The 72,089-nt window shown below is 41.3% G+C and overlaps 1 protein-coding gene and 1 pseudogene across 1 annotated transcript; one reads left to right on the top strand and one right to left on the bottom strand.

Moving 5' to 3' along the window:
* Positions 1–20,248: 20,248 nt before the first annotated feature.
* Positions 20,249–37,416, bottom strand: Ublcp1 (ubiquitin like domain containing CTD phosphatase 1). The gene is made up of 11 exons (XM_028864264.2): positions 37,341–37,416; positions 34,249–34,446; positions 33,357–33,448; positions 32,930–33,015; positions 32,736–32,851; positions 31,270–31,368; positions 29,093–29,130; positions 28,526–28,624; positions 25,853–25,969; positions 22,935–23,062; positions 20,249–21,308 (listed from the first exon to the last, which is right to left on the bottom strand). Exons 2-11 carry the CDS (start codon positions 34,400–34,402, stop codon positions 21,281–21,283), a joined length of 957 nt encoding a protein of 318 aa, XP_028720097.1. The 5' UTR covers positions 34,403–34,446; positions 37,341–37,416; the 3' UTR covers positions 20,249–21,280.
* A 7,114-nt stretch (positions 37,417–44,530) lies between these two features.
* LOC114689870 lies at positions 44,531–56,672 on the top strand (annotated as a pseudogene).
* Positions 56,673–72,089: the final 15,417 nt, after the last annotated feature.

Genomic DNA, 72,089 nt, shown 5'->3' on the forward strand with positions numbered 1-72,089 from the left:
TTGAATATATTTCCTTGTCTAGAAAGTCAGTAAGTATGATATAGCTAGAGATAAGTGGAGAGTGATTAATATAATACTGCTTTATCTATATTTCTTTCATATTATTGTTTAAATCATTATATTACATTTATCTGTGCATGAACAGAGTCAAGGAACAACTTTCAGGAGTGACGTCTCTTTTTTACCACAGGGATCAAACACAGGTCATTAGATTTAACAGTAAGTTCCTTTCCTTGATGAACCGTCTCACTGGCCCCTCTTTCTCTCACGCTGGGTTTGCTGGCAGTTCCCACCACCCTCCTACCATTCTGCTTCACATTCAGAGCTGGACAAGCTGCTAAGAAAACCAAGATTGCTTTCCTGTAAGTAACCTAATCCTAAGGAAAGAAAACTACAACCACGTATGCTGACCTCCACAGACAGGCACCAGCACTTGAACCTGGGTAAGATGGGCTGTACTGGTAAAGTACACTTGGGTTAGTCTAAGAGAATGTAAAATGACTCAATAATATTGCTTCCTATAGTAATATGATTATAATATAATGCATATTATAATCGTATCTTTTTAATTAAGTTAATTAAATTTAATTATTAAGTTAAAGTATTATTCACCTTTATTTCACCTACATTTAAGTAGGTACAAAATAATTTTAAAGTTATGTATGATTCATATTTGTTGTTCACTTTGTACTTTTTTGTTTGTTTGTTTGTTTGTTTGGTTGGTTGGTTGGTTGGTTGGTTTTTCAAGACAGGGTTTCTCTGTGTAGCTTTGCACCTTTCCTGGATCTTGCTCTGTAGACCAGGCTGGCCTCAAACTCACAAAGATCCACCTGCCTCTGCTTCCTGAGTCCTGGAATTAAAGGCATGCACCACCACCACCCTGTTCACTTTGTACTTCTTTTGGACAGCATTAATCTATGCCAAAGCATTGATAGTGTTATGTCAGTTGTTTTTAATTTTTCTTTTGGCATCTGTAGTATCTTCAAGTATTATTTAAGATTATAAAGATAGGACTGGAGAGATGGTTTGGTGGTTAAGAGTATTACTTACTGCTCTTAAGAGGACCTGGGTGTGCACATGGCACACAGAGGTGAGCGGTAACACATACATAAACGTACATAAAAAACAAACAAACAATTTTCAAATTATGAAGACACTTCCTGGAGTTGTTCAGCTCAGAAGAGACTGTCACCTGTCAAAAAGTTCACAAATTGAAAACATTTTCCAATTAGCTATGATTCTAAAACTGATGCCCGCCTCCAAATAACTGCTTAATTCAATTAAATTGAACAGAGACTGTACCCATCCCTTGAATCCTTACATAATGAACTCCAACCTATTTTAGGCCTATTTTTTTTTTCAAACAAATATCTGAGTCTCAGCCAATAGCAGCACCCATGCTTCAGACTATCACACACACACAGACCTTAAGACTACACCCAAATAAGGCAAAAGTCCAGCTGCAGGGAGCCAAGCTCCTCTGCCCCCACCCCCACCTGCTCTCCTGTCCTTAAAGTTTCCCTGTCTTAGCTGCAGGATAGTCACTGAAAGTCGCTAGTGCTGGTGAAGTGTTCTTCAGGAGCAACTAGTATCCATCAAACGTAACGTGTCTAAAGTTTCAACAGCACCCATAGACCCCAAGGGTCAGCCAGCCTGGAAAAAATAGCAGCAGTAGTGACAGAATTTATAAGTGCATTGATGTGCCTTGGCCTGTAAGCCGTAGGCCCATAGATCTCAGGGCTGACGTCATAGGAAACCCAATGTATGATGGGAAATCCAGTGTATGATAGGAAACCCAGTGTATAATGGGCTTCGACTTTCCTAGGTGATGCTGGAGTGCACACTGTGGTCTTCTTTAATGGAGCCTTCAGTTTTTTTTGTTTTGTTTTTTTTTTTATAGAGCATTGTCCATATATATAAAGCAGGAGGAGCAAGATTGTTGGGACAGGCACGGACCAGCCTGTTTTGCAGGGTGATGTTTTGAAGCTAACTGTCCAGATTCAATCGTGCAGAAACGTTATTGTATTGAAGAGGTTAGAAATCAGAACATGCTCAGCTGATTCAGCAATCGTGCTTAATTACTGTTGATTCTGATGAGTGGAAAAGAATCCACCTCCGCTATTTAGGCAGTCAGCAATTTCTGCCAAAAGAATTGATGGTCCAAGAAGGCATAGTACGGGGAAGGAAGGGAAAATCAAGAGGATTTAACTGCATGTGTAAATTCTACTAAGGGGGCTGGAGAAGTGGCTCAGTGATCCCAGCCAGCCTGACACACACAGTGGAGAGCTACAGAGAGACCCTGCCTCAAACAAGGTAGAAGGCAAGGGCTGACTCTCCAGGTTGTCTTCTGACTTCCATGTGCTCTCCATGGCATGTGTGTGCCTACAAACACACACACACACACACACACACACACACACACACACACACACCAATAACAACAACAACAAAAATTTTAGCACTTTTCAGGGAAAAATCTAATGCCTTAAAATGATTTTTTCTCTATTAATTATATTTTGAAATTTAAACCAGACTAATTCTAATTCCACTAGGTAAGAAAATTATTAACTCCTAAGTCTCCATAGACAAATATACACAAAAAAAGCAAATCTATGAGTTTGTATTTAGCCCAAGATTCACAAGAAGAAAACATTTCACTTCTAAATAATAGAAAAATTACTCAAAATAGAAAAATATTTACGTTTTATTTTACACTTTCAATTAAAAATTGAAACTGTCATTAAGTGCTACAATTTAAACTCAAAGCTATATTTTTAAGATTAATTTTTGGTGTGTGTGTGTGTGTGTGTGTGTGTATAAATATGTGCCATGTGGGTGCAATTCTCACAGAAGTCAGAAGAGGGCATTGGATCCCCTGGAGCTGGAATTACAGGCAGTTGTGAGCTGCTCAATGTGGGTGCTGAGAAATGAACTCTGGTCCCCTGAAGGAACAGTATGTGCTGTTAACTGCTGAGCCATCTCTCCAGCACTTAGTAAAGATCTTTCTAACAAACAAACAAATAAACAACAGCATTAATTAATGTACATACTTGGGAGATATATGTAGAAAATGAGCAATTCTCAAGAAGAAATTCCTTAGATATATGCCTTGGTCTCTTCCATGCTGGTGTCACAGAATGCCACAGACTAGGTAGTTCATAACGAACAGAAATTTGTCTCATCATTATAAGGATTGCAAAGTCCAAGATCAAAGGCTCCATCTGACAAGGTGCTTCTTACCATGTCATAACTCAGAGGACGGCATCATCTGGTTGCAAGCAAGAAGGGGCTGAACTGGCTTTTATGATAAACCCACTCCCTCAATAAAAGTACTAGTTGATCCACAAAGGCAGAGACTGAGAACAACTCCCTTATCACAGGTCCCTGCTCTCAGCCCCAGAGGCATTTGGCTGTTAGTTCTCCAAGACACGGGCTTTGACAGACACATTGGAACCATAGCAACATGGCTTAAGTTTCATCCATTGTATGAATCAGGGTGTGGGGAAGATTTGAGTTTTTGACATGATGACCAGGAAATGTACCTGAAGCAAGGATCAAGTTTATTGCAGAAGTCCAGACATTCTCCATTGATAAGCATTTTGTGTGATTATTTTCTTTGACACATTTGTTGGTACAGAAGTTAGAAGTAAAGGTCTCTTGCATGTTAGGCAAGTGCTATATTTACCACTGAGCTGCACCAGCTCTTCTAGTCACCCTGCTTTCTGGTACAGAGAGGGAGCCACCTTAAATATTGGTTCCTTTATCCACACAGGCAACTCCTACTGCGTTTTCAGAATTTCTCTGTCATTAGTCAGCTCATAACCGGATGTGGTGACACATACCTGTAATCGTGCCATTCTGTAGGTTGAGGCAGAAGGATCAGATGTTCAAGGTTATCCTCCTCCACATAGCAAGTTTGAGGCCAGCCTGGGCTACATGAGACCATTTTCCAAAGGAAAAAAAAATGGGAAAAAGCTAAAAGTAATCCTTATGCCAAAGAGGCATCACTATTAATGAATGGGAAGTAGTGTTTGTGGTGAACAAGTAAGTTTTAAAATGTCAAACAATTTTCTTCTCTTTCTCTCTCTCTCTCTCTCTCTCTCTCTCTCTCTCTCTCTCTCTCTCTCTCTCTGTGTGTGTGTGTGTGTGTGTGTGTGTGTGTGTGTGTGTGTTTGCATTTGCATGTCATGGTCGCCCACATTCTCACCCCTATTCAGTCATTCAGCCTAAAGGAATGGATCACTCAGAGTAAAGCAGATAATAGAAAAAGTAAAAAGAAAAAACAAACTAATTGTTGCCTTTTGAGTATCAGAAGCAAGGCAGTGGGTCTGAGTAGGTTTTATGATCCAAACAGAGCTTCCTGTCCATCTTCGACCAATGAAATTAAATTCTCCTAGTACTGAAGGACAGGGAATACAGGAGAAAAAGTTATCCTGGCAGGGGAACCACGAAAGGGTGCTGTTAGTCAGTATTGGGACTTGACTGTAAAATGTCCCCTGCAGGCTCCTGTGTCCCAACACTTGATCTCTAACTGATGACACTATTTGGGAAATTGAGGAACCTTTAGGAGGTAGAGCCTTGTTGGAGGAAGTGGGTCACTGGGGATGGGCCTTAAGGCTTTGTATCCCTGCCCTACTTCCTGTTTAGTCTCTGTTTCCGGAGTGTAGATGTGATATGACCAGCCAGCCTCGTGATCCTGCCGCCATCTCTCCGTGCCTGCTTCTGTGTTTCCCCTGAAATGATGAATTCTATCTGTTCGCACTTGTGAGCCAAAGAAAGCCTTTCTTCCTTAGGTTGTCTTATCACATCAACATGGAAGTCTCTAAGACAGCCAGCTTTCGGCCACTCTGACACATGGCTGAGATAATTAGGAGAAAGGTTTATTTCGGCTCACAGTTTTTGGAGACTTATGTCCATGATTGGTTGGCCTAGTTGCTTTAGGTCTGTGGTGAGGCATCATGGCATGATGGCATTACATGGCAAATTGGTCATGTTATGTCCAAGATCAAACATTTATCATTATCTCCCTTGGAGGGTACACTCCAAATAACCTAAAGTCTCCCACTAGGCCACACCCATTAAACTTCCCTGTGTGGGAACTCTGGGGGACAAATCTTCAGCACTTGAATTTTTAGGGGATAGCCCAGATCCAAATAGCAGCAAATCTCTATCATAATATGGCAGATGTGGCTGTGAGGTTGCTCACTGGGTAAAGCGCCTACTGTGTGTGCAAGCTTGAAGACCTGACTTTGGATCTCTGGAACTCTTTCAAAAGCCAGGCATAATGCCACATAAGCCCAGTGCCGAAAAGAACAGAGACAGGTAGTTCCTGAAATTCATTGGCCAACCTAGCCAAGTCAATAAGCTGCAAATTCAATGAGAGCTCCTGCCTCAAAATACAATGTGGAACAGTTGCTGCAGTCAGAGCAGGCATGAGAACTGGTCTCAGCCTCCACTGGATAAGCTTCTTTTTCTAGAGAATGATGGCTAATGCAGAGATCTGTGGCTGCTCAAGGTGCGGAGACTAAATGCAGAGCCCTAAACAGGACAACTAGAGCGTCCCCTCAAAGGGTCAGCCTGGTGAGCCAGAGTATCCAACTAAGCCAGGCTTGGACTTCTGACCTTGCCAACTATGAGGTAATAAGCAAGGGATGTTTAAATCAGAAGTGTGCGGCAGGTTACTACAAGGTGTCCGAGGTAGTTTTACGTCTACCTGACATAAGTAGAGCCATCTGAGAGGAGGGAACCCCAATTGAGAAAATGACTCCATAAGACCTGGCTGTAGGTAGGCAAGTCATTAGGGCATTTTCTTTACTAGTGATTTGTGGGGAACAATCCAGACAATGGTGGGTGGTGCCACTACTGGGCAGATGGTCCTGGGGTCTATAAGAAAGTAATCTGAACAAGCCTTGAGGAAGAAGTCAGTAAGCAGCTCTCCTCTGTGGCCTCTGCCTCAGCTGCTGCCTCTAGGTTCCTGCCGTGTTTGAGTTCCTGTCTTGGTTTCCCTCAGCAGACTGTGACTTGGGATATATAAACCAAACAAACCCTTTCCTCCCTAAGTTGCTTTTGGTCGTGGTGTTTTAGCACAGCAACAGTGATCCTGACTCAGACATATGGGAATAGAAATGTGTAAGGATGTTAAGTTCTCCACATCTATGCATGGAAATAGCCAGCCCAGTGTCTTCACTCCAAAATCCGTGTTTACCAGGGTTATACATTACCCTCCTGCTCCCAGATGGTACTTTTGTTTTAGGTCTCAACTGTAGCAGGAATCTTGGAGAGTCTCACCAGTTCCTAAGCTGATCCAGTTTCCTCAGACTGGAAGCTTCTGTGTCCTCCCTCATCCCAATGGCTCTCAGCTGAACTGCTGCTCAAAAGCCTGAAAGCTTAACCAGTCAAATGCTTCTAGTTCCTGGTCTTCATGCCTTATATACCATTCTGCTATCTGCCATCACTCCCTGGGATTAAAGGTGTGAGTCACCATGCTTGTTGGACTGTATCCTTGAACAGATGGATTTCTGCCTCTGGGATGCTAGGATTAAAGGCGTGTGCTACCACTGTCTATCCTAAGTATCTAGTGGCTATTCTGTTCTCTGACCCCAGATAAGTTTATTAGGGTATACAATATTTTGGGGAGCAAAATACCACCACACTCAGCTGAACTCTAATAACCAACTCAGCTGAGTTCTCCAGATCAGTCATACAGAAGGACCTTCTCTGAGATGATCACATAGCAGACCACAGTGTCTTTTCACACATACAGAGCTGTCTGGGAAAACAATGGCCCTGTGGGTTCCTCTTAGACGCATGTAAAACATGGAATACCTAAGAGATATGTGATTTCTTCCTACACTTGCTGCACACACAGAGGAGCTGCATATATTGGCTCCTTAGTGACCTGGGAGGCAGTAGACAACTGTGCTTCACTTTCCACTTGCTGCCAGGTGGCATCAGTTGTAATACCTGTCATTGTCCTAGAAACCAGAAGGGACAGTCATGTAGTCTCAGTTCCCAGAACTCTCTGGAAGCATCATTGTAAGAGAAATATTGGGGCATTTAGATACGGCGCTGTGCATGCCTTCTCTTCTTTTATGAAGGCATTTGTAAATGATGTGAATCAATTTACTATAACACTAAAAGCAGGAGGCATTTAGGAGCTGGATGAAAATATCTATCATGCATTACAGAGACTGAAAACTACAGTAACACCCATCCAACACCTTCACATCAAGACCCAGAATTTGCAAATTTCTTCTTTTATGATAAGCTGTCATGAAAATATTTTTCTTATTTCAGTATCTCTCCCTGTGAATTAGATTGAAAAATCAGGAAGCAGGAATGCAACAACAGGGTGGAAATAATACATCTGTTGTGTTTGTCGTTGTTCACAACACAGTTGGAAGCACTTAAAGAAGGCAAGTGGTAAAAACAAATTGACATTGAACTAATGTAGCTTGCTTGTTACCTAGACATATGCTGCGGGGGGTGGGGTAGGGTGTGAACAGCTCAATACTAAAGGCACTTGTTGCACAAGCCTGGTGAATTCAGTTTGATCCCCAGAACCTGCATAAACGTGGAAGGCATAAGCCAACTCCACAAAGTTTTCCCCCTGACCTCCACAATTGCATGTGTGTCCAAACACATGAATCAATCTCTCTCTCTCTCTCTCTCTCTCTCTCTCTCTCTCTCTCTCTCTCTCTCTCTCTCTCTCTCTCTCTCTCACACACACACACACACACACACACACACACACACACACACACACACACACACACACACACACACACACTAATAATTATTTAAAAAAATAAACAGCCACATGTTAACTCAACTTGCATTTCCCAAGACCTGCCAAGTTTGGAACCTTTCTGTATACTTGAGAAGAACACAAAGAAATAGACAGATGGTGTCTGACTCTGGGAGGTTACTCAAGCACAGAGAGTGAGATGGTTAATATTGTCAATTTGACAGGATCTGGAATCACCATGGAAACAAATTCCTGGAAATGTCTGTGATGGATTATCTGGAATAGGTTAATTGATACATTTTAAATATGGGTGGCACCATTCCCTTGGCTGGGACTCTGTACTAAATGCAAATTGAACAAAAACATGCCTTGCTTTCTGCTTGCTAACTGTGGGCACAAAGTGACCAGCTGCCTCAAGCTCCTGCTGCATACTTTCCCCACCATGGTGGGATTTGTCTTCTGGAGCTGTGAGCCAAAATCAATCCCTCTCCTTAAGTCACTTGTCACAGCAATGAGACAAGCAACCACTCAGAGCCACTAAGACCCATCTGATCATTCTCTTTTATTTGCAATGGCAAAACTTATTTAAAAGAAAATACCACAGAGGAAAAGCCTATCTTGGTGTTTTGAAGTTAAGTGTTTGTATCTGAGAAAAAGAATGGATGGTTTAAGTTGAATCTCCAAGAAGTTTGGTGATCTAACACCAAATCTAACAAATACTTTCTCACACATTAATTATGACATATGCATATACATAACATTTGTAATGTCTTAGACCAAACCTACAGTTGCTAATATTCTAAATATTTGTAAGGGTTCTGTTTGTTGTATATGTGTTTGTCAGTGCGGCATGTTGTGTATGTGCATGTGTGAGGTATATGTATGTTGTTAATGCTGGTGTGTGGGGGGAGGGGGGAGGGCGCTGCATGTTGAGACCCAACATTGACATTGGGAGTTTTCACTCAATCACCCACCACCTTTATTTTTTTGAACAGCATCTCTCACTAAATCTCGTGTACATACATTTGGCTAGGCAGGCTGGCCAATGAGCTCCAAGGCTCCAACTGTTTCCACTCTAGCCCACTCCCAGCCCTGGGATTACAGGTGCTGCTCACTGTCACATGTGGCTTTTATGTAAAGACTGGGGATCACAACCCAGATTCTTGAGCTGGAGAGATGGCTCGCAGGTTAAGAACACTGGTTGTTTTTCCAGAGGACCTGAGTTCAATTCCCAGCAACCATGTGGTGGCTCACAACCATCTGTATTGAGATCTGGTGCCTCTTCTGGTGTGCAGGGACATAATTAGGCAGAACACTCTATACATAATAAACAACTCAGATCCTCATGCAATGCAGAAGACCAAGTCACCTCCCAACCTCTAGCAGAACATCTGTTTACCTATGTAGCTAGCTATCATTTCATCCCAATGAAATCCCAAAGAAATAAAACTTCTCTACTAGTGGTCCAATCTTTTGTGTCTCAGGGTAAATTCTGTAATGTCATATCTGGGATAAATAATCTGAATAATTCAGTTAACAAAACTGAATTATTCAGATAACATGGACATTTTTATTTTATTATAAGAATAATCAACTAGTTAGATTAGTAATAAGAAAACAGAGACTTGCCGGGCGGTGGTGGCGCACGCCTTTAATCCAGCATCGGAGCAGAGCAGCGGATCTCTGTGAGTTCGAGCAGCCTGGGCTACAAGTGAGTTCCAGAAAGCGCAAAGCTACACAGAGAAACCCTGTCTCGAAAAACCAAAAAAAGAAAAAAAAGAAAACAGAGACTGATGTTCACAACAGTGCTGATTTGGAAAATTATATATTTAGAAAAATAAAATGTCCAAAGTCTTAAGATATAATAAAGAAATGCTGCATATGCACCAGTGAGGTGGCTCAGTGGGTAAAGACATTTGCAGCCTAGCCTGACGACCTAAGTTTGATCATTGCACTCCACACGGTAAAAAGAGAGAACAAACACTCAAAGGTTGTCTTCTGAACTCCACGAGCATGGGCGTGCACACACACACACACCACAAATAAATAAATAAACAAATGTAACAAAAAAGAGAACACTTCTTACATATATCAAAGAGATACACAATTTCTGCTTCTTTTTTCCCTGTTTATTTATTTTTTCCTGGCTGTCTTGGAACTCCCTTTGTAGACCAAGCTGGCCTTAAGCTCACGCAGCTCTGCCTGCTTCTGACTCCCAGGTGCTGGGATTAAAGGCATGCGCCACCATGCTGGGTCCTATTGCTATTTTTTCAATCTATCATATTTTGTATGATCTCATAATTTAAAAAACATGAATATGGCTCATTCTTGTGAATAAATTTTATTGGAACACACATGTATAAAGAAAAAAGCCTGGAAGGATATTGTTATAGAGCTTCTACTCTCCGAGCAAAGCCTCTGGCCTCTTGCCCTCTTGACTACACCACCTGTTCCTGCCCACGAGAAACCATCAAACCATTGTGGACTGTTGACATTTTTCATAGAAGGAGGGGGTGAGGAGATTCATTAGATTCTCACCTGAGATTCTAGCTACTCTTCTCAGCCTTTTGTATGCAATTCTGCCCTAACCCCAGGTCCCAGAAGGTCTTGGAATATATATATATATATAAGCAGGGGAGACTAACAGAAGGAGGCTCCATGTATGTAGCTGTGTGGAAGCCAACATCCATGATGGGTGAATGCCCTCCAGTGCAGCTGTTCTGAGTTCTCCAGTGATCCCACAGTAACCCTTCACCCGTGCTCTGTAAGTAAGTCCAACTAACCCATTGGATCTCTACCTTCCAACTTCAGTGGACTCTTGCTGTGGTTGCTGTTGGAACTGTATGAGGAGTGGATAGACATTGTCTAGGCTCCCCCAGGGAGGAATTCTCACAATATATAAACATCACACTGCCAACCCCGATCACAATGCAACTACACCCCGGATACCTTGAGAATACATGCAGTTTTTAAAAGTTAGCTGTATTTCTTAAGCAAATAAAATAGCCCATAAAAGAAAAATAATCATGCTTAGTATAAACAATTTGGAGGATCAATGCGTTGCAAGGTTAAGTCCATCAGAGAACAAACATGGACACTCTTAAAGCTGAATAAAAAGTCTGTATTGACATTTGGCCACTGCAAGGGGAGCTTGCCCAAATCATGCAGCCCAGAGCTTCACCATTCTTTGTCTTTTATACACAAAAACCATATCCTGGTTGACACACTTCAGTTAGCAGGAACAGGTTAGTGAGAATCGAAACTACAGAAGACAAAAAGCAAGGTTAGTATGTCTAGGGACTTTCCTGGATCTTGGAACTATGGACTAGGTCTTTGATGGATTAGGTTTTTGTGCCTGCTTCGGCAGGTATTGGGACCTGTGTGCTGGGTTCTAGGGTCAGAATGGAGCCTCCAACATAGCATCAGTAGTGCTAAGGTCTGGACCCTGTCACAAATACATGATGCCTCAAAGCAGTGCTTTATGATGTCCGGGAGTTTGAAGTGAAGAACCCTAGAGGAGTTTGAGAAGCATGGCCATACACCCTCCTGTCTTCCACAGCCCCCATTTCTCCTCTGAAGAAGGGCATAGCTACAAGAATTCATTTCCTTTGGAGGAGGGAGTGTCATGGAGACTAGAACTTCACTTCAACAAAGCAAGCCATGAAACCCAGAGAAGTCCCTCTGTGCTCTGCCAATCCTAGAAACAGATCATAAGACTCTCACTCCAGAGGGACCCTACCAGAGATATTACATGGAGAGGTGAGATGAATATGAGCAGACAGCCTTGATGTGTTTGCTCCAATTCATTTCCATTAGATCATGGCTTACCTCTTTTTTTCCATTTCTTTTTTTTATTAAATACTTTCATTTATTTTACATATCAGCCCAGTTTTCCCTCCCTCCTCTCCTTCCATTCCTTCACTCCACCTCCCATCTACCCCACCCTCATCCACTTCTCCATCTCCATTCAGAAAGGAGCAGGCCTCTAGTGGGTGTCAACAAAGCACAGCACACCAAGTTGAGGCAGGCCCAAGCTCCTCCCCCTGCATCAAGGCTGGGTGAGGGAATAGGTTCCCAAAAGCCAGCTCATGCTCCAGAGAGAGGTCTTGACCCCACTGCTAGGAGCCCCACAAACAGACAAAGCTGCACAACTAACCCACACATGCAGAGGGCCTTGGTCAGTCCCATGCAGGCTCCCTAGCTGTCAGTCCAGAGTCCATGAGCTCCCACAAGCTCAGTTTACATAGCTTACTTCTTATCCAATCATATTTCTACGAAGTTTTGCATTCTGTCATTTTTCATACATTTTCCCTGAGTCATTGAGGCTTTATTTCTCAAAGTTCCTGGGCCATGTAAAATGTTGTTAAAATGAATTTATTTACACCCATAGACTCTCACCAGCAAGATTGCCTAAACATGATCTGAGCAAAGGACAATACCAGTAGACATGCTAACATATCTGGTGGGAAGCCCAGGAGGCCTCACCCTAATGAAGAGATATAGGAAACTAAGGGATGCTGAGAGCAGGAGAAATAGTCTTCCTCAGGGAAGAGCACACCAACCGGTTATTCAATAACAAACAATCAGCCCTGAAAACGCACATACAAGTAACATTATATGGATTGAGCATATTGTACTTATGTATTTGTGTGTGTGTGTGTGTGTGTGTGTGTGTGTGTGTGTGTGTGTGAAACAAAAATTCATGAATAATAAGACTATGAATTTGAAAGAGAGCAAGATGGTATATAAGATTTAGGTTTGGAGAAAGGAGAGGGAAGAGGGCAATGTAATAAACAAATATGTTGTGCTATTATTATTCTTGCTGTTCTCTTTCATTACAGAAGGGTCAGCAGCTGACTTTGAGATGAGTAAGGAAAAAGTATTACAGATTTTCATCCCTACAAGATCTTTATAACCTTGAGTCTTCTGGGCATTCATGAATCTCTAATTCTAGCACGTGGGAGGCTGAGACCGGAGGATGGTTCAAAGCCAGCCGGCTGCACAGTGAGGTCCTGCTCAAAAAGAAAACTCTTGTTAGTTATTGTTCTCATTGCGGTGATCTCATAACTGACAAGAAGCAACTTAAAGAGGACGAGTTTTATTTTGGGCTCACAGTTCTTAAGGATTCAGCCCATCATGATGGCCAGGGCTGGTAGTAGGAATATGAAATGACCAGTCACACAGCTCAGCAGTGAAGAAACAGAAACAGATGGGGTAGAGCTTAGAAACCTCAAGGCCACTGGACGGCGGATGTCTCCGGCATCCTGCATGCACATAACATACACACATACAGGCAAACACTCATACACACAAAATAGATATAAATATTTTCAAAGAGAAACATTTATAATCCACATTCTTGTAAACATGTTGTAACTTCTTCAAATTGAGCACTGCACTATTTTTTTTCCTGTGGACATTTAAACTTATTTTTTATATTTGCTTTGACTAAAATTTCATAAATTTTATAGTAGGGTATGTCCTGAAGGCTCTGATTGCAATGAAGCACCCTTGAGTGCATTTGTAAGAGGTGAGCACCAGGGATGCTGAAGAGAGGGGCCTTGAGGATTGGGAGTTAGCAGGACAATTGAGGCAAGATTAGGGACACATTGAGGCTTCCATTAGAGTCTAGGGAGGAAGCACCAGTAAAATCAGTGAGAGAGAATGCATGCACAATGCTCTGTGAGCTGACTACTTGTTCTCAGCTTCTCATGTATGAATCACCTGGAGAGCAACGTTCTGGTTTCAACATTTTCATCGGAAGAAATAGCAGGGGACTTCTTTCTGAATTTGCTTTGCCACATGATGCATAGGCCATGCCTGCCCATGTTGGACATTTGATGTCCGAACTCTGGGCAGAATGCTGATAGAGGTGGCAGATGGCTTTTCATTGTGAGAAAATGATGAGACTCTTTACATGCTGACTTGGATACACTGAGCTTTCTGCTCTTCACACTGAATCTCTTACAGAGTAAGGATCATGGGATAGAAATGTATGTCCCATGCACATACACGGCCACTTGCTTCTGTAGCAGGGATCTCATCATCTGTTGCACTGAATACTTGGCACCTCCTCCATCATGATAGCTCAATAGTAGCTGGGAAATTAAGTAATAGAATGAAGAAATGCACTTTCCTCTGCTTATACTGAAAGGCTTTCATCTGGCATTTTAAAAAATGGTACTATTGATCAAGCTCAAAGCCTTGAAGGTCAAGGATTCCATACCTGACCTAAACCCCAGCTTGGTCATGAACTTTCTAGTTTTCAAATCTGTTCCCTATACAAGAACTGGAACTAATTTTTTTTTTAATTTTAATTTTAATAATTTTTAAAATTTTTATTTAATTTTTTTCATTCAATATACTTTGAATGTATTCTTTCCTCTCCCTCAGCTTTCTCTAGATCTTCCCTATCCACCCAACTTCATATTCTCCCTTCATATACTCTCTCCCTCTCTCTCTCTCTCAAAAAATGAAAAATAAAACATAAAAAATAAGAGGAAAAACAAAACAAAACAAAAAACACCAACTAAAAAACCATGGAGTCTGTTTGTGTTGGACAACTACTTCTGGGTAAAGGGCCTGCCCTTGAGTATGGCTGGTATACCCAGTGACACTCCATTGGAGAAAACTGGATTTTCCCTTTCCCAGCTGGTATCAATCACAAATAGCTTCTTAGTTAGGGGTGGGACCCTGTGTCCACTTCCCCTCTCAGTGCTAGGATCTTGCCTGGTTTGAACTCTGGCAGGTCTTGTGCATATTGTCACAGTCTCTCTATGTTCAGAATAATTTTTAAGTTTTTTTAAAGGTTCATTTTTATTTGCATGTGTGTATGCATCTGTGTGTGAGTATGTGCCTGAGAGCAGATGCCTGCCAAGGCCAGAAGCATTGGATTCCCTGGAGCTGGAGTTACATGTGGTTGTTAGCTGCCCAAAGTGGGATGGGTGGGAGGAGAACATTATGGGGATGGAGAGATCGCTCAGAGGTTAAGAGTACATACTGCACTGGCAGAGGACTCAAATTTGGTTCCCAGATCCATGTCAGGCAAGTCACAACCACCTGTAAATCCAATTCCAAGGTATCTGATGCCCTCTTCTGGCTTCCTCAGGCACCTGCACTCTGGTACACACACACCACACACACACACAAATGTAAATCATTTTAAGCCTCTTAGAAAACCAGGCTAATATTTGCAATATATATGCTTAATTAACTTTTTTTTTTCCTTTTAAAAGTACCTACACTCTTGGTGATGAGAATTCCAAGGATGATACAGCTTGGTTGGGGATGTAGGAGGTCAGGGGTAAAGAGAGCCCCCCAGTTCAATCCATAGCACCGGAAAAATAGAGAGAATGGCACAGCTCAGTAACAGACATGTGACCTGAATGACACTAACAACATCTGACGTTCAAGTCACTCGAGCCTCTGTTGCCCCTTTGATCTCTGCCACAGCCTATGAGAAGGACAGAGCAGTTCTCCTCTGAGTATTCTGTAAGGAGCAAAGAGAAGTACAGAGCTCAGGGTAACTTGCTCAAGGACCGCCTGCCAGTAAAGAGGGATCCCTTCCTGACCAAATACGTGTACTTCCTTCTCAAAGCTTTGGTGGGGAACTTAGCAGTTCTCCTTACAGATGATACACCACAGAAGCAACAGCAGCCAAAAGTGTGGAAACCAAGGGAGACTTGGATTCACTTAGAAATTGAACAGAATCCTCTCTCGGTTGGGAGATGGTACAGAGGATAAAGCACTTGCTGCCCAAGCATGAGGACCCAAGTTCAGACGCCCAGTACCACGCAATGCCTTATGGGCCTCTAACTCCAGTGGCCTGAAGGGAAAGACAGAGGGTCCTCAGAGCAACTCGCTGGCTAGGCTAGTCTGTCTAGGAGCTCTGAGTTGGACTGAAAAACAGTGTCTCTGTAAAAACACAATAATCAAGAAGACATCCAAAATCGACCTCCAGCCTACGCGCATACACACACACACACACACACAAATGTGCATGTGTGAGAGCATGCAAACAAGCATGCACACCACAAACACATATGCAAAAAAAAAATGTGTACCTCATTCTAGTGGTATACATACTTCTGAAAAAATCATCAGTATAATCTTTAGTATCCAGGGCTAGGGAGATGCTCAGCGGTTAAGAGCACCTGACTGCTGCTCTTCCAGAGGTCCTGAGTTCAATTCCCAATACCCACATGGTGGCTCACAACCATCTGTAATGAAATCAGATTCAGATTCTGTCTGGTGTGCATGAAGACAGAGCAACCACAAACATAAAATACATGGATAATCTTTAGTATCCAAGTTATACACACTGGTTTGACAGGTTCTTGTTGTAGGCATGTAGACTTAAAGGAATATCTCTGATGCTTAGTAACTTTTGGTTTGGGCATTTGTAAGTTTTTGTTTTTTTTTTTTTTTTTTGTTTTGGTTTGGTTTTTTGGTTTTTTGAGACAGAGTTTCTCTGTGTAACAGCCCTGACTGTCCTGAAATTCACTCTGTAGACCACACTGGCCTCGAACTCAGAGATCCACTTGTCTTTGCCTCCCTGAGTGCTTTGAGAGGATTAAAGGTATGCACCACCACCACCGAGCATTCTTACTATTTATTAACCATGTTAAAAAAACCATAGGTTCCAGCCAGCATGATCCTGTATATATAGCATGATCCTGTATAAAACAAGGATGTGACTTGCTTCATGGTATGGTTGAAGGGAAGGTGTGTAGTGGCCGGGACACAAGAAAACTTCCAACTACAAAGTTCTTATTGTAGATATGAGGGAAGAAAGAGTACAGCCAGAGGCATCTGGAAAAGTCCAGAGCCAGGAGAGAAAGCAATAAACCGAACATGGCCAGCACACTGGACTGGGCCATGAGAGGAGAAAGAGGGGAAGAGGGTGAGAGAGAGGAAAAGGAAGACAAAATAGAGGGCATGACAGAAGTGGCTGGGTTATATGGGAATGAGAAGCTGGGGGAAGGGAAGCCTGTGAGCTAAAGTTTAGGGCAAGGGCAGGATGAGAAGAGCTGAGTAGTCACAGATACTGTGTGAGCCTGGAGGCCAGCATGCATTTTGGTATGCTAACAGGTACCACAGAGAAATAGCCATTGTCCCTTCTGACAGTGATGAGGAATGGCTCCTTTGGTAGAAGAAAATGGATGACAGAATTTTGTGGGGAGTAGAGTTTCCTTTGGACCTGACAGATCCCAACACTCAAGAGGTTGAGGTGGGAAGAGCTCAACTTTGGGGCCAGCCTGGGCTACCTAGCAACATTGAATCAAAAAACAGAATAGCCTTTTTTTGTTGTTGTTTTTTGAGACAGGGTTTCTCTGGGTAGCTTTGCGCCTTTCCTGGAACTCACTTTGTAGACCAGGCTAGCCTTGAACTCACAGAGATTCGCCTGCCTCTGCCTCCCGAGTGCTGAGATTAAAGGCGTGTACCACCACCACCCTGCCAGAAAAGCCAATTTTTAATTCTTTTAAGAATTACATTTCTAGCTGGTGTGGCCCACACCTTTAATCCCAGCATTCAGGAGGCAGAGCCAGGTGGGTCTCTGTGAGTTCGAGGTCAGCCTGGTCTACAGAGCAAGAGCCAGGATCGGCGCTCCAAAACTACACAGAGAAACCCTGTCTCAGAAAACCAAAAAACAAAAAAAAAAAAAAAAAAAAAAAAAAATTACATTTTTATTTATTTAGAGATTACACGTGCCATGGCATGCATGTGGAAGTCAGAGGATAACCTCTAGTGAGAGCTCTCTCCTTCCACCACGTGGGTCCCAGGCATTGAGCTCAGGTTGTTAGGCTTGATGGCAAGCGCCTTAATTTCCCGAGTCATCTCACCAGCCCCCAAATCAGGATTTCAAATAAGTGAACAATTTTTTTTTTAATCAGGAAACCTTCTTAAACTTAGCATTTAAGAAGTGCGTGCTTACTTCCAGAGTCAACAGTGACGAGGCTCAGTGGGGAAAGCACTGGTCCCACAAGGTGAGGACCTGGGTTTGCATCGCCAACACCCAGGCAATGCCAGGCAGACATGGCAGCCCTCTTACAATCCCAATGCTCAGGAAGCAGAGAGGAGACCCCAGAACAGGCGTACTAACACCACACTGTCATGTCAAAAAAGGAGGGGGAGGAAGTGAATGAGAGATAGGAGGAAGACAGAGGGAGTGAAGGGGGAAGAGGAAGAGAAACTGCTACCAACCTGCATTGAAAGGCTTTTCAGTTCTGTGGTTTTGTTGGAGTCTTGCTATTAACCATGTTCTGCAGAGGACCTCACTGGCACTTCTAGTGAGACACAGCTAGCTCACGGGCCTTCCTTTCTCTCCTAATGTACTAATCTGTCACAAGTCTTAGACCTAGTGAAGACTCTCAAGTTCAAAACACACCGCACTCATACTAAGACCTACATAGTATCCCCAAAGCTGTTCTAAAAATTACATGTTTACAGAAGTAGCTAAGCACTAGATCTTCATAGGCACTAGGTTTGGATGTACAAATACTTCAGCAGACACTCGTATTATCACAATCTGTACATCGGAGAGATGATTGATGACTTGTTCACTATTCACAGCTGTGTAAGTCAGTGTTCTGTCGCTGAGACAAAATACCCGAGACAAACAATTTATAAGACAGGAGAGTTAGTTTAACTGGAGGTTTCAGTTAATAGCCAGTTGGCTGTATTGCTTTTAGGCATTTGACAGAGATATGGTGAAGCAAGCTGCTTATCTGGGTAGGCAAGAGGCAGAGAGACGTCGCTTCTACAGCAAAACCCAGCTCCTGTGTCTAGCAACCAATAGATCCATCTATTTATGAGGTCAGTGCCCTTGTGGTCCAATTGCCTTCCCAAGGCCCTACCTCTGAGCACTAGAATCCAAGTCTTCAACACATGAGTTTTGGGGAAAGTTTGAGAACCACATTAATGTTTTTATATATGTTAGTATTGATAACTAAATGGCAGTATCTAAGCAATATTTTTTTTTTGCATAGCCTTTTTTAGTCTTACCTCTGCATAGCTCTACCCCCACAGACTAGTTTACTTTCCATGGTTGAACATGCTTCAGTTGCTTTTCACCTGCTAATTCTTCACCAATTGGACTGAATGCTACTATAGATCCAAATAATTCAACATCCCAGTGCTTGTTATGGCAAACCCAAAGGGCTTCTGGGTCCCGAACCACTCTTTGAATGTGAGGTTTCAGGATGCTATGTAGTTGTTAGGCTAAATATGCACCACTAGACATCGATTATTTTAAGCTTGGAATTCTGCCTTGTAAGTGATCAGATACACCGTTGAACTGCCAGCTGTGTGTCACAGATGTCCTTGCCATAAATCTCAAGAGGTAAAAGGTTCTCATGCCTTGTGAAAGTATTCACCAACAAAGCACATGATCCCAAACAGCCTTAGTGGTTAGTAACATACTGACTAGTAAACCTTGGTTTGGGTGCCACCTACTGGTAGGAAACGTACATTAAAAGCCCACCTGGTTAAACGTGTAGTTTAGCTTATTTAAGAATGTTATTTTTTTTTTCCTGACCTATGTTAATAACTTATCTTTCATATTCAGCTCACTTAAAAAGATAAAGCCCTTCCCCATCCCTATTTGTAATAATAAACTCATTGCATAAGGAAAATGAAACGAACCAATGAAATGCTCTTAAATGTTCTTGTCTAGGACTAAGTAGCTCTCAGTGTGCAAAAGGGAACACAAGGACCCGTGTTCAGATCCCCAGCACTCATGAAAGATCCAGGCAAGGGGCTGGAGAGATGGCTCAGTGGGTAAAGTGCTCGCCATTTGAGTAGGAGGACCAGAATTCAGACCCTGGAGCCTCCACACAAGACAAGGCAAAGCCTGCAATCCCAGCACTCGGTACACAGACAGGGAATCTCACTGGCAAACTGGCTAGCTTAGCTTTATTGTACTTCGGTAGCAAGAGTCCCCGCCTCAAGTAAATAAAGCAGAGAGCTATCAGGGAAATGGCCAATGGCAACCTCTAGTCTCCATACGCATCCACGCGTCCACACGAAACATGCTCACATCCCCATCAGGAAAAGCTAAGCAACACAAGCAAGCCTATAATGCTAGTACTGGGGAGGCAGACAGGCAGATCCCATCTAATCAGCCGGATCCAGTCTCAACAAATAAGGTGGAAAGCAAATTAAGTCATAGGTACACGCATACATAAATAAAAACTTTAAAAAAATTATAATGGCCCTTAATTAAAAATTTTTTAAAAACTTTTTAAAAATTATCAGACATAAAGAAAATTTTAATAAATTATTTTCATTAAGCATTCTCATCTAGTTATCTGCTAAAACCATTCTGAATGGAAAGTGATACACACACTTATTCTGCAGCTGGTCTCCAACTCTGACACTTCCTGCTTCTGCCTCTGAATGCCAGGATCACATTTAATTTTCAGAGGCCCTTGCCTGAACATGGTCAGTGATTTGACAAAGAGGAAAAACATATTTGAGACATTACAGAACAGATAACCAATATTTTAAGAAAAGATATTTATTATTTACACCACTGAAATAGTCCCATAAGAACAATGTACACCATGTTCATTTAAAAGGAGCAATTCCCTTCAAATACAAGAACTGTATAAAGCAATACTGTCAACACAAAACAGTGGCCACATTACATATTTGCAGGCTTAAGCATTGCAAGTAACAGGTCTTTTTAATCTCATGGCTAGATATGTTTGCTTCAACGGTGTTAGTAGTTAGCAATGACACACAGCTGGAGTAGGCAGAAATACTATCCATGCTTCAGAGTGGAGTTGGTGAATGTGCCTTTGTACTACTGCAGTAAGCTGTGCTCATGACTACGGTTTTAGGGAGAAGTGCTTCTACCTAGCCACCAAGAAGAAGCATACTCTTGTCCTGTAGTGTTCACTCAGTCCGCTTGTTGCCCTGCCACCTAAGGTACACAGACGTCCTCCATTCTAAAGAACACTGACAGCCCGCTTCCAGACCTTCCTGGGAAACTGCAGAACAGGAACTCTGTGACGAGGAAGAACAACTCTAGGGAGCTTTCAGCACAACAAACTTAGTATTTAAAAGCTTGTTTGGGCTTTTTGGTTTTGCTTTTGGTTTCAAGGGGGAAAGCACTATCTAGTTTCAATATAGGTTTGGTCTCAGACTCAGGCAGCTGATTACACAAGGAGACAAAAGCGTAAGATAAACTTGTTTCCAAAGTCACAAGATGACACTGGTGGCTATAATTTTCTCCACCTTTCATTTTCTTTCTGTTTTCCATTTTTTAGAGGGTTTAGAAAACACCTCAATAATCAATGCCAGAGAACATTTTCTCCAAGTGTAAATTAACATAGAGGGAAGAGAACTCTTTTTTTTTAGCACTTTGTTATGATCTTCAAAAAAATACAAAATTAAATTTACAAAGCATTGGAAGACCACAGCTAGGCAGCCTGGCATCTGCATCAGAGTCCAGCACAATCACGGTAATGCCTAGCGAAGAAACAATGTCCCTGGATCTCAAGGATCTTCGGCTGTGAGTATAACTGGTAACTACTGTCCTTGCTTCTTTGAGAGATACCTGCAAGGAATGGGATAAACACGTTAAAGCTGGATCAGACAAACTCCTGAAAACAACCTACCTCTCCTGCCAAAGGACTTATTTCAATAACGGGCCTTTCAAAATGAGTAGTTAGTAGCTACTAAAATCTGTTGAGTGCTCTGTGCCAAGGGCTGCTGTAAGCACATGTGTTGACTTTAACCTTCACAGCAGCCGCAGAATGAATTTCTGCTAGAACTTCCTTCTATTTCTCAGGTACAAAGGTTAATTTGTCAATTCAGGCTGCTCAGATTCAAATTTGCCTTTGGAAGTTGCAAACATTACTTACATACCGCCTTTTCCAGTGTTAAATACTATTGTAATTTCTAATTAACTTAGACTTCATCTAAACATCTTATTTTTTCCTGCATAAAAATAAGGTAGTAGAATAAAAGATACTAAAGGTGGCAGGGCATGCATACACATGCACACACAAAATGTTTTTAAGAAAGGACTGTGCTCAAGAGTGTAAAGGAGAGAGCTGGGGATGTAGCTCAGAGGCACAGTGGCCACACAACATACGTATGGCCCCAGATTCAATGCCCAGCACTACAAAAAGAAAAGACTACAAAGGTTTTACCAAGTGATCCACTGTTTCCTGATACTATTTAATAGGATCTGCTGCTAAATTAAAATTTCCAACCCTTTCTCACACTTAGAAACTACCATCATTAGCTATATGCCAAAGTAATGTAAAAGGCCAAAAGTGAATTTGAAGGAGCAAAGTGCCCAGCAGAGGTTTCCTTTGGTGTTTACACCAGGACCAGATCTTTTTAGATCTGATTTCAAGAAAGCCTTACTTGGAGGACACATAACCCTCCCATGTCTCCTGGTTTCCTGGCTGTAATCTTGATGTGACTGCAATCTGTATTGGACTTTTCCATCACTGTACTTAGAAAAAGAGTCTTCTGGAAGACTCTACACCAATATGGTAATCCTTAGAACGAAAAGTCATGAGCAACTGTTTTCTTTTCTTTTCTGCGCTATCCACTGAAGTTCCTTGCAGCTCTAAACAATGTCATGCTGACACAACTTAGAGCATGACACTAGTGGTCAACTCCTAGTCAGTCCCATGTGCTGCATATGTTTCTAAGCCCAGCTGCTGGGAGGCTGAGGCAGGAGGACCAAGAATTTGAAGCCCGCATAGGCTGCAGAGACCTTGCCTTAAAGAACCATGGTGAGAGGAGCAGGGAATTCAGAAAGTGGCCTGCTTCCAAAGCAACTCACCAGCCTCTCAAGTTCCTACTACTGCAATATTAAAGTCCTGAAGGAATGTGGGTTTATGAGTAAGTTAGGGGTTGGAAGAAATACATTTGAGGAAATGCCAATGGAAAAAAATGTTTTCCCACTTTATATAAAAAATTAAGAGCACAGCTGGACAGTGGTGGCACATGCCTTTAATTCCAGCATTCAGAAGGCTGAGGCAGACGAATCTCTGAGTTCGAGGCCAGCCTGGTCTACAAAGGGAGTTCCAGGACTGCCAGAGATACACACAGAAACCGTCTCGAAAACAAACAAACATAAAAAACCTTAAGGGTACAGTTTGGCATTGCCAAAATGTTTCCAGTCTTGGTGTAAAGAAACATTTAAACGATGGTTAGCACTTACCTTTCCCAGTACTTGTGATTCAGGTCCAGGAAGTCATCAAGCTTGGCTATCTCCTTGAGATACTGAGTGAGCTTCATGAGTTCTTTGTCTTTATCTCGATTCAGATGTGCTTTCATGAAAGGCCTTATCTGTCAAAAAAGGAACAAACCTCACAGTGTAGCAGGAAAATTAACCAAAAGCTTGGGCTACTTCATCATTTCAGTCTGGTACTGACGCTAAAATACCAATGCAAACGACTTTCCTAACTCCTGTTTACAGAAGTCTCGGGTACTGTTTATAAACTCTTCTGCCTAGTCTACCTTCAGCCCAAGGCGGACACCACAGCCTCCTCCTCCAGCACTGGGCTCTGCATGGCCACTCCTATCTTGCAGTCAGTGCTCTTCACATTTTATTTCCTTCTGTCATTGAGTGATTTCCCTACCTGACTGCATTTACACTACCTACTCTGTACAGAGTCAGCCCAGATAGGGGCTTGACCTGAGCACAGTGGGGTTCTCTCTACCGCAGCATCCTCTATGCCGTCTACACGTATCTCTGTATGCTGTGTGCCTGTGTGTTCCATGTACACATGCAGAAGCCAGAAAACACTTCCAGGAGCCAGTTCTCTCGCTCCAACATGTGCTTCCCGGGGATGGAACTGACATCATTATGCACTCCTATTCAGCTGAGATTATTACACATTAATGCCAGTTTTCTGCCACATTTTGCCATAACTATTTCACTTTCTCATTTATGTATAAAGTACAGTTTCCATAAAAAGGGCAGTCATGTTCTCCCAAATTGTAAGGTTGATATATTTTATAATATTAATACTTCACTTAACTCGGGAGGCAGAGGCAGGCGGATATTTGTGTGAGTTTGAGGCCAGCCTGGTCTACAGAGCGAGATCCAGGAAAGGCGCAAAGCTACACAGAGAAACCTTGTCTCGAAAAACCAAAAAACAAACAAACAAACAAACAAAAAACCACACTTCACTTAAAAAGCATTACTTCAAACTATAAAAGTCGGGAAAACAGAATTGAGAGACTGAATCTTGACTTACACAGTGAGAGAATGAATTATGAGTTATTTTTACAGTTTGTTCAACCATTAGTTTGATATAGGCTTCTGTATTACTTCCCTAATAGTTTTGTCTTTTCTTCAGATCACCTCAGGTATGTTTATACAATGCAAGACAGCCTTTCACATTTCAAAATTAATTAAAATTAACTTTACATAAAATACATATTTGGAATTTGTTTCAGAATAAAGACAGGGTACAGAGTGCACACACTTGCTTCTCTCCCAAGGCAACAGGCTAAATCTGTGCTAAAATCTGGGCTTGTATCAACATTCTGACACCTGCACTACACTCAGTTTATGTGCACTAAAATCAAGTCAACTCAAAACTTTATAAAAGCCTTAAGGATCTACTTTCTACAAGTTCCTACCCCTTGTCCTTATCAAGAACCTAGCTGGCTAAGACGTTCAGGACAGAGAAAGAACCTCTTAGCAACAGGATTTCCACTTCACATGGAAACATGCTCACTATTGTCATGGAGAACTTCTGTTTTCATACTTTACAGATGTGTTAGCAGCCATGGGCATCAGAAGCAGTTGAGCCTCAATGTTTTCTGCTGCCAGCATGAGATGCCTCTGAGGTTCCTACACAGATTTCATGTGACTCATGCTAAGATTATCACTGACTCAGAACCAAGTCACACAGACTCCGTCCAAATTCTGTCAAACACCCATTATATACATGATTTTGAGTAAGTCTTGACTTTTCATCCTAGAATTAAGAAAGGGTACAAGATACATGTGGCTCCTTCTATCTCTGGTGCTTGATAATTCTAAGATCTGCATTAGACTTATAAGAATCACAAAACCCGCCAGACAGTGGTGGCACACACCTTTAATCCCAGCACTCAGGAGGCAGAGCTAGGTGGATCTCTGTGAGTTCGAGGCCAGTCTGGTCTACAGAGTGGGATCCAGGACAGGCACCAAAACTACACAGAGAAACCCTGTCTCGAAAAAACAAAACAAAACAAAACAAAACAAACAAAAAAATCACAAAACCCTTATTAGTTTCAATTTAAAAGGAAAAAAAGAAAGGGTGCTACTAGAGGCAGCTGGCCAGAACATCAGGTTGCTCCCACAGAGCCAGCTAAAACTAAATATGCAAGTGGGCTGGCTAACCAAAGAGACAATGCAAAAGGCAACATTCATTTTCACTTGAACTTCCCATAATGCTCAAACTCCTCTTGCTGTGACCATAAGAATACAAGCACAGGGGCGGGACATATTGCTCAGTAGTTAAGAGCACTAGCTACTCTTGCAGAAGACCTATGTTTGGCGTCCAGCACCCACAAGGTTGCTCACAACCAACTGTAACCCAGTTCAGTGATCTGACACTGTCTTCTGGAATCTGTGGGTACTAGGTACACAAGTGACAAGCATATATTCATTCTAGCAAACAGTCCATACAACACACACACACACACACAAAGTAAATTGATAAATTGTGGGTGAGGTGGTGTGTGTGTGTGTGTGTGTGTGTGTGTGTGTGTGTGTGTGTGTTAAGTGATACAGTCATGTATCACTTAACATTTCCTTTCCTGAGATACATGAAATGGATTTCACCAATGTTTGAACATCACAGAATACACTCTATCTTACTGCATACCTAAGCCCAATGGGAAAGGCTACTGCTCCCCAGCCACAAAACCACAGCATATTACTGTACTAAATACTGTAGGCAAGTGTAACAATGTTTAAGTATTTACACAAAGACAGGGCACAGTAAAAATATTAGGCAATAGGAAATTTTCTGCTCTGTTATCTTATAAGGCCCATACATCATTAACTGAAATGATCCAAAACTCCATGACACTCCACACTCAGTTTACATTAGCCTAAAGCAAGTAAAACTGTCTTACCTTCAGTCCGTTCTGTGGATTCATTAGAAAATTTCTTCCTATGTCATCAAACATAATGGTGTTTTTTTTGCTGTAGAACTCAGAAAACTTTCCCCAAATGACTCCAAGAGGCTTCACCTTAAAATAAAGGTTTATATTTAACTCAGTATATATTAACAGCTCACCCCACCCTAAGGGTAGAGCCAGCTCCTTCCTGTCTGCAGGGCTGCACTGGCTGACCATCAGGCTTGTTCAACAGCTTGTGCATGTATAACTCACCTAACCCTACCATAACACTTTACACAATTTTCCCATGAAGATTCTAGGGCAAAAAAACGTAGGTATTTCTAAGGGACATCTTAGTGAGGAAAACTAAACTGGGCTCTTTCAATTAATAATTTAGGTATCTTACTACAAATATACATAATGGGTTTTTTGTGATGTTTCTTTGTTTTTGCCACGTCAGAGCCTTACTCTGCAACTCAGGGGAGCCTTGAACTCCTATTTCTCCAGTCTCAGCCTCCTAAGTTCTGGAACAGAGGTGGATATCACTGTGCCCAGGAGATTTTGTCTTGAAACCACTGGCACTGGTGCCCGATTTCTAGCACATGTGATCCACAAAGTGCAAAGACACCAGAATTTAATTACTGGTTTTGTTTCAGAATTCCTAATCCAGGACTACCAAAGAACAAAACTCTATACAGACCTATCTGCAACACTCACATAGTTTATAAAAGTCTCACAAAACCCGAAACTGACAATGCTTCTCTTCAGAAGAGTCACAGTCACCAGCTCTGCATGAGGTAACAATGATGCTTATCTTCAGAAGAGTCACAATCACCAGCTCAGCATGAGTTGGAGGAATGGCTTCCTAGAGCAGTGGTTCCCAACCTTCCTGACACTGCCACCCTTTATACAGGCTCTCATGTTGTGGGGACACCAACATAAAATTATTTTCATTGCTACTTCTTAACTGTAATTTTGCTACTGTTATGAACCATAATGTAAATGTCTGTGTTCTCTGATGGTCTTAGGTGACCCGTGAAAGGGTCGTTTAATACCCCACAGGGCTGCAACCCACAGGTTGAGATCCATTGTTCTAGGAGGAAGAGTTCACCAACTATGAACCTTTTATTTTGGAAAATAAACATGAATGAACAAAACATTCAGAAAATGCCATAAATACATCAATTTTTAAAAAGCAGATTCTTCTAAGTTAGTGACAGGAATTCCACTCAGTTGTGTGAGATAAACAGGCAGCAAGGAGCAAAATGCTTGAGGAGTGCCTTGGGTCCTCCTCAGCTTAACATGAAGATGACATTTTCCTCCTTAGGAATACTACATTATTTCTACTATTTGTTTATTCCTGAAACAAAACTGCCCAATTCTAGAGCCAAGAATACAGGAACTAACACAGTAACCCAGACTCTAAGGGTTTGTAGGGAACTTGTCTCAGGTTTGATGAGGAGCTTGTTCAGACACCAGGACATCTACATCCTACATCTTAAGTCTAACACACCGTGTTCTCCCAAACATGGACTACTTCTTTAAAATTAGTATACTAATATTCCTGACCACAGAATAATCTGGAACATAGGAAAGCACAAAGGAAATTTTCAAACCATGTGTCAATATGATAGGTAACAACTAGACAGTCTGAATCACTCACCTCCAGGATTGGTTTTTGTTTTTTAAATAAAAAACAGCCTCAGAAAGTTCACTGCGAAGTTAAGGGGAATCCTACAGTACACGAAGGCTAAGAACCATTCTCACTGGCCTGCAAACTTCATTAAGACTGCTTTACGTGAAGTCCTTAACCATTCTGCTACATCCAAGGAGGAAGTGGACTGCGCCATCCCCGGCTCTCCACGCCTAACCACCGGCAGCTGGCTGTCCTTTGATGTCCCACAGCTGCAGCCCTGCTGTGCTTCGTGTTTCCTGAGCTCTCTAACACTTGGACCGTAGAAGGCAAGCACCAGGTCGTATTTCCTGGTGTGTGCAATAGTTCTTGCACTGAGCAAGTCCTCATGCACTTAGGTCACTGTTTACACTTTACCACCGGCTCTCTTCATTGCTATTACATGTTTTGAAAAGGCACGGACATCTCCCTCATCTTTATTACTGTGTCTGTTGTAAGGCCTGGAGAGCAGTCACTTGAGGAAACCATGTCAAAATTCCTCCTTTTTAAAGCCCAGTCCTCTTCCTGAGGTCCTGCTGCTATTTTCTATAATCCATCAGCTTCTTCTAGAGGAGGGTGAGTACACTTTGGTTTCTTTCCAGCATACTTCTTGACAATATTCAGTTTTTCTCTTCCACCTTGTCCAGCAGTACTTCACCACCATCATCACAGCCAGCCTCGACACAGTTCCTTTCTAGATAGCCCTTCAATAGCCTTACTTGCATCATTTTAACTTATTTAAGCTTTTAAAAATTCATTTATTTTATTTTTTTTGAAACAGGGTCCTATTATGTAGCCCTCACTGGCCTGGAATCAGGCTTGGCCTTGAACTCAGAAAGATCTACCTGTCTCCTGAGTGTTGTAAATCTTTAAAATACAAAGTCTTTGTCAAAACTCAACTGTCACTTGACTATCTGTTCAGATGAAATTCTAAATTCTTTCTAGTTTTTTTTTCTTTTCTGTCAGTTTAAATACAAGAAGTTCATCATTTTAACAAAAGTAACAGGAGTTCTTACATCAATGAGCCCTCTCCTTGGAGTGTGCACAGTTATCATAGCAGCACTGTCCAGCATGAAGGTGATCTTATAATTGGCATTCGTGCTCACTCCCAGTTCCTGGAACACAAATGTTCAGGAGGTTAAAATACAAGTGTGAAAAACCCCAGGCTTTCTGAACATTCTATCTGCAACGTCTCAAAATGCTAGTTTTCTACAGCAATGGTGGGACACAACTGGAAAGTGTTTTGCTGTGCTGTGCCAGTGACTAACCAGAAGTGGATTCATTCCTAACTGCCCATTTGAGAATGAACCACCTCATCAGTATCACACACCAGAGCAAAGGGCAAAGCAAACATTGCTGGAGTATAAGGAAGGTAAAAAGGGGCTTAGCTTTTCCTTGGAACCAGCTTAGGCATTCAGATCAACCCATCATTAAGCAGGCTCGCACATACCTCTACTCCCAACACTGGCAATCTGTAGCTACTAAAAGACAGCCAGTAAAAATGAAATTATTCAGTTCTAGAATCTTTGATCTATCAAATGTGATTTCAAAACATTGTGAAATGGCTTGTTTCTAACACTTACTTTCATTTTAGCTTCAATCCACTTCATATTTGTTGCAGCTAAAACATGAGGAATAATACAATACATATGAAAAGTTTGAGTTTCATTTTTTTAAATTTCTTCTGAATAAATAAGCTTTTTAAGCAAGACCACAACTTTAAAAACATCATAAATAATGGTCCCTAATAAACCTACTTTAGTGTGTCTTCTAATAATAGTACTTAACCCACTTTTATTCGATATAACAGAGGTGACTGTGATAAACTAAACCCCAAACTCCTTTTAAAGCAGCCCTGTCGAGATTCTTCATTCATTCCAAATTAAGTCTGAGATGTGCAGATCTCAACATTCTCTGGCAGTGGATCCAGGCCATGCATGAGCACACATGGTGCCAGTATAAACACACTAATGGTGTGTGTCAAATGTCTATGTGGAAGACTAGCTGGACTTTGTCAGGCTTAGCAGACTAAGTTCATTAAACCTAGCACCTTTTTTTTTGTTTGTTTGTTTTTCGAGACAGGGTTCCTCTGTAGCTTTGGAGCCTGACCTGGAACTCGCTCTATAGACCAGGCTGGTCTCGAACTCATAGAGATCCACCACCTGTCTCTGCCTGGGATTAAAGGCATGCACCACCACTGCCCGGGAAACCCACCACCTTAAAAACAAACCTGAGACAAATGAGTGAAATCCCCTAGGTTACATTATATGTCTGCACCAAAAGACATTAGCCGACGCAATCACTGACACAAAATTCAATCCTCATCTTTACATGCTCTTCCTGGTTTCAACTTATACTTTACATGCAGAATTGGTCCATAAAACTAGAAGTTTAGAGTGTCGTATTTACAATGAAACAATCGTAAGAAAAAAGTTAACTAAGTACCTGTTCTGTACATGTAATTTCCAGAAGAAAAACAAGAAGACACACAGAGTGAAACAGTCGTTCACTGTTAAGGTATGATCGTATGTTAGCGTTGGTGCTAGTTACTAAACTGGTACATCTATTCTTATCTCAACCTAAAATATACGTCAAGTTACTACTTCTAGGTGAAGAAAGGAAGGTTCATAGAGATTGAATGACCTGCCTGATTTCACAAAGAACACAATATCCTAGTGTATTTAGCTCTAAATAAGTATCCCTTTTCAACTTACAACCATAAAATAATTTACTAATAACTTATTTTAAATATGTAACTCTAAAGGTTCTCTAAATGTTTAGTTAGAACTTAGTAACATTTAGAGGATTTTTCTTTCCTCTGATGTCATGTCAGAGGTGCTGAACGAAAACTTTGCTTCAGTGAGCTCTCTTCTCCCAAGCTGAACACTGCAGTGACCATACTTGCACCATGTTCAGTGTCAGTGAACAAGGGATACACTGTGAATCAGAAGCAAAGTACAAAGGAAGCTTACAGACTGCAACCAACTCTCTGGCTTCTCATCAAATACCTACTACAATTACATGGCAAACCTTTATACTTGAGGGGATCTTACTCCATTCATGGTAACTCTCTGTTAGGAAATTGCCAAGAAGTAACTTCAAATGTCCGCAAGGGAGATGGAAGGACAATCAATGCATTGCCTCACTTATCAAGAAAAGGGGAGACAAATGTCAGGCGAACTCAAAGCGTGACCTTACTGAGACAGCAAGTTTCTACTCTGCAGCAAAGTCATAATCTATCACAGGTCTACACGGCCGTCGAAGGCCACAGACCTCAGCATCAGGAGCACTGCTTCTGACATGTGTTAATTTTTCCTTAAGCAACTCACACTGTTATTTCTGTCCAGTTACATTGCTAAGATTTTTTTTTTTTAAAGGCTGTCTCCAAATATCTATCCAAAATCTAGAGTGAGGAAAAAAGGGAGCGGTATTATGGATTAAGGGTTGGAGATATAGCTCAGTGGCAGAGTGTGCCTCTAGCCCGCACAAGGTCCCTACTTCAGTTCCCAGCACTGCAAAAACCAATAAATAAGAACTTTTATTCTAACACTGTGGTCTATTCTTGTCCTATATTCAACTATCTTCTTACTATTAAGAAAATACACATGTACTTCATATAATGACGTTAAGAAAGTCAAACATCATTTTAGAAATGCTTTCACATTTAAACAGGTCTTTTTAAGTCATGCTTTGTACAGTAGAATAATATAAATAACAACCTTATTTCCATGGAAATCTGATTTAAAAAAAGTAAGCTTACACCAAATAACAATGTCATAATCTTCATATGCAGATGTTAGAAATTCATGAAGATATGGTCTCATTAACTCTACCCCAGTCTCTGCACAAGACCTATGATCTAAAAGAAAATGGATCATAAAAACAATTATTAGTTTATTATCAGGGACAAGTACTGGGTAGAATGAAGCCATTATAAAAAGCAACCAACTGCAAACAGCTTGAGACTGAAGGACACTGAGGATGAGCGGATGTTCTGCAAAGCACAGCATTTAATGTCCTTGAACTGCAGTTTCAGTGGATCAATTCTGTGTAACATGCAAAGAGCAACACTAAAAATTCAGGCTTACATGGACCACTGTATACTTTTTTCTCATCTAGTTTGAATATTATTCACAATAATGAAGAGTAAATAAGGCCCCAATACTCACATATACTCATCATTCTGAGAAAAATCAACTTCACTGTACAAGTACAATTAGTTCATTAATTCTTCAGCAAAGTATACATTAAGTTATAACACATTCATCGTTTAGGATTACAAGCAAGAAAACTTTACTAGCAGAAAGTATTTATTTATTGCCAATACTAGAAGATGAAATGAATGTCTTCATTTTTCAATTGACGTGACTAATTTTAAATTTAAGAAAGGTGCCTGAATATATTTATTCAGAAAACAAGGGTAAAATATAAAACACTATTTTTAAAATAGTCCTCATAAAAGTGTCAATCAGGGTTGAGTTGGTTAAATTATGACACATTCACATCCTATGCCCCCACAAATAACTTACATTCCATGCTCCTACAAATATTTTTAGGTATGTTGCTTGGTTGGGGTTTCTATTGCTGTGATAAACCACTCTGACCAAAAAGCTTTTCTGGCTCTCAGGTCACAGTCCGATACGCAGAGAAGTCAGGGCAGGGACTCAAGGCAGGAAGTGAGGCAGAAGCCATGGAAGACCACATACTGCCTTGCTCCCGTGGCTTATTCAGCCTGCCTGTTATAGCACCCAGGACCACCAGCCCAGGGGAGGCACCACTCACAGTAAACCAGGCCCTTCCACATCAATCATCCATCAAGAAAATGCACCAACCACAGGGCTGCCTACAGGCCAGCTGTTGTATGGAGGCATTTTTTTTTTTTAATTAAGATTCCTTTCTCCCAGATAATCCTGGCTTGAGTCAAGTTGGCATAAACTAGCCAGCACAATATATATTTAATTCATAGCAAATAACAACAACAAAATAAAGGAGATACACAGAAACACTACAAAAAAAAATCAAAACATTAAAAGTGGTCACCTTTGGTTCTCAAAATTATAGGTAATGCCTTCATTTGCTTATCTGTATTTCCTAAATGAATGATTTATTTTTGTAACAATAAAAGCTTTCAAGTACTTCATATTAAACACGGAGTTGCTGGGTGGGAGAGGGGTGAGTGGAAACTGTTACAAGTCAAAGACCAGCAGAGTACCTTAACAGACTCACCAAATAATGTATAATCGACATCCAGCACCAGAAGCTTCTTCCCTTCCCTGGGAGGGTTCAGTACTTCCACTTTATACTCCTTGACTCTGCGAGAGATCTTCAGTAAGTTTTCTTCCCTAATAGAAAAGGTGAGATCAGATGAAAATCCCCTCTCTTCTCACATGACAACATCTTTAAAGGCCAAGAACACTTACCTATTTTCTACTTCAACTATTTCATCCTCAATGTCAAAGTCGTTGATGACATCATCATTGTCAGGCGGAGGACATAAGACATCTTCCTATTAAGACAGGAAAGTGGTGTTTCATCATAACAAACACATGTGGGCAATCTGAGCTCAAACACACACCATGGGAAAAGCTCCCCTGTTAATTACTGTCCCCTGGGCATATCTGACATTTTAAATTTTACTACATAGGCTACATTATACTTACAACTAACTCTATACTAAAAAGGTCCCCATTACTTGGCTCTGCTGAGTTAACACCACATTCATCGTGCAGTTATTTTTCACTGATCATTAGACTGAAAGTTTTACCACAATTAAAACTATGCTATAACAGTACAGTGTGTATCATAACACCTTCAAAGGGACATATGGTAACAAAAGTAAACATTTACCAAGCTCTCCTCACGAGTTCCCATCATCATGATTTTAGTATTTGGTTTCAGTTTGAGAGCTCCAAGCTTAACATCATTTTCTGCAGGTTTGCCTACAATACAAGCAAATGACTGTTTTCTCACTAAAGTTCAGGTGCTGGTTCCACTCTCCCATCAAATAACAGCCAAACATCAACAGCTCTGGTAGTCTGGGAGTTCTTTTGTTTCTTTCTTACAGAAAAAGGGTTGTCCCCCTGAGTCCCATCTGGCCTGGCCTGGTAGTGGACTACCCAAGCAAAACCAACTCATGCTCAAAAGAAAAATGGCACTGCTCTACAAGTCTTAAAGCCCAAGACTAAATGACAAATTCCCTATTACTTCAAACTCACCTATCAATGACATAAGAGATACAAGTAAGCTAAAAAGGAACAGTGCCAATAAACTAAGTATAATCTCCACTTCTGAAACGAGGCAATTTGAGAAGAAAACAAGGCCCAAGAAATAATGAAAGGTACATCACAGATGCCAGCAATAAATGACTCTCGCCTGGGATTTCTATGTCAAAGCCTTAACAAGTAAATACCAACTGTCAGGGGAACAAAGTCATCCAAACAGTAGTGGTATTTTCAAGTAACTGTTCGTTATTCTTATTTTTATCACTGAAAGAAGTTTAAGAGACTCAAAAAAAAAAAAAAAAAAAAAGGCACACCTTTAATCCCAGCACTCGGGAGGCAGAGGCAGGCAGACCTTTGTGAGTTCGAGGCTGGCCTGGTCTACAGAGCGAGATCCAGGAAAGGTGCAAAGCTACACAGAGAAACTCCATCTCGAAAAACCAAAAAACAAAACCAACCCATAATAGCAAATATGAAAACCCATAACCACCAGTGGAGAAACGCTGAAGTGGGGAGATCACCTTTAACTTTGAGCCCCAGTAATTTCTGGCGCTCTGGGAGCACTCCCGTAAGAGTCTTGAGGAACTGCTTGAGATCCAGTACAGTATCATCTTCTGAAAGCGTGGTCACTGAATACTCCTGCCCACCCCATTTCACAATGATGGGGAGTGCCATTCTTCAAGCATATGAAGTGGTAGCTTTCTGTCAGAACAAAACACCTAGGAGACAGGCACATGCAAATGGAAGAAATTAAAATTGACAGATAAAAATAGTAAGTGCTTGCAGCCTGAACTCTACTGTACAGCCTAACGGTAGAGATGAGTGTGCCTCCTCAGAAAGCTACTCCCAGAATCCCACAAGTTACAATTTTCTTACTTGTTTTGGCTTAGAGTTAGTATTTCCTACACTCTTTCAGATTCTTCCTCTTGTTCAACTAGAGAAGAATCATGAGCTGCCTACCCATCCTGCTTTGTTTGGCTGGGTTTATGCAGAAGAGGCAAGCCCCTCCACAACAGATATCTATATTTATTCAATGTTAGAGAGGCATTCATTGGAGAGCACTGAACCCAGAACAAATCACCTCAGACCCTAGATTTCCCACTTCCTATTTGACTCCTGCAGTTATCTTGCTTAGCACATACCTTTCCTTATCTGGAGAACAGAGGAATACTATTTGCATCTTAGGGTTCTTATGATGATTAAATCAGTTAACATTTCTAACTCGCACAGGTCCTGGTAAGCACTATGTAAGTCTTAGTTACATAAATTTAAAGCCAAAAGTTTATTATTTCAGGCAGCCCTAGGTAATATACCATTATGTGTTTTATATTTTATGAATTGACCAGATGTACACAGATCGTCTCATCTAATGAAAGTGTCTGATAAAAATATTCCCTCTTTCCATTAAGGAAATAGTTACATACTCTACCCATGAGCATCTAATTGGTGTGAGTTTTGACTAAATCTCTACACATTCTATACACATTATATCAAAACTGTCTATGTCAAAGTGGATCTACAGGAGTTAAACATCAAATTTCAGTTAAAACAAACCTGCTCATATAGATACAACCACAAAAATGTTACATGGCAGCTATTCTCTCCAACTTTATAAATGCAGATCTCTTGTCCCATAAAGCTTTCAACATTTATAAACTTATTTCCTTCATAGGTCAGAGAATGGAGTTTCCTAATCTCAGAATATTGGCATTTTGCAAAGCTTTCACATACATGATGAAGCATTTGATTTCACTATTCATGCAATCATCACCAACTGCTAGAAAAGGTAAAATTTAAGTGACAATCTGCAAAAACCAGCCGGGCGGTGGTGGTGCACGCCTTTAATCCCAGCACTCAGGAGGCAGAGGCACGCAGATCTCTGTGAGTTTGAGGCTAGCCTGGTCTATAAAGCAAGTTCCAGGAAAGGCGCAAAGCTACACAGAGAAACCCTGTCTTGAAAAACCAAAAAAAAATCTGCAAAAACCAAACTTGGAAAGTCTGTCATTGTGCTCATGATAAACTATTAACAAATCCCTACTCACACTGGCTTTATGTGTTTCCCTTTATAATCACATTTACATTTACTCGTACGTTAATAATGTAAATTTGTAGCAAGCCTACTAATTGGGACAATAAATGCCACTTTAGGCAGAATATACCCCCAAAAGTGTTATGACCATGAATAAAAAGGCATGTGGGTCAAACTGAAATAGTTACACGTTATTTTTCTGTACTGCACAGAAATGGGAATGACTGTTCCTAAGAGTTAGGAAGGCATCTAGCGCTGATTTGTGCTGTGATGGGCAGAACAGAGCTTCAAGACCCTGAGAGTGTTCTGGACTAGCAGTTCCCAACCAAGGGCACGGACCTAACTGTAAAAGACTTCTTGGAAGTGCCATCAGAAGTAAAGGAAAGGGACCAAATAATGAACATTTTAACCAGTCTTATTCTTCCATCTCAGAAGCATGGAAGCATGCTGACATCTGAGCATGCCGTTCCTCTAGGCTCTTCCAAGTTACCTGCTTTAGAAAAAAATCTGTCGATGGCATTGGCTCCATATGTTTAACAAAACAGAGCAATACTTCATAGAGAACTTCTCCCACAAATCCTTAAAACTTTTTAATTTTTTAATCTTATTTCAATCACTACTGAGACTCGAGCAGGACATAAAAGCACGAACATTTTTTACTTTTTTCTTATACAATTCTAATAGTTTATTACATAAGTTCCCCCCCAAATGGGGGTGGGTGATGGCAATCAAACTCAGAAGCACAATTTTATGAAATATGTAAAGAACATACTTTTGAATTTCAATTGGAGTTCTGCCTAACATCCTGTGTTGGCTTTGCCTAGTCAATTCTTACCTCTGGCCCTCAGCCTGCTAAACCCTAAGATGAGTCAATTCGAAATTCCATGTTTTGACAAGCTATAACACCTGAAAGCGCTATATAAGGTGCAAGGAGCTACATGAACTTCAGAGATGAGAGAAGAGCATGCTAAGCATCGTGATTATCTCAATTTATCTTCGCAATCCTGAGCTAACAACTGACCTCACTGCACAGATTAGAAACCTGCAAAGTCAGTCACAGCGACTCGCCCAGCACCGCATAACTAAAAGCAGCTTAAAGGCGGCAATTTCAAAAGTAACAGTGTGAACTTTTCATTAAGCCTGGCAAAAGTGAGTGTGCGGTGGTGGCCTCCGGGCCCGGGAACCAGCCAGCAGCAGCCCCGCAGGGTGTAGCTGGGACTGGCCCGGGAGAGCATCCCAAGGTAGGCAGAGACCCAGACACGAGCCGCCTGGGATGCCTTCAACAACCACCTTGAGGGGAGGGCGAGACAGACTCCGCAAGAGGGAGAAAAAGGGTCTGGGGGACGCAGAACATTCTAGGATGTGGGAAGCCTTGGGATCAGGTGAGAAGGCCGGATAAGGCGGCGGCCACGACCCGCAGCGCGCCGGGACAGGGGCCTCTGGGTGCCGGGCGGGACAGCCGCGGTTCCAGCCCGCGCGGCCCGCAGCGCAACAAACCACGAGGCGCATGCAGTTCAGTGGCATCCCCCAGCCGCAGCGTCGCCTTCACGGGCAGGCGTGCCGGCGAATCCCGCGCCCCCTCACCTGGAGCGCGGCGGAACCAGCCACAGCGGACGCAAAAGCCGGCCGCAGCGGAACCTAAGGAGACCGGAAGTAAGGGGCGGGGCCGGAACCGGCGAGCGGACCGGAAGTGTGTGGTTGGAACCGGAAATGTGCTGTAGGGGGATATGGCAACAGTGTGGTTTCTCTTCAAATGCCGAGCTCGGGGAGCAGCGGCCAAGCTCTCTCCACGGAGTGACGAGAAAGCCGAGTCTTTTCCAGACTGTGACCTCTGTAAAAGGGACCCCCGGTTCCCGGGTGGCCCTCGGCCATTCTGCGCATGCTCCGAGTCCGCGGTGGGCTCTTCGGCCTCATGACGTATTCTTTTTCGCCAAACCCGAGCTGTGTGGCGCGTGGGTCGCTGACGGTTCGGTTCGTGCAGAGGTGTCTGGTACTCACGCGTCTGTGGGCCGTGCGACGGTGTATGTACCGAAGGAAGACGAGCAGGAGACCCTTGAGGACTGAGGACGAGACCTCTATTAGACGCAAGGAGCCAGTCATAACAATTTCGGGGCCTTCGGATGTTACCCGCTCGGGAGGAAAACAGTGTCTGGAAAGAGGAAGGGCAGGCCAGAGTGACCCAGACACTCAAGGAGCAAATGTCAGTGTTCCAGACACAGACACCTGTGGTCCAGATTGGTGCATTGTCTCAGAACCCCGCCCACTCATAACTGCTTTGCCTCTTCCTTAAATGAAAGAAAAGCTGATTCCCTTTACAAAAGACATGTTCTCCGAGTTCAAAAACACGGAGAGACCAGACTCGATTTAAATTATAATTAGCCGAATGTTTATTTTTAAGCTGCTGCTGTCCTTAGTTCCCGTGAGCTAAAAGGGAACTTTAAAAGCAGGTTAGAATAACTTCATTCCTGCGGAATGTACAGCTCTATGAGGAACTGCCTCACTCCCCGTGGACCTAACGATAAGCAGAGTTGACAGAAACCAGAGCAAGCGGTTAATCATTTCATAGCAGTTTTACAAGTCTGGGAGGGGGCAAGGAGTCAGGGTTGCTAGGAGCCTATCTTCTAGGAATTTAGAATGAGTGCCTCCCTTAAAAGACTGTTTTCCTTAGCCTCCACATACAAAGTAGTCTGAGGACCCGCAGGTGGCTCATGCGTGTAATCCCAGTATTTGGGAGGGTGAGGCAATAGTTTAGTCTGAAAATTTAAAGCCAGCCTGGGCATAGAAAATTCTAGTTCCAGCCCTGGGGTACGAAATGAAACTGCTTCAGACAGAGAAACCTCAACAGGGGAGAAGCCTCAACAGAGCAGAACCCTTCTGGTCCATTCAAGAACTTCCCAGTATCACCTGTTAAACAAACAACAAGAACAAAACAACAACAACCAAAAAAAAAAAAAAAAAAACCTTAAAAAATAAATTGAAGAATGTTTAAATCATTGGTACCTAGATTGGTATATACGACACTTTATAAAACTTCAATTTTGAAGTCCATCCCAGAGACCCACAAGGTAAAGCCAACTATCAAAAGTTGTCCTCTAACTTCATGTGCCATGTCACACACACCAAAATTAATGTAATCTTAAAATTATAAAAACATAAAACCAAAATGTTTTTTGAACCAGTTTCTTTAAAGGGGGCAGAGGGATTAAAAAATAATGCTGGTCCCATGTGTGTCTTTCCTTTTAATCAATAGAGATGTAATTTTTTTCATTGCTTGGACTTAGAAATAAAACAACTAAATTTTCTTGTCTCGGCAATTCTTTAAAAGTTTTTTTTTTTTATGTGTCTAAGCGATTTGCTTTTGTGTATGTATGCTCACCACACTCGTGCCTAGTAAGAAGAGGATTTCACATCCCCAAGAACTGGATTTAAGGACGGTGGTGACTTCTCAAATGAATGCTAGGAACCAAACCTGGATCTTCTGCAAGAGTCATGGCTCCAGTCCCATCTCAAGGGTTTTAACCCAACATCTCGTCCTTGCTTTGTTTACCCACTCTGTAGATGCTTGGCATGGCCTGGTGCTATTTTCACCACCACAAGTAGATGAGTTTGTTAATCAAGATGAACTAAAATACAAGAAAGCTACACTACCATTGCCATAGCAACACTTTGTAAAGAGGCTCTTGTTTTGATGTCAGAAAAACTCATGTTACAAGAGATCTAGTAACTTAGCTATTACCAGAATATAAATAATAGTAGTTAAGTGTTTAATGGTATTTCTCAAAAAGTATTGTAGCAGAACAGTTTTTGGGCAATCTAAAAGATTATTTCAATTCATCTTTTGCCTGTTTTCTTTCTTGTTTTTGCTGTTGTTGTTTGTTTGTTTTTCTGGAGGTGGGTATCAAACTCAGAACATTACATATGCTAAACAAGTGCCCTACCTCGGAACAACCCTTAGTTTGAGATAGGAGCTCCATGTGTGTAGCCCTGCTGGCCTGAAACTCTTCATTCTTTTGCCTTGGCCTTCCAAGTTCTTGGATTACAGACACACATCAATATGGCAGGCCATCCAAGTTTATTTCTATTTAACTAAACCTTCATGAAATAAAATAATAATAATAATAATAAAGTTAAGAAAAGAAATGGAGGGCCAGCCAGACAGCTCAGGGATCAAGGAGGCTGCCACCAATCCTGACAACCTGAATTTCATCCCTGTGTCCTATATGGTGGAGAGAACCAAACCCTGCAAGTCCTCTGACCTCCACTCCTGTGTGTGTGAGAGAGTTATGCCCTCACACACCACAAAATTAATAAATAAAAACACTTTTTTAAAACACTTGCTGTGGCCGGGCGGTGGTGGCGCACGCCTTTAATCCCAGCACTCGGGAGGCAGAGCCAGGCGGATCTCTGTGAGTTCGAGGCCAGCCTGGGCTACCAAGTGAGCTCCAGGAAAGGCGCAAAGCTACGCGGAGAAACCCTGTCTCGAAAAAACAAAAAACAAAACAAAAAAAAAAAAAAAAAAAAAAAACACTTGCTGTGGATTGAAATACATTATTATTCCTTTATTGTAATAAAGGAATTGAATTCTTGGTGACCAGGAATGACTGCAGAATAGACCCAGAAAAAGGGCTCACAGCAGCTTATAACAGCCAAGAAGAGAGACTATCAGTTATCACTCCCTGGAGCCTTCCTAACACAGAGAATAAGTGATTCTTGGCCTCTCCTAACACAGAGTAAAGTGATTCTTGTTCCCTCCTAGTGTCTTTGCAGTAATAAAAGGTCTGTAGAAGTCCTGGTAGATGGTGGGCTTCCAGGTCTAAAAGACTTAAAAGAAATAGCCAATTTAACAAAATTAGATGCTAAGTTGTAGATATCACTATCACTATGGCCATAATTATTTTGGAAGACCAAAGAACATTTCCTAAATCCAATATCATTGCTATCCTGGTTTATCTCAGCCTTTTCTAAGAAAAGGTTGATGACCTTTTCCCTCTCAAGCCAATTTTCTTTCTTCAGTGACTGCCTTCTCTTCCCTCATAAGGCTCTGGAAAACAGAGAGAGATAGAGAGAGAGAGAGAGAGAGAGAGAGAGAGAGAGAGAGAGAGAGAGAGAGAGAGAGAGAGAGAGAACAGAAGAGAGAGAAAGGTATACCTGCCTCCTTGCCCCCCCCTTTTTGCCTTCAATCACCATGCTAAAAAAAATGGCTAGAATCTTCCCTACAGAACAGATTCTACAGACTTTCATCCAAGCCTGGCAAATTACATCTCTTTTCTTTTCTGCTTGCTTTCCCAAAACAAACACTTAAAACCTCCATTCCCCTCAGACTTCAGACCTTCAATTACTCCCTTATTCTAGACAGGTGGCATTGTCCCAGATGTTTTGGAGTTCCTCTTCAAACCTTTTGGAATCTATAAGCTCTGCCTGCCTTCATCTTCACTTCTTCTGCTTCTGAATGAATTGAGACAGATCCCTTCTACCCAAAGCCAGCCCTCGTTCTTGTGTTCTGGCTCCATCCTTCTCAGGAAAACTTCTGTAAACGCAGTGTCCCCTTCACCATATTTTTAACTTCTCTTATAGGCTGTTTCCTTTCAGTGATCAGTATGTCTCAGTGTCTTGCCATTATCATTACCAGCCTTTATGTCACAGGTTAATACTTCAAAGCACTGGTTTAACACTTATTACTAAGTGTAACTTACTCTTGAGCATTTCTTTGGGACATTATTAAAGTAACAGCTTCACCCACTGTACCTAAGCTTTGTGCGGAAACAGACGATGCCCTGTTTATTTACAATTTTAGTCTTAGAGTCTAGTATGATGTTGGTTAAATAGAGGCTCACTATATGATGAACTAGTGAATAACAAATGTTAAACAACAATGTATATAATAATACATAAGCATGTAATACTGTATATAAATGAATGATTAAAGGAGTTATAAGACTCAGTGTTTGGAATGTTCTAAAATATGATGTTGGCAGGTTCTAGCATTTATGTGATTCAGTTTTCCATTACAAGACAATCAATTTGAAAACAGAAAAGGTTCATTGGTGTGGTGTTCAGTTTCAGAGGTTCACTGCATGATGGCTTGTCCCCATTGATTTGAGGACTAGTAGCACACAGGACGTAAGAGAAGGTGTTCTCTTCACCTGGTGGAAGACGTAAAAAAAGGCTGGAAGGAATAAAGGTCTTAATATTTCTTTCAAGGGTACATCTCTAATAACCTAATTTCCTCCCATGTGGCCTCACCTTCTGAGTTTCTATGACCTTCCTGTAGTGCCAGAGGCTGTGGAGAGAAAAACTTCACATAAAATAAACTTCACATGACCTGGGGGTTGACTTTCTAGATCCAAACTAGCAGCCTTTATAAAACATATTCAAGTCACACAGATAGGTTCTTAGCACAGTTACCTTTAGTGAGTATGTCTGAAAATATCTTATATGCTTCATATAATATGTGTACGTATATACAGTTTGTACATGCTGTTCTTAAGAACAAAGGTTTGCTGAATCTACCAGGTTGAATTCAATCCCCAGGGGAATCTTTGCCCTGGAGGAGATGGGAATGGGGGGTGGGCTGGGGGCAAGGCGGGGGGAGGGAGAGGACAAGGGAATCCGTGGCTTATATGTAAAATTAAATTAAATTATAAAATTAAAAAAATATATAAAAAGAACAAAGGTTTGTTTTGTTTTAGATAAGATCTCACTATGTATATCAGGCTGTCCTGGAACGTATGAACTCCCTGCCCCACCTCCTAAGGGCTGCAATTACAGGCATGTGCCATCATGTCTGTGTACATTTTAAAAACAGATAATAATATACTCACAAGAGGTTGCAAAAAGAGGTCAGGTGCATTCCTTACTTTTTTTGTCTTACTAATTACATCTACTCTACATGCAGTCCATTGTTTATGCATATAGTTCTCTATCACTATATCCTATGTAGGGTTATACAGCCACAACTTGAGTCAAGATCCGGAACCTGTCCCATCATCATCCATGTCACCTGTGCTAGTCCTTTACCCTTGAAGCCACCCTCATCCCTTCTGAATCCCTGGCTGGAATGTTCAGACAACGAAAGCATCCAATATAAGTCTTCTGAAACTGTAACAGGGTCCAAGACCTTAGTAGGTATCAGACCTTAACAAAACTGGTATCATGGAAGTTCTATTCAAGCCATAAGACTCAGCATGTAGACAGTACCACCTACCAAAACAAAAAACAAAGACCTAATTCATCAAAGTCCATTGTTCTGGGAAAGTCTCCAAACGTACTAACTTTGCTTGGGGACCTTTACAGTTCTGCTTCTAGCTAACTGTTCTTGCTAACTGAAGTGTGTCAACCCAGGATGTGGTTTTTTTTTTTTTTTTTTTTTTTTTTTTTTTTATGCTTAAGAGCTCACCCTGAGAAAGGTTCAGTACTACACTGGGATTCCAAACACCTACTGTAGTTGAGGGTGGGCTAAAAAAGACTACTGACTTAAAATCAGGTCTGAATAGTCTTCTCTGCTGGATAATCCATGCAAAAAGTCATTTTTATTACACATAAGATCTTGAGATCCATTGTAAACAGTGAACCCCTGGTAAAGATTTATCACAATCGACCGATTTAACCATTCCTCATTGGAAATTTTGGTTATTTCCAGTCATGTGGCTTTTAGAAGTAGAACATTTGGATGTGATTGTTGATATGTTAAGAATTAATTGCTCATATTCTTTTCTGCCTCTGTTTGTTGTTTCTGTTTTTTTCCCTTATCTTTCTGTTTTTTATTTAAATATTGTTTGGGATTTCACTGTGATTTGTTCATGGAGCATTTGAATGTTGGTGTACATTTTCTAGTGTACATATATAAATTTTTTGTTTGGAGTTTTTGTTGTTCTGTTGGGTTTTGTTTGTTTTGGGTTATTCAAGACAGAGTTTCTTTGTCCTAGAACTAGCTCTATAGACAAGGCTGACTTTGAACTCATGGAGATCCACTAGCCTCTGCCTCCCAAGTTCTGGGATTAAAGGCATGTGCAAACCATTGCCCTACTGTGTACATACATTTTTACAGCTGCTACTCTAGTGTTGCATGTACATGACTCACCACAGTGACAAGATTATTATACTGGTACAAATGAAGCCTAAGAACCTGAGTTCTCTTTGAGTTTCTTTACTCTCCCCGGTTTGCCGTCATTGAAACGGTCTCTTTTATGTGCATCAGTAGTGATATGGGATGGTGTTATGATCCTGGCTTCTATCTATCACCACACAAAATTTAGAAATTTCCAGAGAAGTCTATTGTATCTATTCACGGTTTCCTCTTTCCCTTGTTTTTTCTTCACTTCCAATGTTCAGGATTCTCTTATCTCCTTACTTACTTACTTTCTCTTTTTTTTAATCAACACGATTCTTTTATTGATCCTTCGGGAATTTCACATCATGCACCCCAACAGCATTCATTTCCAAGTCCTCCCATGTCTGCCCTCCACCCTCATAGCCTCCACCATCAGAGAAAATTAAAAAATAATAAAAATAATTTAAGAAACCACACTTCACTCCTCTTTTCTGCCTCTTTATTACATATTCATTTTTTTTTTTTTTTTTTTTTTTTGCGGTGGCGAGCTGTGGTGTGTCACGCAGTAGACCCTCTTGTCCAAACAGCTTTACTTGCAAATGTTCATTGCAATGAGCTTTTGTTCTGGTTCAAGGCCTCTGGCTTCTGGTACACCATCAATACTGGACACTCACAGAAACATCAATATCCTGCTGTTGTCCCGAGTCATGGAGATCCTGCAGCTATGGTTCGGCAAAGACCAGTCCCTTCACATGTCCCAGAGATTGTAGATGGGGTAGATGCTGGGGTGGGCCAACTCAAAGGCACGGATATGGGCACAGGTTGTAGCTGAGTTGGTCAGTCTGGATCTGCACCAGGACCACCCCCACCTCAGGCAAGGGTCAGGGCCATCTCTTCTGTTGAAGCTGGGGCCAGGGGGAGCAGCTCAGGGCCGTTCTCCCAGGGCCATCAGGGGTGGGAGTCAACTCTCCTGCACCCACACCACTGAAGCCAGTTCTCTGAGGTTGGGGGCAGACAGCTCTTTCACTAAGGCAGCTGGCAAGGAGTGGAACCAGCTCTCCAGTGTCCAGGCCACTAGAGCCATACACATCAACACAGACCCAAGCATGGTAAGACCACAGGCCCAGACATGGCCTTTGGCTGCAGATCAGGCCTGGACATCACCATGGCCCTGGGTAGCAATACAGCCCACTCAATTAGTATGGCCTAGTGGCAACATGGCCCTCATACACCAATGTGGCCTCAGGTGACAGCCCAGATCCCAGGCATCCACACGGCTTTTGGTGGTAACACTGACCATGGACACCATCACAGAACCTGGCTGCAGTAGGGCCACTGACTCAGACATAGCCCTTGGCTGCAGATCGGGCCTGGACGTCACTGTATATGTAACCAACCATCTTATTAAATAAGAAACACAGAACCAATACAAAGAAGAAAGCCAAGAGGTCAGAGCTAAGAGCTAAAACGTTACCCTTTCTCCTGCGGTGGTCCTACCTCTCCGAACCAGAGCTACTACCTGTGTTAAAGTCTTTATTATATAGAGTTTCTGTTCTGCCTTCTCATTGGTTATAAACCCAACCACATGACCACCTCATCATGGCCTGTATGTATAGACCTCCAAGTCTTCTATGGTTAGTATTGAGATTAAAGGTGGTGTATCCAATGCTGGTGTATCTCTGAACACACAGAGACTTACCTAGTTCCGCCTACCAAGTGCTGGGATTACAAGTGTACACCACCACTGCCCTGCTTTCCTATGGCTTGCTAATAGCTCTGACCCCCCCCCAACTTTATTTATTAACATATAAATAACATTTTAAGACAAATAAAATATCACCATATTTCCCCTTTTCTATTTTAATAAAAAGAAAAAAGGAAAAAGCTTATAACTAACATAAGAAAAACTATATACAAAAGTACAATAACTATATACACTATATACAAGTAGTAAATACCTAAACAATGTCTAGTTCATTTGTATTTGACAAATTCAGAGAAAATAATTCCATTATCTATCTTATTGTATCTAATTCACTTTCTATCCTAATTAATCTTCAACTATAACTAACTAATCTTCAACTCCCTCAGAGACCCAAGAAGGAAATAATATTAGCTAACAAAAATAAAAACAGGAAGTACATGCAAGCAACTTCCAAAAAATTGTGAGTTGACAGAAACAGCCAGCTGCTTGGACAGTCATCAGAGGTTTCTCCGCAGTGTTGGGGCATCATCTTCAGCCTATAGGCTTAGCGTATCTGACAGACTCATTTGTGAAGTAGGATGTACACAAGGTGAACAGTTCAATCTCACATTGGGTGAGAGCAGTCTATATACCAGAAACACCTGAATTCCACTAGTGTCATGTCATGATTCAGGATTTTAAATTCTGGAAATTGTTGATTTTTTTTAATTCAACTGTCCATTCTACTTGGCTATGTGTGTATGTGGCTTCATCTCAGCATCCTGTTCTTCTCCACATCCCTCTATTAAATGCCATTCTACTGTTGAGAGGCGTGAGCTTAATTACTCTTCAAGAACAACTGTTTCAGCTGCTGTTCCATTGCACATTAGAAGCCATCAGCCTACTGCCTGTTCAGCTGCATTCGAAGAAAAGGGCACTGTACCTTTTCCGGATTGCGAAGGCCACTTCAAGGATGGTGCCATATTGTCCTGGCCTCAGAAGATGCCTTTTGATAAAGCCATAACCACACTTGTTTTGACAAGAATCAGTAGTCCTTTGTTTCGTGTCCTGTCTGTCCTGTTTGTCAGCAGTTAATTCGAAGATACTTTGTTGTCCAGTGGCTAACTTTTGCCACAATGAAAGTTAACTCCATATGCAGTTTCTTCAGTGCCCATATTTTCTCTGAAGTAGATTGGTACTGCCAGGAGCCAACATATCTCATAGTCATAACAAAAAAGAAAAATTTTCTAAGTTATTAAAACATTTTAAATGCCATATTCTGTAGATCTCTGAAGGGTTTGAAGATGACCTGTCTATCTAAAATATATCTACTCAATCTTGAAAACATACCTAATATGACTACAAGTTCTATTGTAATGTCTAACTACTAACTTTCATTTCTTTTTATCCTAATAGTTGGTAATAATAACATTCAAAGATCAGAAAATTGCATTACATTGTTAAATGAACAGTAATAAGTACAATATCTAGAACAAAATTAGAAATATACATATAGCATTTTCTAACAATATCAATATATATGATTTGTATGCAATATAAAAAATCCAATCCAATGTAAAGTATTTAAAATTAGTAATTGTCTTTAAAAAAAAAAAAAAAAACAAGAACCTTAAATCTAATCTCCTTTGCTTAGCCCTTTTCCTAACCCTTAACAACAACTTGTAACCAACCCTCCTAAACAATGAAACCCAAACCCATTAAACCCATTAAAAGATCAAAAAACCACCTACCCCACACCACCTCTTTGGGAATGTGGGTGTCGTATTCTTAAAATTGCTTCCTGCTGGGTATGGGCAAAGGTATCTTTATTCTGAAATGAAAAATGTTGGGTAATCGTCAAATTCTAGGAAAGATAACTATATCCTTTGTTATCCAGTCTGTGCATAATGCCAAAGTTCAGGACTTATCTCAAGTCCTTATTCAAGTAGTCTTTGAAACTGGATCATTTCATCTAGCTATCTCAAAATTGCTCTGAACAATTTGTAGACCAAAGTTGGTCTGTAGATGATGTTTGCCAGCTTAGTGATATTATTACTGTCCATGTGGAATTGTTGTTGTGGGGCCCCATCTTCTTCCTGGAGATTTCAGTTGATGTTAGGCCTGGCTGTGATTTCCTGCAGAAAACTGATAAGAGTCTCAAACACAAAAACATGTATAGGCAGCTAATTGAAGCCTTTTTCTAGAATTAGTTAGTACTCTATATGACCATTAATACCTTAACAAAGTTTAAAATGTGTGTGTGTGTGTATCTTGTGAGATAAAATTCATATTTTAAGAAAAGTTTAAGCCTGGCAGTGGTGGCGCACGCCTTTAATCCCAGCACTCGGGAGGCAGAGCCAGGCGGATCTCTGTGAGTTCGAGGCCAGCCTGGGCTACCAAGTGAGTCCCAGGAAAGGCGCAAAGCTACACAGAGAAACCCTGTCTCGAAAAACCAAAAAAAAAAAAAAAAAAAAAAAAAAAAAAAAAAAAAAGAAAAGAAAAGTTTAAAGAATCAAAATAGAATCAAAGAATTGAGATTAGTAGTAATAGAATAGTCCCTTAATTAATTTGGTTTTTCTCCTGTCCCATGTCAGAAGATGGCTTTCTTCTGGCATGATACAGGGAGTTTGCATTTTCCTTTTAACAACATGCTTGAGTGTAGCTGGAGTTTTCTCTCCGGATCCCGCCAAGCCCTAGCAGTCTGACAGCCCACTTATAAAATAAACATACAGACGCTTATATTATTTACAAACTGTATGGCTGTGGCAGGCTTCTTGCTAACTGTTCTTGTATCTTAAATTAACCCATGTCTATTAGTCTATAAGTTGCCACATAGCTCGTGGCTTACCGGTACCTTACATCTTGCTTGTCATGGCAGTGACTGGCAGTGTCTCTCTGCCTCAGTCTTCCACTTCCCAGAATTCTCTTCTCTGCTTGTCCTGCCTATACTTCCTGCCTGGCTACTGGCCAATCAGCATTTTATTTATATAGAGCGATATCCACAGCATTTGAGTTTAAAGAAGGAGAAAGCCATTCTCCAACTCCAAAGTCAGCTTTGAATTTTAATTGAACTGAGACTATTAGAAGACCAATAGTATTAAATTTCTTTAGAGAAGGGCAGAAACAAACATTTAGGAAGACTTATGAAAATTTGTAGATGATATACCAAAAGGCCATTTTACGTTTTTTCCTGGGACAGATGATTTGTCCTTTTTCTTCAGTTGTCTCATTTGTCCTGTGTTCTTCAGATTCCTTAGCCTTCATTCTCCTAAAGGACAAAAACAAAAATCTTTCCCCAAGACTAATTTTGGGGAGGTTCCCTTTCGGCAAGTTATTATCTGTTTAAATGAAAAGGCATGTTTTACTGTTATAAGTTAGTTTAAATTGGATGGTCATGCTGGTTGATGAACTATCACCCCCTCTAATTAAGAGGTCGCTCTTGTTCAAATCAAACCTTTATCAATTTTGATGGTGTCCACAGCTTATCTTCCCCTGTAGAAACAAAAGCAAAACCTTGTCCCCAATGCAACACATATCCTGGTTTCCATTCTGAGGTCAGCACATCCTTAAAGTATATAGGCTGATTTAATTCTGTAGTTTTTTTCTATTATCCAGTGTCTTGCTACAGCTATTGTTCCTTTCTCATTGGCACTGAGAAAATTCAAAGTTTATAGAGCATTATGCAGTCTATTTCTGGGGATTTTTGTTACCCCTTTCTGTTTATTTAGCATATCCTTTAGAGTTCTGTCTGATCTTTCTATAACTGCTTGACCTGTAGGATTATGTGGTATGCCTGTAATATGCTTTATATTGTAATAAGCAAAAAACTGTTTCATTTTAACAGAGACATAGGCTGAAGCATTGTCAGTTTTAATTTGTGCAGGTATACCCATGATGGCCATAACTTCTAGCAAATGAGTAATTACAGAATCAGCTTTTTCAGAACTCAAAGCAGTTACCCATTGAAATCCTGAATAAGTATCGATGGTGTGGTGTACATATTTCAGTTTTCCAAATTCTGCAAAGTGAAACACGTCCATCTGCCAGATTTCATTCCTCTGAGTACCCTTTGGGTTACATCCTGCTGGTAATGGCATTTGATTGTAGAAGGAACAAGTAGGACATTTCTTTACTATTTCTTTGGCTTGTTGCCGAGTTATGGAAAAATCCTTTTTTAAACCTTTACTATTGACAGGATGTTTTTTTATGAAATTCTGAGGTCTCCAGCACATTTCCTATCAGTAATTTATCAATCTCATCATTGCCTTGTGCTAAAGGGCCTGGCAGACCAGTATGGGATCGGATGTGATTTATATATAAAGGATGACTCCTTTTCCTGATTGTATCTTGTAATTGAATAAATAGTGAAGTTAATTCTGAAGCATCATGGATAGATTCTGCAGTCTCAATATGTAATACTACTCTTTCAGCATACTGAGAGTCAGTTACTATGTTGAGAGGTTCTGAAAAATCCATTAATACCAACAGAATAGCATACAATTCTAATTTTTGAACTGAATTATAAGGACTTTGAACCACTTTACTTAAATTTTCTGATTTGTAACCTGCCTTTCCTTGTTTGTTGGCATCTGTATAAAATGTACGAACTCCATATATAGGTCATCCGTGTCCCCGTCCCCCCCCACACACACACAATTCAAGGCAAGATCCAATCATCTCTCTTTATAAGATCAATTCTATCGCTTTTGGGACATTTGCTGTTAATTTCTCCCAAAAAAAATTACTGCAAGCTTTTTCCCGAGGTTCACTTTCTATCCATAATTTTTCAATGTCCTCCTTAGTTAAAGGTATGACAATTTCTGCTGGATCTATTCCTGCTAATTGACGAAGTCTCAATTTTCCTTTCCAAATCAAGTCAGAGATTTTTTTCCACATAAGTTTTTAATTTTTTATTTGGTTTATTTGGTAAAAATATCCATTCTAATACAGCATCTTCCCTCTGCATTAATATTCCTGTTGGAGAATGCCTAGAAGGTAAAATAACCAAAATGCAATCCAGTTTTGGATCAATGCAATCTACGTGCCCTTCATGTACTTTCTTTTCTACCAAGGCCAATTCTTTCTCAGCTTCAGGTGATAATTCTCTTGGAATATTTAAGTCCTTGTCACCTTCTAAGGTTTTGAACAAATTATTTAGTTCATCATTTTTTACCCCAACAATAGTTCTTAGATGAGAAATGTCTCCAAATAATCTTTGAAAGTCATTAAGAGTCTGTAGTCGATCTCTCCTAATTTGCATCTTTTGGGCTCTAATTTTTTGTAGCTCTATTTTATATCCTAAATAATTAATAGAATCTCCTCTTTGTATCTTTTCAGGAGCAATTTGTAATCCCCAATTACAAAAAGGCAAAATTTTCTTTACTTCTTCAAACATTCTTTCTAAAGTATCTGCATTTGAGTCAGCTAATAAAATATCATCCATATAATGATAAATTATAGATTTAGGAAATTTTTTATGTACCACTTCCAATGGCTGTTGTACAAAATATTGGCACAAAGTTGGGCTATTCAACATTCCCTGTGGGAGGACCCTCCATTGAAATCTTTTAACCAGTTGAGAATTATTATAAGTAGGCACTGTGAAAGCAAATCTTTCTCTGTCTTTTTCTTGTAAGGGTATTGAAAAGAAACAGTCTTTTAAATCAATAACTATGAGAGGCCATCCTTTTGGTAACAGAGTAGGCAAAGGAATTCCAGATTGTAGAGAGCCCATTGGCTGAATTACTTTGTTAATTGCTCTAAGGTCTGTTACCATTCTCTATTTACCAGATTTCTTTTTAATAACTTATACAGGATAATTCCAAGGGCTGGTTGATTCTTCAATATGCTGAGCATTTAACTGTTCTTCTACCAACTCTTCTAAAGCCTGGAGTTTTTCTGTTGTTAAAGGCCATTGCTGAACCCATACAGGCTTGTCTGTTGACCATTTTAAAGGTAGAGCTGTTGGTGTTTTTGGAAGATTATCAGTTGTTGTGCCCTGTTCTTGTATGACATGGATGGCTGGTGAGCACTCATTAGAATATCTTCTAATATTTCTCTCAGAAACATGTACTAGTTTATGATTTGTTTCTGAGATTGGAGGGATGTTAATCTGAATATTCCATTGTTGCAACAAGTCTCGACCCCACAGGTTCATAGCTATGTTAGCCACATATGGTTTTAATTTTCCTTTCTGTCCTTCTGGACCTATACATTCGAGCCATGTTGCACTCTGTTTCACTCGAGATAATGTCCCAATTCCTAACAGTTGAATGTTTACCATTCAACTTAAAAATAAATGAACACCATTTATTTTTATCATTAATTTTGTTTTTTGTTCATTAATAGAAGTTTGCCAAAAAATTTTCTTTATGTTTTCTCCTGAATTTTCTATTCCCTCTGTCTCATCATCCCGACCAGCATGATTTATTCCAATAGGCATTTGGTTATTTAATTGCTCTGAGTAGGGGTTTCCTCTATGACTGCAGGAAAGGTTTGAACTGGATTTGCTATGGGGGCCTGCATGAGGCCCCTCTGGGAGTTTCCGAAGACCGAGGCAAAGGATTACCTTGCCTGTCCCTTGTTGATCTACATTCGTTGGTCCAGTGTTTTCCCTTACCACACCTTCTGCATACTCCAGAAGGAAGGGGCATTCTGTTGCCATCGTTCCTTGAAGAAACATTGTTTCTAGGAATGACCTGTTTACAGTCCCTTTTCAAATGTCCTTGCTTTCCACATCCAAAACTTCTAACACTCCTCAAACCTTTTGAAATTGCTTCTCCTACCCACATATCATCATGGTCATAAGCCTCAACATTAACCGTGTCTCTAATCCAATCTTCCAAAGGTGTAGATCTTGCCTTTAATGGCCTGATTATTCTTTTGCATGCTGCATTCGCATTCTCAAAGGCCAAAGATTCAATTATTACCTGACTAGCTTCTGAATCTGGGACCATTCTCTTTACTGCTGAAGCCAGTCTTTGAAAAAAAAAAATCTGTGAAAGATTCTTTTGGGCCTAAAGGTTTCATAACTTCTCTAGACAGCCCCACCCACTGGGATCAAGTGTTGAAATACACTACCATGTTGGGGATATTTATTGTTCAAACTCCACAACATCTACTGATTATTTGGGTTTTGTTGTTGTTGCTGTTGCTTCATTCATGTGGAAATTATCCAAATTGCTAGGTGCTGAATCCCATCCTCTTATAGCCTGAACATTTTGGAGACTCTGGATCATACTGAAGCAGGTATGGATCTTATTTTTTCTATGACACTGAGTTGGTAGGCAAAGGCAGATGCTATACTATGACTGTCTCCATGGACAATCCAGGTTGTGCCCTGCCATAGGCCAATGTAGCTTTATATATCAACCAATCAGAGCAACACATATTCACAGCATACAGAAAGACATTACACAGCAGTGGAATATTGGTGAGATTCTGACTTCCCATTCGACCTTCTCTGAAACCATGCTGGAGACAGAGGATTGGGCACCTTAAAGCCTATATATATGAATGGCTAGCCTTCCCCTCTTAACATATACTGACATGGTAGGGACAGCACAGCTCACTGCCTTCACTGTGATGGCTGGAATGTGACTGTGTGCCACAGTTCCAAGAACACTCCCATGTTGAGTTGTTTTCTAAGGACCCACTTAGACTCAGCGTACTCATAGATAATATTTATCCCAGTAAAAGGTTACAAATAAAATTAGTAAAAGAAAAATACTCATGAAATACAAGTGTGACCAAGCCCAAGACTCTAAGGACTTTCTCTTAGTTGCTTTCATCACTGTGATGAAAGGGCCAAGCAAATATCATGACAGCCTGCCCTAGTAACACAGTTAAGAACTAGGCCTAAGTCCCTGCTTCTTGGAACTGAGCAGGCAGTTTCTGAAAGAGCCACAAACAAAGGACAATCAATCTCCAACACCCCCAACAACAAGGACAAGGAGGCTTGGTATGTGCAATATCAGACTAGGCCAGGCTTGAGCCACAGTCAGCAAGCTCGAGGTGATAACCAAATAAGGACAAAGCCTGGGACTTGTCCAGGCCTGCCCCAAAATGGAAAACTGTAGCCTTAACCAACCCCTACTAGCCCTGGCCAATTAGAATGTACTAATACCATTACTACTTGCTTAAGCCAATCATATCGAAAGTGACCTTCATTAGGAACTCCCCTTGGCTATACTTAAAAGGAGCCTGTGAATTCCTCTCAGGGTGATTGTCATTTCACCTTTGTGTGGGATGGCCAGCCCCAGCACACTGGAATAAAGAACACCCTTGCTGATTGCATACATGGATGGTGGTCTTTTGTGGGACTTCTCCAGGACCCTAACAGTGACAAAGTACCAGACATAAGCAATCTAAAGAAGATAGGATTTCTGTGGGCCTACAGTTTCATGGGATTCCACCTGTAGTCTTCATCCCCATTGAATTGAGAGCCAATGGCAGGATAAAGCATCATGGCAGAGAGCATGTAGCAGAAGCTTCTCAGAGAAGAAGCAGAGAGATAGAATGGTGCACAAGTTAACAGGTATAACCTCAAAAGGCACACATCTCCAGTGCTCTGCTCCAGCCAGGCTCCCACTCTTAAAAGCTCCAGAACCTCCCAAAACACCACTGCCAGCTGGGGACCAAGCATTTCCAGATATCCTGTGGGGAGCTTCTCCTATTGAGGCTATGGCAATGGAGCCATATGGGAAGTTCTTTTCTTCTAGTTAAAACAGGTACAGGGTGTGTCTACCAGGAAGTTTGTTAGAGACTCCTACCCAAAGGGCTTGGGGAAGAGTAGGTAATCCTGACTAGTTTGTTGTTGTTGTTGTTGTTTGTTTGCCAACTTGATACAAACTTGAAATAGAAACCTCAAATGAGAAAATGCCTCCATCAGGTTGGCCTGTAGACAAGGTTGTAGGGCATCAATCTTGACGGATAATTGATATGGGAGGGCCTAGCCCACTGTGGGCAGTACCACTCATGAGCAGGTGGTTCTAGGGTATATAAGAAAGTAAGCTGGGCAAACCATGGAGAGCAAGTTAGTGAGCAGCATTCCTCCATCCTCTCTGCTTTAGTCCTGCCTCCAGGGTCTCTCTTGAGTTCCTGTCGTGTCTTCCCTCAATGATACACTGTCACATGGAAGTGTAAGTCAAACAACCCTTTCCTACCCGAGTTACTTTTGGCCATGATGTTTATTACAGCAATTGAAAAGCTAACCGAGACATAGGTCATACAGGTACCACTGACTACCACATGCCCCAAATTCCAAACTCTCAAAAAGAACACAGGTGTTCCATATAAGGAGCACTGTTTGCCAAGGCTGGCATGGTAAGTCCCTCTTACCATTAAGGGAAAGTTCCATTTCAGGTATCAACAAAGGACCAACCTTGCAAACAGGACTTCAAAATGAAAATGAAACATACATATTAGTATATAAACACATGTACAAATATAGGGTCAAAAGTTACTTATTCTAAAGAAACACATTTCCCCTAGATCTACAAAAAAATACTTCACTATAAAAAATGAGTGCACTTTTCTGGCTTAACATCCCAGGGCGGGTGTGTGTGTGTGTTGTGTGTGTGTGTGTGTGTGTGTGTGTGTAAATGAAATGAAAATTTCAAAGTTAAAGTGACTGCAGAGTAGACAATCTACACTCACTCAATCTCACTGTTGGATTGTGTATCAAGAAGAGAAGTAAAAAACGGTAGCAGCTGAAAAGGAGCCGAAGCCCGAAGTGTCGAAAGTGGCGTGAAAAGACCCTCTTTGGGATAGGGAGCTCTATTCTCGATGGCTCAGCCATAGTGGGCAAAGATCGCCTTGACATGTATTCTCTGAAACCAAATGACAAAATCTTGGCTGAGTGTGAGCACACGGAACTTTGTTGAGAAACTTGTGAAAACAAAATTGCAAGTTGAGTATCATGCTGGTGGCTTGAAAGTGAGTGAGGTTGGTGGAGGACTCAGCAGACACACAGCAACAGCATTCTTTGACTGCGTCAGGATGCATGGATTCATGGAAATCCTCAAGAGGAAAGCTGCCAGGGCCCCTGTGGATGCTCCATACTATGGAGAAGGAGCAGCCATCAGGAACTTGTGCTGCACAAGTCACTGGTGGCAACAGGTCTCTTATAGCTAATCTTACTGCTCCCAATTGTCATCTGTGGTGATATTGTGTTCCCCAAAATATTGTGCACCCTAATAAACTTATCTGGGGTCAGAGCACAGAATTGCCACTAGATATAGAGGTCAGAAAATGGTGGCACACGCGCCTTTAATCCTAACATTCTGAAGGCAGAGATCTGTCTGGATCTCCGTGAGTTAAAAACCATATTGGAAACAGCCAGGCATGGTGACTCACGCCTTTAATCCCAGGAAGTGATGGCAGAAAGCAGAAAGGTATATAAGGCGGGAGGACCAGAAACTAGAAGCTTTTATTTGGTTAAGCTTTTAGGCTTTTGAGCAGCAGTTGAGCTGAGATCCATTCTGAGGAAACAGGGTCAACTGAGGAATTGGCAAGGTGAGGTGGCTGTGGCTTGTTCTGCTTCTCTGGCCTTCCAGCATTCACCCTAATACCTGGCTCCGGGTTTGTTTTTATTAATAAGACCTTTTAAGATTCATGTTATAGTCATCAAAATGAAAAGCATGTAGATTTAGGGAAAATCTGGATTTTGGTAGGAAAAACAAGAGTTTATTAATACAGCAGGATTTTTTTTCTTGTAATCTTCCAAAAGACAGTGTTGAAGGTGGCTTACTATGCTAATAAGAACAACAGGCTTTCCATTCTAAATCTGTCTGCACCAGGGAGGAGCCAGTCCTGCATGGAATCCTTGATGAAAGTTAGGCCTTATGTGCTTAACCTTTTTGGAAATGGAAGCTGCCAGTTTTGCTAGAGAGCAAGGGTTTGAGACTGCAGACTTGAAAGGGATAGAAATACACAAGCTTTCCCAAAGGTGAACTCCAAGAGGCAGCAAATGGTGATCTACACCCATGGCAGAGATGGCACTCTAATGGCTACACAAAACTCACTGCTTTTTGCTGTCTTGACTTAAACCCAGAAAGAAGTTGTTGATGTGGATGAAGCCAGAGATGTATTTGTGGGGCAGTTTTTCTCTCCGCTGTTCTCTGACAAGCCCCTGACTTAACGATGCATCTGTGCTGGGCACTACGCACAGCAAGCATCATAGATGACTGGCTGTATGTTTCCTGAGGAGCCAGGCCTCCGATGCTGAAAGAACAGAGAACTCCGGCTGGGAAACACAGACACTGCTGTGCCCACCTCCTCCTGACAGTTCCCACAGTCCAAGAGAGGAAATCATTTGCCATCCTTCCTCGCTGTAATTCCGTTCTTAGTTCAGAGGCCTCAGAACTGCTCCCAGAATCTTTGGTCTCTCCAAAACCTGTAAAAAGATATTTATTTCCAGTTTGGTAGTGCCTCTTAAATGTCAATCAGGAATATAACATTTCAATAGAAATTTTTATTTCATTTTTGTTTCCTTTGTGGATTCATCTGTATTTAGTAAACTGGTCAATTTTTTTATATTTCTGCTTTAAATGCAGGAGCAATTTAATGTAAGACTTTTTAAAGGGATTAAGCATAATGCATCAATATTTAGCATTTTATATAAGTATATTTAATTTAGAGGTATATGTACACACACATTGGTAAGTTACATATATATTCATGTTGTGGTATTTTAATTGTGCTAAAATGTGATTTTATTTGTGTGTTAATAAATAAAGTTTGCCTGGAGATCAGAGGTCACATAGCAAGGTCATATAGCGAGTCAAAAGCAGAAGTCAGGCGGTGGTAGCCCACACCCTTAATCCGATCACATAGCAGGCAGAGTCTCTGTATGGTCAAGGACACAGCCAAGTGTGGTGACATGAGCCTTTAATCCCAGTACCAACCACAGAGACCTGAAGTCTGTATAGACAGCCAGTGATGAGGAAGTCATGTGGCTGGGCTTAGAACCAATGAGAAGGCAGAACAGAAAGGCAATAAAAACATAAGTCAGACAGGAAGAAGCTCTTTCTGGGGAAGCGACGGAGGTGAGGTGGTAAGATAAGGTAGTCTTGGCTCTTCGCTAGTTTTATGATCTCTTTGGCTATTACCTTTGTTTCTTATTTAATAAGACTGTTTAGAAATTTGACTACATATTCATACACCTGATGATTGTTCTAATAAGATACAGAAGTGTTTGTCGTGCCAAATTATTTCAAATACACCTCTCAATGTGCATTCAGAAATGGAGAACTTTGGGTAATCAAGCAATTATCCATTATATTACCATATTAAAATCATAATCTGGCACTTGCTTATGGTACTCTGTAATCTGACACAAATAAAAACTTGTCACAAAGCAGTGGAGAAGAAAGTAGAAATTTCCCTGTGGTTGAAGTCTAGATGCAGCATGGGCCCCACCCTTTGATAGGCTGCTAGGCTATTTCCCATGAACAGTGTTAGAACAGTAAAATATGTGGTTTTGCTTCCATCTACAACCATGTGCCCGGGAGATCGTGTCTTCCTAATCATGGGAGTAATCATTTCAGATATGCCTACCCATAAATTCTAGACTAATGAAACCAAGATAAATTTTATCATAATATATCAGTGCCTAATCAACAACCAATTGGAGATCATGAACATCAAATTGTTATGATGTGGCGGTATTTCCCATTATGAGAGCAATTTAATTTATTTGCTTTTCCTATCTGCAGTGACTCAGAAGTGGATAAATGAATGTCTCCCATGCTTCAGTAAATATTGATGAAATGTCTAGACAATTCTAGTCTAAGCGTTCACAACAGGACAAGCAAGTTTGATCACCAGTCAGCCTGAGTAATGGATGAGCTATCAATTGCTCTATTCATTATGGTCTACAGGAGACCTTTCTTTAACAATGTGCTTATTTTCAAAGAACCTGAAATGTTGAGAAGCAGTTTTGTCTAAAATTATCTTCCTGACCTGGAAAAAAAAATCAATTTCCCCTGACCTCCACTACCCCGTGTGTTAAAGCGAACGTACTGCATAACAAAAGTTTTTTTTAAGTCTATCTTTCAGAGCCACAGTGTTTAAGTAGCTCTCGGATAACAGCCTGTGATCATGGGCCAGCTTCTGATAACACTTCCATCAAATTTTCACTTGCTAAATGGAAAAAATATATAAGAACCCTTGAAGTATGGAAGTAAACTTCATATTGAAATAAACTACATACTGACCAGAGAATTTAGGTTTATCACTTAGAATTTTATTGATAACTCCAGTGTGGTAACACTTATCTTTATATTTTGTAAATATTGTGTATAGTAGTTTTGGGGGGTTCGTTTTTTTTTTTTAACATTTTGGTTTTGAGCCCAGTCTTTAACAGCTGAGCCATAACTCCAGACCAAGTGAATTTCTATTTTAAATAAAAGCAAGCTCTGAGCTCAGTGTGGTGACACACGCCTATAAATCCCAGCACTTAGGTAGTAAGTCAGCTTCAGCTACTTAGTAAGTTTAAGACCATCCTGGGTTATGTGAGACCCTCCATCAAACAGAACAGAACAACCTCCCTCATAAAGGCATATTAGAGCCCAGGCTCTGGTGACTGTTTAAAACAACAACAACTTTTGCTTTATTCACTTATTACCAGTCCATTCTGGCATGCCTCCAATGCTATCAGAACACTCTGGTGTTTTGCAAACTTTTCCCAATTCAATATTAATGGCACCGTTTGATGGACACACTGGGACTAACATAGCATTATACAATATTTCTCATTTCCTTACAGCCATACTGTTGCTAAGAAGGATGGTTAGTTGGACCTCCTTGCTCTGTACGATCCTCTTTAGAGTATGCTCTGACCCTGGGTGCACTTCCCATGAATTTTGTTGTTGAGACAAGGTTCTGCTTGCAGCTTGAGAACTCCCCGCCTCAGCCCCTTCTGTGCTAGAATTACAGGGGTATGCCGGCATGCCCTGCTTTTTTTCTCCCTACTTTTCATAACCAGTTGGAGCCTGGAGCTGACTGAACCCAATGAACAGTTTGATCTTTTTTTGTTGCTATCTCTCTGTCTTAGTATCTTAGTTAGGGTTTCTATTGCTTCAACAAAACGCCATGACCAAAAGGCAAGTTGGGGAGGAAAGGGTTTATTCTGCTTACACTTCAGCATTGCTGTTCATCACCAAAGGAAGTCAGGGCAGGAGCATAAACATGGCAGGATCCCAGAGGCAGGGGCTGATACAGAGGCCACAGAGGGGAGCTGCTGATGGAGCTTCTTAGTGGCTTGCTTCCCCTGGCTTGCTAAGCCCACCTTCTTATAGAACTCAGGACAGTCAGCTCAGGGATGGCACTACCCACCATGGGCTGGGCCATTCCCTGTTGATCAGGAAAAAAGAAAATGCCTTACAGCTGGATCCCAAGGAGGCATTTCCTCAGCTGAGGCTGCTTCCTCTGATGACTCTAGTTTGTATCAAGTTGGCACACAAAGCCACCCAGTAGTTTGTGGAATGAGATGTCCCTCAATCAGTAGCAGCTACCATGATGGCCCAGGGAGAAAAAGAAAGGACTTCCCATAATGCTAGGTTCTTTGAGCTAGAATAAGGAGCTCTAAATATTATTTCTAGTTTTAAAATCAGGAACTAAAAAATCAGGCTAGGTTGAGCACGAAAGGTGTGGGTGAAGGATATAGAGAGATGTTAGCCTGGCATAGTACTTACCACAGGGCGTTAGCTGAATATCATTGACTTAAGAACCAAGGCCTGCTGGGCGGTGGTGGTACACGCCTTTAATCCCAGCACTTGGGTGGCAGAGACCAGCGGATCTCTGTGAGTTCAAGGCCAGCCTGGGCTACAGAGCGAGATCCAGGATAGGCACCAAAGCTACACAGAGAAACCCTGTCTCTTTAAAAACCAAAAAAAAAAAAAAAAAAAAAAAAAAAGAACCAAGGCAAGTTCAAGGTCCTCAATAATAAATCCACAGATCTGATCCCTAGGATCCTACTGTCTATATGATTCTGGCTCCGTGTCTCTGTGGTACTTAGCTCCAAAGCCTTAATCCTTATTGACCTAACTCATCACAAATCTATTTCTAAACCAATCAATTGACTGAGGGAACCAACATCTTTCAGGGATGGGGGCTTATTTGAAGGCTGAATAGCCACTCTGACTACATAGCTAGGTACAATTACAGTGTTAATTCTTTTCCTAATAGGTTCCAGTATTTATTTTTTTCCTTTGCCTTCTAATTAATTCACTATTCATTCATCCATTCTATAATAGTTGTCACATTTTATCCATAAGCAAATAATTTTCTTTCTCTATATCTCAGGTCTTAGGATTTGCATAAATTTTAAGTTCTCCCTCTTGAAAATGTATTTTCAGGCATCACCATTTCATGGATACATAAGAAGTATCAAAGAATTCCAAATTATTCATGGTTCTCAAATCATGAAGTGTTTCACATTTTAAATTAGCACAGCTACCCACATTAATTTCTTCTTAGAATTGCTTCCTCCAAATTTGATACATTTTAATAATTCCAATTTTGACATGGCTCATAGTTACTCTCTTTTTGACATGGTGAATCAAATCTATAACTCTTCTCTTTGTCACTCCATCATGATATTACACATTAATATTCATAAGCACTAATACCACAGATACAACATTTCATTTGAGTATTTAAAAATATTTATGTATATGTGTGTGTGTAGTTATCTGTATGTGCACCACATGTGCAGGTGTGGCAAGCCACAAGAACATGATATAGGGAGCCTGGAAGACCCTAACCCTTCAGGCTTATACTCCCAAGCCCCAGGAAAATAAGGAACTAAAAAGAAAACTAGTTCCAAGGGCAACCTGACTCAGCCATTATTCAACCAACCCTGCCACAATGTAATAATGTAAAGAGATCTCTGTTAAGAGATGCGCTCAACTGTGACTGGGATTGCAAGTGTTCCAGGAAGGACCACTGTGACCTTTGTATAAACTCCACTCCTGCCCTGATACACCCCTTGAGGTTTCAGGAAGAATGTGCATGTGGATGTAGCTGTATCCACTCTGTGATCACCCTGTGATCAGGCCATGAAATTGTATGGGAATTGTAATCTTATGGCTTTTGTGGGTTTTTCCTTTAGAAGTACCCATGTGATTGCAATAGGCACGACTTTTGCTCTTTGGAGCAGAGGAGCCCGACTGTACAGCCACATTAATAAACACCTCTTGCTGTTGCATCAGCTGGATCAGAGTCTGGGTTCTTGGGGCGCCCCCTCGAGAAGGTAGTACCCTGGGTCTGGGGTCTATCAGTTGTATATAATAAGCTATACCTTGACCAACAAAGAGTCCTTTAAGTGGGAAGCCATTTATCATGGAATATTTGGTGTTATTCAGCTTTAATATTCAGCTGCTCCTTGCTATGAATTTCTTGTGCTTATTAATTCCCATTGAACATGTATGTGTGAGCATTCTGCTTGGATAAGGTCATGTAGGCACCGTCTTCTGCCCCTGAGCTCCCTGCTCCCTTTTTAGGATTTGAATTGGGTATCTGCCTTTTGCAAACTTCCCCTTTATCTAGGGCCAGCCCCAAACAAAGCATTGCAGGACTAGTGGTGAACGGAATAGCTGAGACCATCCCTTCCCTTCAGGCCCAGTGGCATTCCAGAGCAACTGACTGAGAACAAAGAAGGTAGAGTGAAAGGTGGAATGAGATTCCTGAGAGACAGAATTGCATGGCCAGAGAGAAGAGAGGAAGACAGGGATTCTGTAGAGGGTAAGGCAGATCTCTTGTAGAGTTTTCTGAGAGCCAGGAGTAAGGAGCTAGGAAGGAGAGATGGAGGATGAAGGAACAGAGGACAAAGATTAGGTCAAAAGCATAGGAGCTTACTAAAACTATGAGAACAGGAAAAATAGGCACAGAGAGAGAGAGGAACTGAATGTGAGGATGGAACTGAAGCTGTGTAGATAGAATTTTGTCATAGAGGAATAAAGTAAATGACAAAGAGCTTGGTGTACCTAGATTCTTTTCTTAAAAACAGTTCTCACTGTTCATAGTTTCTCTTCTGGGCCCCTGAAAAGAATATTATTAAGGCTGGTCCTATAACAATATTTGAGATGCAGATACCTCTGGAGGTTAGAAGAGTGAGTCAGCTTCCCTGGAAGCAGAGTTATGGAGGTTTTGAACCATTCCATGTGGGTGCTGGGAATCTGTGTCCTCTGAAAGAGCAGCAAGTGCTCTTAATCTCTGAGCCACCTCTCCAGTCCCTTCACTCAATTCTTAACAACCATTTTATAGGTAGCAAAATCATTTTAATTGTCTCAAAGGAAAAGTGATGGGCAAACTGTATATTCAGGATTTTGCTTGAGGTTTAAGACCATCCTAAGACTGATAGCAGTCTCTTTAAAATAAAAATTTGTTGCCTGTGAGTTTGATTTGATTTAGTTTCTGCATCCTCAATAATGCTAGAAAGGAAGCCGTAAAGGCCAGTTAATAGCCACAGATGTGTCACCATCCTTCCTTGGTGAATGTTATGTTAGTTTCTATGACTACAGCAGAGTACCCAAGACATGGTAAACTACAAAGAAAGGGGGTTTATGACAGTGTTTCTCAACCTTGCTAATGCTCCGGCCTTCTGATACAGTTCCTCATGCCTTGGTGACCCCCGACCATAAAATGATTTTTGTTGCTACTTCATAACAGTAATTCTGCTACTGTTATGAGTTGTAATGTAAATATCTGATATGCAGATGGTCTTCAGTGATGCCCGTGAAAGGGTCGTTTGGCCCCACAGGGGTTTCGAACCATAGATTGAGAAATGCGGTCACAATGAATGGCATGATGCCTGTAGTGGCTCAGTGCTAGTAAGAGGCCTCTAAGCTGCAGCATGTCATGGCAAGAGTGAGAGCACGTTCAGGAGCGAGTGTTCAGAGCATCAGACTAACGGAAAGTCGGGGAGAGACCTCATTCCCAAGTCCTTTCCAAGAACATATCCACTAGCCTCTGCTTCCTGGGGACCCACACCTCAACAACACCACATTGTATAAATCAACCCCAAATCATAGATGTGTTAATCTTTGTTGCCAAGCAAAGTTTACCATATGTGGTATCTGCTACTATCTGTAGCATATTTTCTCTGTAGTGATAGGCATGGCCAAGAGGAAGAAACCTCCAAACATTCACCAGCAGCCTGCTTGATTTTCACTGCAGAGGGTGGAGAAACAGAGATAAAGAGAGGAGGGAGCAATAAACTGCTCTAACAGGCCTTCCTTTTTTTTTTTTTTTTAGTTATAGTTTCTATACTGTTCTAGTTTGCTTCCTGTTGCTAAGATAAAACAATGTGACCAAAAGTAATTTGGGGAAGAAAGGGTTTACTTTGGCTTACACTTCTAGGTCACAATCCATCACTGGGGGAAGTCAAGGCAGGAACCATGGAGGAATGTGCTTACTGACTTACCCTCTAGCTCAATGGTTCATTCTCAGCTACCTCATTCTCAGCTACCTTTCTTTCTTTCTTTTTTTTTTCTGAGAAAGGGTTTGTTTCTCTGTGTAGCTTTGTGCCTTTCCTGGAACTCGCTTTGGAGACCAGGAGGGCTTCAAACTCACAGAGATCCGCCTGCCTCTGCCTCACAAGTGCTGAGATTAAAGGCCTGTGCCACCACCACCCGGCCAGCTACCTTTCTTATATAGCTCATACCCACAGGCATAGGGACGGTACCACCCATAGTGGGCTGATCCTTCATAAATCAGTTAGCAATCAAGAAAATACCTTGGCCGGGCAGTAGTGGTGCATGCCTTTAATCCCAGCACTTGGGAGGCAGAGGCAGGTGGATCTCTGTAAGTTCGAAGCCATCCTGGTCTACACAGTGAGTTCCAGGACAGCTAGGACTGTTGTTACACAGAGAAACCCTGTCTCAAAAAAAAAAAATTAAAAGAAAGAAAGAAAGAAAGAAAGAAAACACCTCACAGACACGTGCACAGGCCAATCTGATGCAGGTAGTTCCTCAATGGAGAGTCCCTCTTCCCAGGGGGCTCTAGTTTGTGTCAAGTTGACAATAAAAACTACACAGTACATATCTCATTTCCAAATCTGTGCACTCTAAGAATGAACTTACTCTTTGATCATTCCACTGGTTATCTTACTATTAAGTTAGTGATTACCTAACACTTGCCAAGATCAATATATGCAAAATAAATACTTTCATTCAGATTGAATATTATCACTACACCCTCTAAGCAGATAACAAAACTAAGATATCATGTGTCAAGTGCTTAAGGTTATACCTTAAGTCAGTGGAGGATTATATATGAACTCCAGTAGTTTGGTTTTAAAACAACATTTTTCCAACAGAATAATAAATGTATAATATCAAGTTTTCCAGTAGCCAACCCTGAGTAAACAGTAACAGAAGAGATTAATAAGATATGCTATTCAAGCCAAAGTATCTAAAACATGTCAGTATCTGATTAATATAGAAATGAATGTGATTCATATGAAGCTAAATCTATTCTTGCTGTATGATGTAGCAATCTCGTTAGTATTTATCCAGTGGAGTTAAAAACAAGTCTACACAAGAATCTGCATCACGGATATTTATAGGGACTTTGGGACCCACAGGCCCCTCCCATGCTGCATTCAACCTGTCCATCAGCCAGATACTTGCACAGGCTTCTCCAGAGTCTAGCTGGAGGAGTCTGCCTGGTCCCCCTTCCATAAGCCCTTCCCAATACCCATATCTACCCCTACACTCCAGGCTTGGACCAGGAAACACATCCCAGTCTGCTGTGTCCACCTGACTTCATTTCATCTAAGCCATATCCAGCCTCTGGGCCCAACCTGACATGCACATCCACTCTTCTGCCCCAACCTGATCTGTCCATATCAGACACCTAACTAACAAAGTTCTCATCACAAAAGTACAGGAGCTTCATTATACATTTTGAAAGGAGTCAAAATGTCCTTCAGTCGGCAACAGACAAATAATCTTGATGCATCTAGACAGTGGTCAACTAATACCCTGAGGTGATTGCTGTGTCTTCTAATACCTCTCTGAACCTTCCAGCCACACTTCTGCACTCAAGCTAGCCTGGGTAACTTTCTGTTATTTAAAACCAGAGATACGGGACTGGAGAGATGGCTCTGCAGTTAAAGCCACTGGCTGCTCTTCCATAGGACCAGGGTTCAATTCCCAGCACCCACATGGTGGCTCACGGCCATTTGTAACTCCAGTTCCAGGAGATCCAACATTCTCTTCTGGCTTCTGTGGGTACCAGGCATGTGGAGGTATATGTAGTACACATATATACATACATCCAGACAAAACACTCATACACATAAAATAATAAAATTAACATAAATAAATGAGTAAAACCAGTAATGATATCTCAAACATGGGGGGCCAGGCATCCTAGCTCTGCTATGAAAAGCTCAGTATTGTGTGAATTGTGTGAAGTCCTTCTTTTCTTGATTCTGGGCATTGGGGCAATTACACACACACACACACACACACACACACACACACATTCACACATGCACTCATGTGTACACACACAAAGGTGCACATGTATATACAGGTATATTTAAACATCCATGTCTATGCATGTCAGAGGCCAGAGGTTAAACCTTGGGTGCCATCCTTCAGGTGCTATCCATGTCACCTTTTTTTGGAGACAGGGTCTCTCACTGGCTGGGAGCTTGCTATTTATACTAGGCTAGTTGACCAGTGAGGCCCAGAAATCTACCTTCCCAGCAGTGAGATTACAAGCATGTGCCAACACAAACAGCTTTTTTTAAAACATGGGTTCTGTAGGTATCAATCAGGTCCCCATGCTTGCACATGTAAGCAGTTTGCCCCAGAGCATAGCCTCACAAAAGTTCTTTTTCCCTGGCAGTACATAGACCTGGAGCATGATGGGAGCACCACCCTTACAATCACATGAGACTTGTTTCTGATTTGTGGTCTGCGTGTTCTATAGCTCCCGCAGCTGCGATCCTTTTCAGATATCAACAAACTGAACCTTGATGCTTTCTCCCAGTACTTGAATGGACTGAATTTCTCTGGGGGCGGGTGGGGAGCCTACAAGATGAATGGCCACTGTCCTGAGTTTCTACATGGTGGGCATAAAATACAATCAAGACATTTGCATATCTGAAACTATCTTTCAAAGACTGAAGAATAGAGACACATGGAAGAATCATTTGTGTACCATGCCATATCTTCCCTAGTTTCTAAGATATTCCTTTGGACATATTACTTCAGCTCTTTTTGCTTTAGTTCTCAAATAAGTAAAACTGACATAATGGTATTTATCTCCCAGACTAATCGCTCGGCATGTGGTGACTGCTCGGTAAATACTGTCTTTTCAATGTGTCTATTTTACAATGATTTATAAAGCAGCCCTCTACACCTACCACTAATTGAATAAAATGCTATAGATTATCTTTCAGATAAGTACATGAAGGGGGAATTAAGCATGCTCAAATGTCATGACAACCATTTTTCTGAAAGAAAAAAAAAAAGTCCTCCAAATGGAATAATTTCCAGTAATTATATGACAGTGCATGAGTCCAGGAAAACTTCAGCCACGGAAAGTTGAGAATGGGGAGTCGCTTAAAGTGCAGGCTGCCCCAGCACCTGCTATTTATTCCTTCTTGAAGACAGAAGGTTTGTACTATCGTTCATCACCTTCTTCTTAGACCTTCCTGAATGACCTTTCTGGCAGTGCTCACATTCATGCAGGTCTTGCCAAGATCCTGCTCCCAACATGCTCAAAGCATGAGGCAATCCTGCATCTGGGAATGCAAAAGTAGAGGCAACTTCGAAGGAGAGGAGAGAGGCCAGATAGTTTTCTTCTTACTAAGTTATACTGACTCTATTGTGCACATCACACTCAAAGCTTTTTTAGTTCATATTGGCCACATTTCAAGTTCTCCATAGCACATGTGGCTGGTGGCTACTGTTCTGAACAGTATAACTCTACAACACTCTTTAAAGACTTATCTTCCTCCTGCTACTTTTCCTAGCTTATATATTCCTCCATTATGATTATTTTATATTTCTTTAACTTCTCCAAATTATATATGCAACAATGGAATTGAAATAAGTCACTGGGAGCTACAAAGATAGCCCAGCAGTTAAGATGACAGTGTTCTTGCAGAGGACCCAAGCTTGATTCCCAGCACCCATGTCTGGTGGCTCACAAGTGCCTGTAACTTCACCTCAGGAGGATCAGACACCTCTAGCCTCCATGGGCACCTGCACTCACCTGCACACACACACACACACACACACACACACACACACACACACTTAAAACTAATAAAAATAAATCTTTAAAGAAATAATTCATATCATGACCCTGGAAAAGATTTAAATTATGCTACACAAAAGGATAGATTCAAGCACTCCAAACTCTCAGAAAACTAACATCAGAATCATACTTCATTTGTGAAGAAATTAGTATGTCTTTGTCATTAGTATATTTTTATCTTTAAAAAAAATCCGTTAATGAGTAGCTCAGTTGCTGTTTAATGTTCACTGTTAGCCAGACTGGATTTGGAATCTCCTGGGAGACACACCCTGGAGAGAGTCTGAGTGGGCCTTAGCGGGTAGGTTTAACAGAGGAAGAAAGACTGGCCCCAAACAGGCAGTCCATTGGCTCCAGCTGAGGGGAATGGGGTGTGAGGCAACCAGTCACATTGCAGCTGCAGTCAGGAAGCAGATAGAGATGAATGTTGGTACTCAATTCACTGCTTCCCTTTTCCATTTTTATTCAGTCTGGGACGTCAGCCCACAGAATGGTGCACTCACATTAAGGTTTGGTCTTCCCTCCTCAGCGACAGGTCCCTTCCTGGCTGCAGATGCAATGTGACAGCTGCCTCACACTCCAGTCCCCAGTCCCCATGTCTTCCCTACAACAACGGGCTGTTTCCTCTAATACGAACCGGAATACATCCTTGCTTCCTTAATTTCTTCTTAGTCGTGGATTTTGTCACAGCGACGAAAATGTAACTAACACGGTGTCTGTGCGCGCGCTTACTCAGCATTAGTTGACATGCTAAGTGGTACAAATTGTACTAGTTGCCAGGAGCTAGACAAAGACCTCGTCTCTTAAAGAGGAAGTGAGATCTCCAAATTAATGATAGTTTGACTTACAATTTTTCCAACTTTAAGAGAAAAACTTAAGTGTGCCATTATTGTGTGTGGATGGGTGGGCACATGGTGTGTACATGTGAGTGTGGGTAGCTCCCCTCCCCACCCCCCCGAATGTGGAGGAGGGGTCTCCTCTCACCTCTACATGGCTTCCAGGGATCAAACTCAGGGTGCCGGGTTTGCACAGTGAAGTGCTTTTATCCCCTGAGCCATCTCGCTGGCTTTTGACTTCGTAACTTTTTTTTATTTTTCCTCCAGGTCTAGTGAAAGGCGGTCTCGTGACGCAGGATAGGAGAGCGAGCCAAAGCTCCTGGCCATCCATCCGTCAGGAGAGGAAACATATCGTCTGCCGCTGACTATTGGCTAAGCTGTGATGCCTAGTGTGTATTAAATGCACTTTTGACTTACAGTGAGTTTATTGATAAGGAAAGCCATTGTGAAATGAACGATTAACTTTAAATCCCTGCACGTGTTACAACTGCTTGTATAAAATTCGGAATTCAGCTGCTGTTTTTGTTACTGTGGCCTTGTTAAATGCCAACAATTGAAGCCCCATCCTTATGTGATCTAGAGATCAAAGGAAATTAATTTAGGCTCATCTCTGAACGCTCTCCTAAAACTTTTAGTTCTATTGATCGCCCATTTGAGCAATTGTGTAATCAAATAACCACTCCAGGAAAGCTGAAGATGAAAAACTGCAAAACACTCCAGGAGGTAAAAATTATTGCCATTTTCTGAATCAATACAATAGAGTCTTGTTAAGCAGCAGCACCAAAATACTACATTTTGCATAGAAACTAAATGAAATGGAATCAATTTACTGATAAAAACCTCACTTATAAAATGTGTATTTGTGAAACTCTACCCTGAGATCTATAATTACAATTCACTCTGCTGTGTTTCCATCCGAGTTCTTGCCTGATCACTTAGATAGAAGCAGTGAAGCCAGGAGGAAATGTTGACACTTATTTAGGAAAGCAAAAGAATCTTGCTTCTAGATTATTTTAGTGAACACATCAAGTTGTTTTGTTGTTTTCAATAGCAAAAATAAAAGTATTGTAATTGTCCTACCTCAAAGTGGAATGAAATGGTAACAATTTACTGTGGAAATTTTACATTTAAGTAATTGACTGCTACAAAACAGTATCTTCAGAATTTCTATTCCATCTACATTTCCTTTCAAGCAAGGAGTGCTCACTTCATGACAAACTATGATAGAATGTCAGAACTACATTAGAGGGGAAGGAAAGAAACATGTTCTGATCTTCAGAAATGGACCCACCAAAGGCTGGATCAGCTTGGAAGCTGCACAGCTCCTCTTTTCATACTGTGCAAACCAGGGGAACAAAACAGTACTGCAAAAGGTGCACTGTGGAAAGACATTTGGGGGTGATCTATATTGGCTTGTTAGGACATAACAGGAGGGCCTCTGTCCGGAACCTTCTCCATGACAGATCGACAACATTTGATCTCTAGCAGGAGACTAAAGAATGACAGAGCCAGGGAAGCTGCCTCCTTTTCCGGTGGAAGAATTGAATCTGTTATGTTCCGATGCCCAAGGATCTACTGTGATGCTCCTGATGACCTCCATTCTGAAGAAGTGTGCTTTCAATGTTCTCAAAACAAGGTCCTGACCTGACAAGTTCCAGGAGCCCCTGGAGAAGCTCTGTCTTGTCACCATACAGGTACTGATGGGGAAGGATGGAGAGGTCCTGACCAAAGCATCTGGTCTACACCAAATGCAATGTGGGATCCTGAAGCCATCCCCATCGCAGGTTCCTCTTGCTTGGGATTCCAGTACCTCTGAAAGCGTTGCCAATGTCCTTTTGGAATATGACTGGCATAATGATGGTGTTTCTAAGGAGTGGAAATGTAAGTTCTCCTTAATCACTTCTCAAGTATGAATTTTATCTCCTTGAGGGGTCAAAGTTTTTCTTGGCCAGTGAAATTCTCAACTAATTGTGTGTGTGTGTGTGTGTGTGTGTGTGTGTGTGTGTCTGTGTGTTAATGAATCTAAACCAAAATGATCTTTTTCTCATTTTTCTGAAGATGTCAGCTCTTCATATGCATACACAACTCTTTTATATATTTAGGAATCATCTTTTTCCATTGTAAATCATTTTAGAGTACAGTGTGATCACTTTGCTTGATTGATGGAGGTTAGTAGTAACTTTGAGTTCTGATAATGCTCTGGGATCTCACTTTCAAACTGGGTTTTCCTGACTGCAACAAAGCTAGTGTATTTTTGAGACTCTTAATGTTATCCATAAGTTCATTTGTTATTATGAGTTCTTCAATAATTTAGTGTATATTTTGTCTCCTCACCACCACTCAGGTGTTATTTTTTTTAAAGATGCAGTTACCCCAGCCACTAATTTCACTGAAGCTCTACTTCAGGAGGCTGGAGAGATGGCTCAGCAGTGAAGAGCACTGGCTGCTCTTCCAGAGGACCTGGGTTCAATTCCCAGCATTGACACGACAGCTCACACACAGTCTTCTAACTCTAGTCCCAGGAGATGTGACGCCCTCTTCCTGCCTCCATGAGCACTGCATGCATGTGGTACACATACAGGCCGGCAAAATACCCATACCTATAAAATAAATAATTTAAAAACAAAAGAACACCATTTTAATAACTGAGATTTAAATCTTCATGGGCAAGGTTTTGGGACTGCTTTCTTAAATTCGACACATGGGGGACAGAAGCAACAGAAGAAAAATGGTAAGTAGGTATTTGTCAAAAGTAGAAACATGTGCACATTGAAGGATGCTACTAATGAAAGGAAAGGATGACCTGCAGGGCAGGGAGAAAGGTGAGAAGTCAGCATATAGCTAATAATGGTCTAATGCCAGAGGAGTCAAATCCCGATTACAACCGAATAGCACAAAGATGACCTTTGGAGGTAAGCAAGGAGATGATGAAACATGTCTCCAAAGAAAGTATATGAATGGCCAGTAAACACAGAAAAAGATCCTCCTCTCAGATGTCATTGGGGAAATGCAAATCTAAACCTCAGTAAGACTGCCTTATGCCCACTGTGATGGCTTAACAGGCATTACTTTAGATAGTGAAACACGGCAAATATTAGCAAGGGGATGAACAAACAGAGTCCACCGGTGGGAATGTTAAATAATGCAGTCGTTGTAGAAAGGAGTTGTGTCCTCGGCGTTTTGTGTCCTCAAAACATTGAGGCCAGAGCTGCCACGGGACTCAATAATTCCACTCCTAAGGCTGTACCCAAGAGGACTGAAAGCATCTTTATGCAAAACCATACATGAGGGTTTACAAAAAGTGTTATTTTAATAGGCAAAAAATTGAAACGAGCCAAATGCACATGCATGGAGGACTGTGGAAGGGCAATGCTACTCAGCCATGAATGGAAAGGAGTATAAGATTTACTACATACGATGCCATACACCTTGAAAACAAAAGCCACACAATGAGAATCCTTCAGCGCAACAGGACCTTTCATCGT

Source organism: Peromyscus leucopus, chromosome 8b (assembly GCF_004664715.2).
Source record: "Peromyscus leucopus breed LL Stock chromosome 8b, UCI_PerLeu_2.1, whole genome shotgun sequence".
Lineage (NCBI taxonomy): Eukaryota > Metazoa > Chordata > Mammalia > Rodentia > Cricetidae > Peromyscus > Peromyscus leucopus.

Excerpts from the sequence above, each read along its gene's own strand:
- Ublcp1 (XM_028864264.2), bottom strand. The coding sequence starts at position 34,402 with ATGGCACTCCCCATCATTGTGAAATGGGGTGGGCAGGAGTATTCAGTG. Across the intron at positions 33,449-34,248 it reads ACTGGGGCTCAAAGTTAAAG|GCAAACCTGCAGAAAATGAT; the intron begins GTGATCTCCCCA and ends CTTGTATTGTAG. Across the intron at positions 31,369-32,735 it reads TGTCGATTATACATTATTTG|ATCATAGGTCTTGTGCAGAG; the intron begins GTGAGTCTGTTA and ends ATTTTCTTTTAG.